Raw genomic sequence first — 72089 nt, 5'->3', positions numbered from 1 at the left:
TTCAGGAAATCCAAACAAGACTGTAAGCTGACAATGGAGGGGGCATGGCCGTGCTAATGTTAGCTTGCTATAACATATCTGGAAACGCCATTGAAGCATTGCAAATCAGAGTGGTAGCTTAAACACATGAGATATCCTGTTGTTACAAATACTCAGTAGACAGTAGAGAGTAGTCAGTAGAGCACCAGCTGATAGTTGTCCCCTCCAAAATATGCTATTTCCTCATATTTGAGAAACATTTGCTAAACACCACAGTGCCCAGCTGTTCTAGGAAATTAGGAAATGATTTAGCCTGTTTTAATTATGAATATGATCTGGATGGACATGGAGCAAATTATATATATATATATATATATACACACACACACATATACTGATGTATTTTTGAAGATCTACATCCTGAATAAGACCTGTCTCGGGCTGAGTGTCACAGACAGGTTTGGTAATTTGGTATGACGTATGGAGAAAATGTCTAATGCACTGTTGGTTTCAGTTATTTTATGGGATTGTTGATAACATAAAGATATTGAATGCTTCCAGCCTTATCCTTTAAGGCATGGGTGGAGCAGTCCGTAATCCTGTTTCCCAAAAGATAATCTGCACAAGAAAAGTTCCATTACTCAACAAGATTAATGCAAACAAAAGAAATGATTAACCTGTAGGAAGATATTTATGAGGAAAAACAAACAGAGTAGACTCATTCGCTAAAATAGGTGCACTCAGATTAGGACTCTCTTTGACTGAAGGCCCAGTTAGACCAGCAAAACTTTACACCACAATCGATGCATTCAATGAAATTGATGCAATCAGTGAATTTGCTTGTCGACTAAGCTGTAAAGATTTTTTATCTTTAATTTTTGGTCAGTTTAAGTGAACAACAATGACACACAAATTTGTGCTAGTGACCAATAGCAAGCTGTCCTGTCGGTGCTGACATCAGTGTTGCCAGACTGGGCATTTTTCCAGCTAGTTGGGATACTTTTGTTTAGTTGGGCAGAGAAACATTGGTTTTGGTGTGTAATAAAAATCTGGGCTGCTCTTTTGTACCATTTTGCCTTTTGGTTTTCACCATTGAGAAGTTGCAGTAAATTGGTGACACCATGCTCACATCTCACACATATGTGAATATTTTCAATGTAGCCTAACATTATCTAAAAGACTTTATATTAGACCCCCATTATACATTTTTGGGTATTTTAACCATGGTTTTAAAACAGAAAAGTGGAGGTGATATTTCGGTTTATTTTTCTTCTTGTTTGCTCCAAAATGTAAGAAGCTATTGTAGCTCATTGGCTGTGTTGCATCAGCCATTTTTATTTAACGTTATCATATCTTTATCTCAGTAGAGGCTGCTCCACAAAACACATGGTTTTCAGGCAGTTATGAGAGAGACTGTGTTAACTTAGGACACATTCAGACAAATGTGACCAGGTTCTAACTTTTATTCCCACAGTCACAGGTAACCTGTATTTCCAACCACATCTCCTCAGTGGCCCTCTGGTTGATGCTCTAACCGGGCGCTGAATTACTATTTGTGATCTGCTTCAAGACAACAGTGTGGTAAATGGTGACACAGTGGAACAAGTGCAGGAATGTGGAGTCGTTTGTCTCAACTGAGGCATGACACCACCGCGAGAGAAAGATAAGTGGCGGAGCCTACCACTGGAGGTTAAAATGTCTGTACATACACACACCTTTTCAGCATAATCTGGATATGATTGGTTTATGTGAAACATGTCCTAAACCAAATGTTTTCTTATCGCATTATAAGAAGCTTCCCCACTTGTGTATACCACTGCTTGTGTTGCTCAGGCTACTACACAAGGCGGGGAGATAGCCTTAATCTAAAAGGCTATTTTCAATTTAACCTTCAAACTGGATATTACTTTTAACTCTTTTGAAGCTCTTGTATTAAAACTCCAGCTCCATCAGCAATTAATTGCTTTGTCCAGGGCCACAGACTCTGACCCTGTGGTACTCTGCAGACCACCTGGGCCCTTACTCACAGCTTTTAGAAGAATTTATCTCAGAATTTTTTACACATTCTGATGAGATTTTAATCATAGATGACGTCAACTTTAAATGCTCTTGGAGAGTGATTAACAGTGGCCCTGGCTTCTTTCATTTAAACACAGCTCTTTGTGGTCTCAACTAGAGACCAGACCAAAACTAGACAGAAAAAACACATGCCCCCTGTGCAAATGGCGCAAATGGCAAAAATCTAAACTGGAAGTACTACCTCCAGTGGCAAAAATGTGTGCTGAATTACAAGTCAAGTCACATTTTATTTACATAGCCCAATGTCACAAATCACAAATTTGCCTTAAGGGGCTTAACAATCTGTACAGCATTACAACACCCTCTGTGCTAAGCCCTTCAATTCGAACAAGGCTTATCAAATTATCAAATTAGAGGACTGCTCCTCTGCTGTGACAAGCTGGGTGTTAAAAAAATTCCTGCTCCTACATTCAGATAAAACTGAGACGCTGGTCACTGGGCCAGCCCAACACAGACACCAATTTGAACAAGTAATAGTAACCCTCAACCACTGTGTGATTTCTCAAAGTATGACAGCCAAAGACCTTGGTGTTATGTTTGATCGTCTCTTTTGATCTGCACATTAAAGCCTTTTCTCACCTATGTCACATAGCTAAAATCAGGTCTTTTCTGTCCATGGCAGATACTGAGACCCTATTCATGCCTTTGTGTCATCCAGACTGGATTATTGTAATTTCTTTTTTCTTTTTTTTTCTTTTTTTAAAGGCCTGTCATGTTCTACTATTAAAAATATTCAAAATGCTGCAGAATATTGTGACTAAAGACTGAACATTTGACCAAATTACACCAATTTTATCTTCCCTTCACTGGCTCCCTATTCATGTTAGATCAGACTTTAAGGTGCTTTTAACAACAAACAAAATCATAAACAGCAGCCCCCTTCCTGGTACCATTCTCCCACCAGCAGGTCGTTCTCAGTCTCAGTTAATCCATTAAACCTAGTACATACAGTAAAGTTCATGTTGTCTGGCCAGCAAGAGCATGTGCGTCTTGGCTCTGTACCTCTCTCTCTCTCTTTTTATCCCCCTATTTTCTCCTTCCTGTCCTCTCTTTTCAGATGGCCATTCGGGAACCTCCCTCCCTCTCCTGGCTGTCGGAGCCTCATTCCAGATGTTTTCTCTCTCCCTATGCGTGTTTGTTTCCTTCTCCTAGACGTGTGAATGATTTACTGGGTTTTGCCTATGGTATGTTTGTGAAGTCTGTCCTCTTTGTAGGTCTTAATGGTGGAGAGGAGGTCATGTGGCTCAGGTCCTATCTTTATATACAATCTGTGAAGGTGACATTCGAGCCACCTACTATGAGCTTCAAAATCGCTCTCCAGAAAACCTATGGGTGATGTCACAGATGCTACGCCCAGCTTTATATACAGTCTATGGTTGGCAGCATCTGAAAGTTGCTCCATGTCCACCCAGATCATATTCTTCATTAATATTTACAATCTGTAATGCTGTCATTCTGATTGTCCATACTGTAAATCTACTCTGTTGCCCTAAGATATTGGGCTGTATAAATAAAATTTGATTTGACTTGACACATACAGGGAAGGCAGCGCTACAGGTTACATTTTGTTCTGTTTTACCACAGAAAGTCTTAGAACTGTGACTATTTTATTTTCCACATAGGCCTACAGAATTGTAATGTGTGGTTTTAATCAGATTGCAGTTATGTGATTACGTACTGTATGTGTACTCTACAGCCACTTAATTTCATTTGAGTTAAATGTGGAGTTTGTGTTTTTTAAATTAACTTGACTTGCATATGTGATTTGAAGTTTTCCTCCCCTGAAAATCTCTTGTGACACAGGAAGAAACAACACTGAAGAGTGCATTTAGAAAAAGGATTCAAACGTAGCAGGATGATTTCCTGGATTGGAATGACTGACTGTTGACACACTCAGTAAAAATGAGATGAGACTCCTGATCTGCTGCTGAATGGTTTAGAGAAGAGTTGATGAAGTTCATCAATAATGGACTCTAGCAGGCATCATTGTACCAGTTAGCTACCTGGAAACACCATTACTATCACAGACCTGGGTGCACTGCATATAAATTATTGCTAATGCAGCATCATTGTCAGTTTTTTTCGTTTGCACCGGACAACAAATCACAGTCACAATAGTCACAGGTAGTCATGGCCGCGGGAACTAGGGCTGTTGCCCCTAGTGGCAAGATCATAATGTTTTATGGTTTTAACGTGACCTGTTCTACTCTGCATCAGAATGATTTCTTACCTTGATCAAAGATCCTCTATACTATAGAGTATTTAGGCATGAGGCCTAAATCTAACCAATCAAACTGGTGGCAGCGATTAGCCAATCAGAGGCAGTGTAGGGCGGGTCACGTCAATTCTAACGTGAGGTTCCTCGGTTTATATCCGCTGCTGTGGCATTGATAGCTAATCGAAAGATAACATCACAATGGAGGAAGAGCGTATTGCAGATTTTTATTTTGGCAAACCACCAGCTAAAGAGAGCACAGATCAAGTCCAGCCTTGCAGGAGAGCAGCTCCGCCAGCATTGTTTTCGTTTGAGTGTAGATTTTTCCTCGGAGATGGAGACTAGAGTATCAGCGCTATTAGCACCGCCACCATTGAGGAGCCTGCTGTTAACAGGTGTCGGGGACCGGCTAGGATCCACTTGGCGGCATTTGAGGAGCCTCTCCAGCCACCCAGCTTCAATTTTCCGGGCAGACGTTTTGGGAAGGAAACTTTGAGCCGTGCATTTACACCAACTTGGTTTGCTGAATGGAAGTGGCAGCCGAGGGAAACCGCGTGATATGGTGTCCCTTCACCTTCCTGAGGAGCTGGACCCAGGCCGCACTGATCTCCAGCTCAACGTGCTAGGCGACGTCACCAGAGAGTCTCGTGTCACAGTTCAAGATTAAGCAACATGTCTACCTAAGCTCCATCCACAAACAAGAACTCTGTGTACAGAAGATGAAAAACTCGTAGTTATGTCTGTGCCTGCTCATTTCTGTGGTCTCATCCGAGCAGACCTTCCCCGTCTTGCATCCTGAAAACATGGCTACAGCAACACCATGACCCGGAAGAGACAAACTCACCTCGCCCTGATGCATGTCCACGCTGACATTTTGAAATTTGAACTGGACATCCTTGCCCTGATGAGAGACTTTTCCACAACACCTGAGCGCAAGGCCACATTTGGATTATTATAACTACAGGGGCACATTGTCTGCAGCACAAGGTAAGTTATTTGGTTTAAGCGGCTCCCGAACTGTTTAATATTCAGTTACTTTTAACATCACACTGACATACCTTTGTTTAAAAAATGTGCGTGTTTGGATATGTTCTTGTGTGCCGTGCACAATGCACTTTTGGACCTGTTAGTTACAATAGAGGCATACATTTGGTGGTGTAGTATTGTAAACTGCCGCTGTGCAGTTCAATATTCAGCTGTCATTTACTTTTAACATCACACTGATATACTTTTTGACAAAGAATTTGCATATTTGGATATGTTCTTGTGTGCAATGGGCTTTTGGACATGTGTATTGCAATGTTATGACATTATTGTGAGCTATTTGTTTAATAGCATTACTGAGTCCTTTTTTATAGACCTGGCTGCTGATGTTACTGCTGCTGCTTTTGTAGTGTGTAGTAGTAGTAGTAGTAGTAGTAGTACTAGTAGTAGTAGTAGTAGTAGTAGTATTGTTGCAGGCCTACGTTGTATTTGTATGGGTTGGGGTGAAATGCTCCTCTCACTCCAGTACCCCCAATTTAAAACTGCAGGCAGTTGTTAAAGTCACATGTTAAGGTCAGTGGTCTGTCTCAGTAACACTTACACAACTTTTAATTTGAATGAAAACATTCTGATAGTTTTAGCATTTATGTTTCACTGTCTAGAATTAACTTTAAAGCACGAAAGGCTCAAGCATTAAATCAGATGAATATGAGTCTCTTTCCCTGTACTCTACTTCTGCCTTTTCAGGGTTGTGGACATATTGTTATACTGTACATTCATGATTGAAAAAATACAAATGTTTTACATGTTTCACTAGTGTACCACAAAATGATATAAATTAGAAAATTATTAATTAGAAAAATAAATATAGTATATATATTTCAAGGAATAAAAACATTAAGCATTGAAATGCTGAAGTGTATATTGGCCCTTTGGGCAGATTGGAAATTTTGCCAGTGTATAAAAATGTAAATTGTACATGGTTTAAAGCTAAAAATTGGAAATATTTTATGGCTGTAGTTCCACTGGTTGGTTATATTATACAACTGACATGATGGTTAAAATAGTGTGCTGATTATGATGCAGGTGCCCAAGAGAAAGCAAAAAACTAAAGACAGCTGTTAGGAGACAGCATGTTGATTCAGCTGCTTAAAATTACCCAATGTCCATATGAGCACACTAATCTTGAACAATATTTATTATCTGTTTATAGCACTTGTCTTAACTATAAATTAAATTAATGTATAGTTGTGATTTATGTAATAATCTGTACAATGTGACCTAGGGCTGCTCGATTATGGCAAAAATCATAATCACGATTATTTTGATCAATGTTGAGATCACGATTATTCAGCAGGATTTCTCATTGTCTTTGGAAAAAACCAGAACAAAAAATTATTTCAAAACAAAAAGAGATGTGTCTATGTAGTTATTCCCGTTATACACAATATAAGTTTAAGATATCTGAGCATGATACAGGGTCAGAGAGAGAGAGATGCAGATGAATTTCTGCGTAGGGAAAAGTGAAAATGTATCATGGATGAAAGTCTTCATCAGAAATGGAGTTGGTGAATGTGAAAGAGAACTTTTATGTTGCAACAAGTACGAAATCTATTTTCCTAATTCCCTCCGTACCGAGAGTGGAACGTTTTTTGTCGGGAGGCTGAAATGTGTTGTGAAACAGAACGCCGCACAATAATCGTTGTCTCTCGATTATCTTGTTTTTCTGATCGTTGGAGGCCTAATGTGACCTTTCCTCTCCATTACTTAGACCCCTCACCTTTTGTTGGGTTCATTTTCTGGTCTGCAAGAAATTGGATTTCACTTTTTTTTTCTTCTATTTTTAAGGGCATGTTTTTAACACTTCCTGGGGTTTCTTTTCATTTTGAAGTTGGAAGTGATATCTGTAGGGCAATGAATATATATTTTTTATTTCTCTTCGTTTTTTTTTTTTTGCTTTATTTATTCAACAGTTTGTTAAAGTGTGCTTCAAGGAATATACTGTACACTGCACTACCTACATCAGAAAATCTTTGACTGAATTTTCACCTGCGTTTCTTATGATCATCTAGTGTTTCTGACCCTCATGGGGCATCCCTGACAGACTGCTGCGTCTTTAGATGTTCAGTGCCTTTATGAAATGAGAAGAGAGGAGGAGGGCTGGAATACTGAACAGCTTTGGTTAGCACAACACCGAGCCAGAGGGTGTTTATACTGCTGTTACTATGGAGATACGCTCTCCACTCTCCGTTATGTAATAAAGTTTTAAAATTCATCTTTCTGTGGATGAAAGAGCAGTGAGCCTCAACCCCTTAGAGAGAGACAGATTCAGGGAGTGTTGACAAGAGTGTTCTTGTAGCTGTCATTCTGCTAAATTGCTTTCAGGTTCATTATCACTGTATATTTACATCTGTTGGTTGATTTTCATTGACCAGAATTTATGAATGAATTTGTTTTGTTGTTCATTGACATTTCAAACATTCATGAAAATGTCTGCAGCTATGTTTACTATCTTTAGCTCCAAAAGCCTACACCACAGGGAAAAATAATGTATACGTGATCAGAGGAGTCATGTAGTGTATTGACTAGTGTATCTGATAAGGATGAAGGAAACATCAGCAGCTGCAGACAACATACTGCTTTTGTCATTTGCCATTCTGTGCTAGTCGGGGGAATGCTCAACCAAATGTTTGTCTCACCACTCCTGCAGAAAAATCCTCCACAGCTGATCTGTATGTTCAGTATATTTGAAACGCTTAACGTGTCTCCAAGTGGACACTTCTGGAGATGAAAAATTAAGCCAACAGGGAAGTGCTAAAACCTGCATTTCCTTGGATAGCCAATTGAGACTGACTCCAAAAGCAAGTCAATTCCTATAGACTCAGGTTAAAATGCCCAACTTTACAGCAGAAATAAACATGTTTACAACCTAGTAGAAAGGTGATTTTGGTTTCTATAGCTATTTTCACTAAAATATACTATGCATTATAAATATACTGAATGCTAAACTTATATAATCAAATGGAATAGCTATACTCCAAACTGAGGTGAGATTTGTATGTGAACCAGCCTTTACTGAAGTAGATTGTTATAGAATGGAACCTGGAGGGAATAAAGTAAAAACAAAATGGTGTGAAGGCCCTGGGAGCAATGGTGTTGGAGTAGCAGCTGTAGCAAGGCCCAGATTGAGGATAGATGAGGGCCTTAGGTTTAGGGTAGAAGAGGGGCTTTTGGATGCCTCATTGTACTACGATGCCCTGGAACAGGAGCCTTAGTTGGGGTAGACGAGAGGCTTCTGGACACCTGGTCCTGCTACGCTACCCTGGCAGGCCTGGTTTGGTTTCCACATGGGGCTGAGCACCATTGTTCTCGAGATGGTGATAGGTTGACTTAAAATAGGTGGAGAATCCACCTAAGAAAAGAAATATATATGATTGAGTACAGGCACTCTGTCTTTAGTTCGGATCCAGATCTGATCTCGCTTTTGTTCTTGTGAAAGAATAAATTCTATTGCGTTGGACTCTGATCATCTCCAGTGACTTCTTTTTTTGAATCTTTTTGACTCCAGTAAAAGTGCAGTTTTGTAGAAAGTTAATTGTTTTCGGGCAATTGTGCCTTTTTTTGTGGAGGTCGTGAGCAAGACTTGAATCAGGGATGATGCTGTTATGTGGTGCTTCGACCACTTAGCCACTGTGACTCCCTATGGTAGTACAGTATTTTGGTGGTAATCAAGTTGGTTTACCGCATAAATCATTTGCTTTGTCTTAGTTTTCTATGTAGTTTACCTTAAAGGTGTCATGCTCCGACCCGAGTGCTAGTGTTCCTTATTTTCATCATGCATTATTTCCTGTTTCATTTTATGTTGTTTGCTGTGTCTCTCCCAACAGTGTGATTGTCTGCCCCGTCCCGATAGGTTTCACCTGTGTATCATCGTCTTCCCCTCTCAAGTGTATATAGTCTCTGTACTCCTATACCCTGTGCCAGTTTGTATTTGTCCCTAGTGTCAAGTGTAAGGGACTTTTCTCTTGTCCACCTAGTGAATGGCTGACTCAGGGTGAAAGGTCAGAGTGAAGCCCTATGTCTCTGTGCCACAGCTACTGCATTAAATCTTACAGGCCTTGAGACGCACAGGCGGCTCCTCCAGATGCAGCTGTGGTTTGCTGCTGATACTGCTGGTGCCAGGCCTGATAACCGCAGATGGTCAGTAACAAGTGGCTGGGTGTTCTGCGAATCAGTACTTGGTCATGTTATATAGTCATGTTTCCTTGTTTATGGTTAATGAACCAATAGTGTATTCACACATCCCTCTTCTTCCTCTTATTTTAGATATTTGACCAATTATGGAGTGTAAGCTATCTATAGTAATCTCTCTAAATGTATAAAGACGATCCTCAGGGGTTCCTGCTTCAGATTTGAGGTGACATCATGCACAGGAGACTGTATTGATGATGCCTCCTTTCTCCTTGGGCTCAAGCTTCAATAAACATCCTCAGCATAAGATATCCTGGACTCCAGCGCTCTTTCTTCACCACCAATGATAAGCATTTTCCCTAACAATCTTGCGTCACAAAGGCAGGATTTCAATATAACTACAGCCTGGTAAGTGCAAAACTTACTGAAGTCATGCCTTAGCTTGTCAGTGTTTGACGAAATCAAAGAAAACTGTGTAAATTTGAAATTGGAAAAACAGTTAATGGCTAAAACCTATACTTTTAAAAGCAGTGTGATAATACTGTAATAGAAATAGAATTTAGTTAATTAAGTGGTTGTCAAACAGTGGTTGTGTGGTTGTGGAGAAGTTAAAAACAGGGGTGTGTGTTCCTGATCACCCGCTGTGCCGCTACAGTGGCTGTTTTGTGATTTCTGGGAAGGCTCCGGGCCGTACCCGACACAGAGGGGCCCACCTGAGGTTTAAACTATAGAAAAGATGTTTCTGGGGTAGAATGAAATAGATCTACTTCCTTTAAAACCAGATCGGGGATTACCTGCTCTGTGTCCTGTGGGAAATATAGGGGCTCCGTTGGATTTCTGATCCCAGAAGTTAGGGTGCTGATAGAGATAAAAAAGGCTGTGTACACAGGACAAAATATATTCTGATTTTGTCTAAACCTTCAAACCAGCAGCAGTGAAAAAGGAACGAAGCTTGGAGACCTTGATACAGCTGAAGTGTTGTTAAATTCTCTGTATGTTTGTTTGATGTACTGATGTATAATGGGCAACAATCTGTCCAAAGCAGAAAACAAGTCTGAGTCTTCAGCCAAATTGGTCAATTCACCAAAAAGGCAATGAAAATAAAACAACCAAATCAGAGGTTGAAAGAAATTCCTTACTCTTTCCATATATACTTAGCAGTTAAGTTTCATTTTATGTGAATTGTGTAATCTTTTACAATACTCTTAATTCATTTTTTTTATTGGAATATCAACAATAATAAGCACTTGGGCGTATATAGTCATGTTTCCTTGTTTATGGTTAATGAACCAATAGTGTATTCACACATCCCTCTTCTCTCTCTTCTTTTAGATATTTGACCAATTATGGAGTGTAAGCCATCTATAGTAATCTCTCTAAATGTATAAAGACGATCCTCAGGGGTTCCTACTTCAGATTTGAGGTGACATCATGCACAGAAGCCTGTATTGATGATTTCTCTTTTCTCCTTGATCATGCATCAATAAACATCCTCAGCATAAGACATCCTGGACTCCAGCGCTCTTTCTTCACCACTAATGATAAGAATTTTCCCTAACATCAAGCCTTCCAGCAATTCTTCCAGTGTGTAGTGTTCATGGTTTTGATTTATGATAGTATACCAGGACCTCGCCTCTGCCTTTTCATTGTGAGGTTTGTGTGCCTGTTCTTCTGACTTCCTGTATACTGACCTATTTTGCAAGTGAAGACTGTGATTTTTGAACTCAGTGACTGTTTCCGAAATGCGTATTTGAGTACTCTTTCCGGTTGTGTTCCAGTTGTTACAAAAGGCATTTTGCAGAGCTTATCGTATACGGCTGTTTACATTCAGTGTTTTTCACAAACATCAATTCTGTGTATCATTCCATATAAAATATTTGGAAAGTCCATTTTCAAAATTTTTAATTTTTGAGAGCTACAATAGAGTTCAAATTTTTACAACTTTTCAGTTTCATTTATTCATTTAACAAACGTTACAATCTCCACATCACTCCTGACAGATGTGACGTTTTTGCTGCCATGTGTTGTGTCTTCAGTTGAGTGGAGGCTTGTGGACGATTATGTCATGCTTCATATACGTCATCATTTATTTAAGTCTCTTTCTATTGCACTTTGTTGCTATCTGCTATTTATTGATACACCACATCTTTCCACCTCAGTGAAAATGTTTTTTTTGCGATACTTCACTCTTCTCTTAATTTTCAGCCACTCATGCCCCACTCACTGCATCCATCTGGTAGTCTAAATAACTGCATGTGTGACGACCATGTGTTTTCACACATAATATGACACACATGATCACATTTCAAAGAGGGGCTGCTGAGGTGAAGGTGTTATTTAGAAGCTACTGAGCAGCTGTTCCACAAGGGGAAGGGTTAATCAGAATCAGAAATACTTTATTAATCCCCTATGGGAAAATTGTTATGTTGCAGTGCTCCATTCCACACATACAAATATATATATATAATAAAAAATAATAATAAAAATATAGATATAACCCCGCCATATTCAAATAGAAAAAATATACCCTGTCAGAAATAAACATTATATACATAGTTATTATTATTTACATGCCATTTAAAGTAAACAGTGAATTTGTCTGAAACTGTCCAGGGATCAATCAATTGATTGATGGATTTCTCAGAGGGAAGAGTTGAACAGATTGATGGCCATGGGCAGGAATGATTTCCTGTGGCGCTCTGTGGTGCAACGTGGGGGAATGAGTCTCTGGCTGAACTTGCCCCTGTGGCTGATCAGCACATGGTGGAGAGGGTGTGAAGAGTTGTCCAGTATTCTGTTGTCTTTATCTTGGACAACACTCTCCTCTCTGACACTGCTGTTAGAGATTCCAGCTCCCCTCCAACAACATGGCTGGCCTTGCGGATGAGTTTATTGAGTCTGTTGGCGTCCCTCTCCCTCATTCTGCTGCCCCAGCACACAGCAGCATAGAGAATGGCGCTGGCCACCGCAGACTCATAAAACATACTCAGCATCGTCCGGCAGACGTTGAAGGACCTCAGCCGTCTCAGAAAGAACAGACGGCTTTGGCCCTTCCTGTAGAGGGCGTCAGTGTTTTTGGCCCAGTCCAGTCTATTGTACAAGTACACCCCTAAGTACTTGTACTCCTCCACAATGTCCACACTGATCCCACGGATTAAAGGATTAATCATCAGTGCTTTGCAGAATAAACAATTGATTTGTGTTTGTTTCAGTAACAAGAACTAGAAGGCAGATGATATGAGGTCGTGCCTAAAAAAATAAGTAAAATAAATCCTGCTCCCATATTCTCTATCTTTGGTTCCTTTACACTGTCATTCTGGGTTTAAAGTTATTTTTTGCCTTTATTCAGATAGGGACAGTGAGATAATGACATGAAAGTTGGAGAAAGAGAGAGGGGATGTCATGCAGCAAAGGGCCATAGGTCGGACTCGAACCCACATCTATATATATATATACTCAATGATCATTTTATCTTTTACAAATTCTTCACAGAACATAAGATATGGCCATGAAGTTTCAGGTTGAAAACATTTTTTCTTTCAGTTAAAATATAAAACAGTTCAATTTGACCCGAAAAACCGCACAAGGGTTAAACAGAGGAGGAGTCACTGGGAGAGAGCCTTTTTTTTTTTTTTTTTTTTTTTTTTTTTTTTTTTTTATCTTAACAGCAGGCACTAGCTGTTATACTCAAGAGAAGCAGCAGGAGGGAAGAGGCATGAAGGCAGAAACTGCGCAGAGGAACCAGGGTCACACGAGGCCAGGGTTTCTCCAAGGAACAAAGGCTGGGCACAAGGCACGGCTCAGGGGGTGACATGCAAAAGAAAGTGGTGGGGATTTGAGCAGAATGAGGTTAAAGCAGGGGAACAGGCGAGACAACATGAGTCACAGAATAGGTTATTAGCCCACCATGGGGCAGAAAGAGAAAGACTTATGACTTTGAAGCCCAAAATCTTGTCAGGGGGAAAGTTCCTACCGTGATGCCAGCTACTGTGACGTTCATATGCCTCTAGAGGGTGGTGAGCTCGGGAGTGTGAAGGCTACACACACACACACACACACACACACACACACACACACACACACACACACACACACACACACACAAAGCATTCAAATAGCAGGATGCAGCAGAACAGGAGCGATGCTTGATGATTTGTGGTTATTTATGAGCATTGATAAAACTAGACCCACAGGACGCTTGCACTGCATAACAATAACACTGGCGTTACCATTAGCTTAATGTGACGAAGATGAAAGAGATGAATAAAATAAATTGAGCACATGTGCAGTGCAGTCCTTGGGCAGGGCACTGATAACAACAACAACAGATCTGTACTCGCAAATTCAGGGAGATTGATGGAGGAACAGCGTCGTAGAAAAAGGAGACACTCTGCTAGGACCAAGCCTTTATCTGACAAGGTTTGTTTACAGGGAAGGACTGTTCTTTTATTATAAGATTGCAATGCTGTGCACACTGTTTACATACTTTCGGTGAACTATAAAATCTTTCTAATATCTCAAGGAAATTGGGTCGAAAACAACTCAAAGGTTTTATGATCTAATTTTCTGTGTTTTCTGTGTTAAACCTCTTAAATACAGAATGATCGATGAACTAGTTTCTCACCAGAAGGGAGAATTAAGCTTAAGGGAAACTGGGAAGTGACGGCATACCATCCTACTTATACTTTGCATTTCATTTTTATCATTTATTTTTTTGGATGTGTGACTTTATTTCAGTGATTCTTATTGATGAAGATATAGGTATTTGTTGTTTTGGTTTGTAGGTAAAACAATGTTTCATATAGTCACATATACTGCCACATCTTTACCACAATAGATATTATCATCCATGACATCTTTTTAGCTGTTGTGTGGGATTTAATGTCCTCATCTTAAATAAACTAAACTAAAACATTTTCATTTTCAAGGTGGAATGAAATAATAAGAGGTCATGCTTCAGATGAAGTATACTTTCAGATCATTCATTTGGCTGAACATTGTGAGTCTTTAAACTATAACCTTTGCAGTATGTCAGCTATGTGGTGGTTTATGAAAACATTAGAAATAACAGACCTGTCCCTCATGTATGAATGGTCACACTGTTGAACTGTTAATATGTAACCGTAACCCAGAAAAGACCGCACAACTAGGCCACGAGGGGACTGTCAATACAAGACAACAAGTAATATGGACAAGCATAAAAAGCCTTTGTTATAACAAAAGCAAAACCAGGAATTATACCTCTAGTGGTTTTGTTGCTTGATACTAGTGTGTAGCTAAATACATACTGTACAATCTGAAACTAGGCCAATATAAATAGATATTGGGAGTGTTTTCAATAATTTTTTTAAAGTCTCAGCACGTTACAAACTGCTCCATGTAGTTAAGTAAAATTTATCTGACACCACAGGGGAATTTGAACCAGCTGCTCATCAAGACCATCAGACTGATTTCTTATCGTGTTAAATCCTTCCTCGGCTAACTTAAACAGATTGGATTTAGGTAAGCAAGGTAAACATGCCATCAAGTTTAATACTAAGCAGTCAGCAACTATAAGCCTGATCAAGGCAGAAATAGCTCAGACAATCCTCCCACCCTGAATGCTCCTACTATAAATACGTAATTCTGCCAGGATTAGCGGTTGGCCACCTTCAGTGTAAGGAAACAGATCAAAAGGTCTCTTCTCAAACCATAGTTCTCTGAACGAAGGCAGAGATAATGAAAGTACTCGTCCTTCTTATCCTCACTGTACACCATAGGGAACCTTATGGAACCAGGAACCTTTTGAGGAACTATGCGCAGGAACCAGGGTCTAAATTTAGTTCTGGGGTAATTGATCGACCCTCAAAAACCTGGTCGGGGGGGGGGGCTAGTACCTTCCAAGGGTTCAGGAACTTTGGGGGCAGTGCTGAACATTTCTGACTGGTCAAGTACTCGCAATGCTGAAGAGAAGAAGTACTTTTTGGTCGAAACGCAGCTCATGCAGATGGAATGGATCGGTGAGTGGCCTGGAAGAGGAGAGAGAGTCTCTTCTCAAAGAACACTGTGTGCCCTGCGGACAAAAAGCTGACTTCAGGCATGTTTAGTGCAATCAGACTGTCAGCCAGCATTTAGCAGTGGTGCCCGGGCATGAAACAGACAAACAGGTCTGTTTTCGGATGGATTGGATAGATTTTTTTTCCACTTGATTTTTAAAATATCTATAAGGAAAGATGTAAAAAAAAAAAAGAAAGTCTCATACAATCAGAGTAACTGAGTTGGCAAAGGGGGAAAAGAATATTAAGTCAACAGATATGCTAGCAGCTCTCTGAGGCTTAAGCACTGATACTTAGCTAAATGCTAACTTTAACATGCTAACAAATGCAACGCCTAAGTTTAGCAGGTTCGCCACCTTAGTTTATTTGCTAATGAGCACCAAATGCAAAGTACTTCTATAAGTAATAAATTACAATAATGGATAGCTTGAGGTTGGAAGTTAGGAGATTTAGGTCTAGATGAAAAGTTGAGAGATTACCAAATTATTGTCTAATTCATCCAGAGGTGGAAATGAATGTCTGTGCCAAATTTACTGCTTATTCATTATATACAAAGTCATTCATTCGGCAGACACTTTTGTTGAAGGCAAATGACAACATGTTTTTGAGAGAGATGGATACAGATCAATGAAGAGATAAAGAGACAGAGGGATTCTGCTGACTGAATTGAGTTCAGTAAAAGGAGGATTAATCCTCTGGACACCGTGAATAGATATTTCAGTCTCTAGATCCTGCTGCTAAAAACTACAAGCCCCTGGAACTGCAAAACCCGGCTTAGACAAAAAATTCACGCCTCTATGCAGCGGCACACATGAGGTGAAAAACACAGCATAGGACGTTATAATTAGAGCTGTGTGATGCATATTGCCCTTGATGCAATTATTCATTGTTCATTTATGTTCATTCATACTTTCATTTATGTGTATGCGAGATACAGAATGGCATAAATGCAGTGTAAAATCAGATGAATACGTTTTAGTGAATGAGGTAATGCCTGGTTCAGCTGAGGTGAGTCTTTATATCAGGGCATGATAAAAGCAGTGTGTCCTGCGGTAACCTGGATTTCCTTTTGAAATGCTGCCAACCTGTCAGACCTTAAAGTGTGTCATGATACGCTGCACAATCTGATATGTAACTGCTTGTGTGTGTGTGTATGTGTGTGTGAGCGTACGTGTGTGTGTGTGTACACACTCTTTCTAACATAAGCTGCTGTTGAAATTGTTTTGATTAATCCCTGTGTTTGAACAGTTATCGTTATTATTATTATTATTATTATTATTATTATTATTATTATTATTTCACAGATCTGTGTGTGTGTGTGTGTGTGTGTATATATGTGTCAGTGCGTGTTTGTGCCTGTGCCGTGTTTGTCCATTCTGAACATCCCTCCCATGTTTCAACAACCTCAGTGAGTACATTTTGTGTTTGTTGATGTGTGCGTTACGCAACCTTTATCAGCCGGTAATTCAAAGTCATCTGAAGTGGCTCCCCTCACTGTCTGCCTAACATGTCAGCTGAGTCTACTGTGCCATCTCGAAAACTCGGTGTCCCAAAGGTTGCCTGGAAATGCTGTCTGACAGTAAGAGTAAAACTTCTGTCAAGTTTCCCAAACGACATGAGTCATAGGCGTAACACTGCAGGAACAGAGAAAAAAATCTGAGGCATCTGAAATGTTTCAGGATGAAACGTGTTGGTTTCTTGCCAGATTTCACAGATCTTTTTACCTTTTTTTTTTTTATAGCTTCCGAGTTCCTCTGATTTTTTTTTTTTTTTGTGTGTGTGTGTGTTTAATTCTTACCTGGCCTCAAATAGCACCTGAGATAGCATTTTTCCACACTCATTTAACCCCGTGTTGTGCTCCATTTTGGATCTTCTAAACATTACTGATTTGAATGTGTGTATAGTAGAGTGAAGTGTCAAACTAAATATTTGTTGAAAAATGTCAGCTTCGGGGGCTGGGCGGGCTGGGGCAGGGCAAAGGCCATGAAACACAGATAAACAAGTTCTTTTTAACTATTTACTACTGAGACTTAGTCCATGAGAATGAGTAATGTCTTTTCTCAGCAGAGGCCGAGAGAGGAAGTCACAGTCATACAGAAATTGCAAATTGCACAAACACCATGTTTCCATTGTGGGCGTGCTACTTGCCAGCGGAGAGGTTTATATTCATTTCATTCCATTTGTGCTGTCTTGTTAGTTGCGTAAAGTATTTCACCGTTTGAACAAAGGAGGGAGTGGCAGTCACCTAAACACAAAAGCTTAATTCATTTTTTTAAATTTATTACCTAACAAAATAGTGACAAAGATTAATTTCTGGGGAAAATTTCATGGACAGTTGCATAGCATTAGAAGACGCATAGCATGTACTAGTAAGCGCATTCTATCTTGTTCATGTTTTGGCTATGGGAACACATAACCTGGGCCTATCTCAACTTTATCTCTTTTACCCTCTTCTCTCAGTAATGCTCGTGGGTAATAATGTATCTTATCAGTGTGCAGCACATACAGCATAGTCTTAACATGCAGAGCAGGCAAAATACATATCGACGTTGTGACGTGCACCAAATCATAAAGGGAGAAAAAATGTAACGAGGGCACACTTACAGAGTCAGAGGTGAACATAAAGTTGAGATGAAAGGAAAGGGTGTAACACATGAACAAGTTGGACCCAATAAGTTGTAATGTTTGACACACCCTTATCTCTATTCTTGCTTGTGCAAGCCCTTGTTTCTGTACATAAACAGACATCATGAATTTTCCCTAGGAGATAAATAAAGTATCTATCTATCTATCTATCTATCTATCTATTTATCTATCTATCTATCTATCTATCTATAAATAAATATACACTCCCAATAAAGTCTGCCACATCAGCAGCCCTGCTTATGGTGATACTTTATGATGATCACATATTGTTGTTAGTTGAGAAATTGCTGGTCCTTGTGAAATTCATGCCATTTATTTGATAGCCATACGGTCAGGACAAGTACAGAGACTGGCTCCCATCTCTTTTGAAGGACTTCAAAATAATTCATTCATTACAGGTAGTTCGATTACAGTTTGACAGTTTCAGAAATCACTCTTTCGCTGAGATTTAGACGAGAGGATTGATACTATACTCATTTGTGTCCGCTTGGTGTGAAGCCAAACCCAGCAGCTGGTTATCTTAGGATAAAGACTTGATATCTTGTTTGTTTAATATGTGTAGATAATGAAGTGGGGGGGGGGGGTTAAATAGCTTCGAGCCTCATTTCAACAAGTTTCATAATCGATTATTTGTTTATAATTGAAACATCCAGAATAATGTCCTTTTATTTCAATTTGAATCTTTTGAGTTTTTTCCATGGGAAGAGCTGCTCGTCCTGCTTTTTTCTCTCATCAGCTTTGTATGAAATTAGTCTTTTGTGTGAGAATGGTTGCCAGAGAGACTCATTGTTTTTGCCAATCCAATAGACAAGTGTCACATTATATAAATATATGCAGGCCTATTTAGGAACCGATACAATGATGGGAAAACATTTACTGCCAGTGTCACAATGTTAGCTACAGGTAGCTGCTGGTATTCTGATTTGGTGAGTCCTGCAGTGTGACCATGTCTATTACAGACCATATCCTGTAATTTTCCAGTCATTAAAGCGCCATACAGAATCATGAGTTAGTTATATTTAGGACTAGGTGTTGCAGTCCCTTGTTAATTGTACTTACCTGAGATTTTACTGTTGTGAGTGGGGACGGTGAAGTTAAGTAGCTTGGTAGTTGACTTGCCCATTAAGCCTCTTTAGCCAACTTCAACTGTGCGGCCTTTAGCTTTCCAGTCGTGTTGTTCAGCATCAGCTGCCAGCTCTGCGCACGTAAGGCTCTTGCGTTCGTAGGCCTCATCCACAGCACCTTCCCAGGGCACAGTAAGCTCCATGATGCAGACAGTGTGAAGTGAGGAGGAACAGAGCACAAGGTCCGGTCTGCCGTTGGTCATGGCAATCTCAGCGGAGCCTCTGATCCACGTCCCCCAATAGCTCCCAGTCTCATGCTTCTCCCAGCTGCCCATTCTCTGGATTTGAAGCACAGACTTTGCAGGATGGAATGGCAGACGGAGACGGGTCATTGATGGTTATCCGTCTGCTCTGTAGCGTAGCCGCAGTACCTGGCTGTGCGTCCGGGTGTAATGGCCTCGCGCAAGGGCTCGTCTTCCAGTCGACAAGAAAATTAAAGTATAAAGGAGTGAATGTTTTATTACCCGCCTCCCAGTGTAATGTTAATTCCATTCATATGTGGCTTTAGAGGTGCCGTTAGACCGATTTTATGCCAGCTTTTTATTTAATGCACAGAAACAAGAGTAATATATTGTCATTTCACTCTCTGCAAGAAAGCAACTAAGCACATTTCGAAAGAAAAACGCAGAAAATGTCCGTGCAGGATATGTTTATACGCTAATCTATGCCTCTATGCCTCCATGTCTCAGTCTCGTCAATAGATGATTGAAATATGTTTTGTACTGTAATGCGTACCTCAGTGTCAGTGCTCTGAATAATGCTTTGAATAAACATCTTTTAAGCAGCCGTCCTTGATGATGGAGGAGGTACGAGGAGAATGACTGGACTTCTTCAAAAAAGAAAGTGCTGGTTCATAATTATATACGGTGAATAACAAGCCGCATAGAAGATAGAATACACTTTCTATATTTTGGATGCCCTTATTTGGCTTATGCCTGAGATTATCAGATGAACGCCAGAATCACGACCTTGTCAGAGAAGTTAAATTCTAACCTGTCACAATCTTTGTCCTGTCTTGGATTCTTGCCATGATGAACCCAAGCTCCAAAAAAATGATCTTATGTGCTCACTGAACTGCATGTTGCGTAATGACCCTTCGGATTAGACTGAAAACTCTGCAAGTGTAACTTCTTTGCAATTGCAAAACAGTCAGATATCAAACTTTTCCAGCAGTGCGCAAAAAGGTGTTTTGAAAATAAGGCTGCAGATGAGTCATGCATGCATCAGACACACATTACAACACCCTCTGCCCCCGTTTTGTTGTGATGTTTATGAGAGCAGACTGTTCTGGTTTTCAGGACGTGAGAGGTGTGCTTATTCCATATCACCACTTGACCTCAGATCACTCCATCTGCTGAGAGTAAATCTGTCACCTTGTTTGAACTTTATGGATCCCCTGAGCTCAGGCCCACATGCTGAACAACCCATCCTCCTCCACCCGACTACAACTGTGAACACCCACTGTGCAATAAATCTCCATACTGCTGGAATGCGACAGGATCCAAAGGGTGGTTACTGTGTAGTCTGCAAGAATATCAGGCTTAAATCAAAAAACAAAAAAAAAAGAATAAATAAAATAAAAAATATTGCTGCTATTGAGTTTAACCATAGTGATCTGATATCTCAACACATAAAAGCATAGTTTAGGTGCTCGTGTCATCTCTCATGTTACATAATGGTCCCTGTGAAGGGAGAGAGTTCTCTTCTATCCTCTTCTCACCTCTCCTCTCCTCCTGCTTTTGTTTGTGTCCAGTCATATCGTCTCTTACTTTCTTTTTCTGTCTTGTCCTCTTTTACCCTTTCGTTTCTTATCCTGTCCTCACCTCACCTCACCTTCTCTCCGTCCTCTTGGCTTCAACATGAATTTCCCCTAGGGGATAAATAAAGTATCTATCTATCTATCTATCTATCTATCTATCTATCTATCTATCTATCTATCTATCTATCTATCTATCTATCTATCTATCTATCTATCTATCTTTATTTCTCACATGAACTTTGGATTATAACCAATAGATTCCATATAAAATGTTATTGCGATACCGTATTATATGTACTATATGTCTGTGCTGCAGTAAAACTTTATATGGAGGTATGTTCTTGGAGGTACATTTAACTGCAAATGCTTCTGCCAAACAATTCTCATGTTCAGAGTATCAGAGTCATTAAGATATGTGATGGTCTGTTTCAGATGAAATGAGGACATGCTCTCAAAAACATGTTAGCTCTTGTAGTGGTATCCCATGCGTCCGCTCTGCTGGTCTTTCCCCACTCTCCTGAATCTCACTCGCAGGCAAGGATTTCTGGACCCAGAAGGGACTCTCTGAGCCAACAGTTGGGACATGACCCCAGTGTTAATTTCTTTGTTGATGGTTATGTCCTTTATTGATGTGGTTTTCAAGCAGTGTCACCACAGCGGGCAATCAATTCACCTGAACTGACCCTGAAAAGTACACAAACAACTGCAATGGGAAAACACTCGGATCTCTGATGTAATGATGATTTAGGGACTCAATAAAACTACGTCACAAAAAAATTATGGACGAAGACAACACATTTATAAATGTAGTATAGTATATGGTGAGTAAAACTTCAGCACCAAGTTGTGCTAGGAATCTTTTACCCACAGTGTTTGGAAGATTTCATTGATTTTTTTTAGGACATCGTAATGTGAGATTGGAGGGTGTGGAATGGGCCTGTGAGTTGTGTCTGCCCTCTGCTGGAATTTATGAAGAGTGTGACTGATTGTGTCGATGCTGAAACTCATTCCCTTAATTCGGTTTACCGTGTGTGTTTGTATGTAATATACATTTTTTGGGCAATATGGACCATCAAACCACATAGTCAACTGACATAGAGGTCATATTTGAAATCGCACAGAACTGAGGAGGAAGGGGGGTTATTGGGGCCTAATGTGAACATTTTTGCTCCGGGAGTTCTCACAGGTTAATCCGGCCATGTCGCTCTGTCATTCAATACTTACTCTCAGTATAACAGTCAATGGTTTTACTCTATGGTGAGCAGTAAAGTAAGTAAGGTTTTGGACACTTAAGTGCACAATTGTAATTTTAACCTTTGTGAAATGCATTGCATTGTGGGATTGTGAGCTGAAAGTAGTGTACCAGTGCCGTGGACAATACTTTTTTCGGTCCATGTTGGTGAATTTGACTCCTTGCTATGACATTTGAAATTTTGCTTAGGTGCCCTCCCATTTGTCTTCTTTGAGATGTTTCTACACCTTGATTGGAGTCCACCTGTGGTAAATTCATCTGATTGGATCTGGTTTGAAAAATTCACCTACAACATACCAAAATGTGAAAAAAAAGTGAAGGGGTCTGAATACTTCCTGAACCCCCTGAAATACCTCTCTCTACATGAGGTAAGCGTTCATGGGAAACCATCGTGTGTTATGAGTGCTGTAAAGAATTTATATGTGGCCAATATACAAATTCTTGCACGTATAAGTTTCTATAAAATCTCAGCATTTAAAAGTGGAAAGCCTCGTTTTCCGGGAATGTGCAGAGTTTATGTTCGGTTGAGCTTTGATCTTTGCTAATGTTTCACAAAATAAACGTTCATATTTTTTCAGTACTTCAGGTGCCGCTTCAGCTTTCCAGATGCTGAGATGATGACTTTCACTCAGACAAATTATATTTCTGCTTTTGGCAACTTTTAGTTTTGAAGAGCAAAAGGTATATATTTTACAATAACCCATCCACTCTCCTTACAGACAAATATAGAACACGTTTTGATGGATACGAGTGATCACAAACAGGAACATTCCCATTGGAGTTAATGAACGGCTTTGACAGATAATAACACTTTAACTCATCACATATGTAGAGAAGTGTACTGGGAACTCTTAAGTGCAGGGTGGAATTTGCAAACTTTGTTTATGCTGTTGCATATTTCCTGTCTACAACAGATGTTTGGTTTTATTTGTATGGCGAGGTCATGTTGTACTGTAAATCCAGTACATCCAGATGTAAATAAACAACAGTATAAATGACTAGTAACCTAATTTCCAAATCAACGCATTTCTGGAAATGACAAGTCTACACACAGGAAAGTTTGCTGTCAGTATGAAATCTAATAAATCGCTGGTGCTACTTATTCAAATGAATTCACAGTCTTAAGCACTGACCTAATTTTTGGTATTTTCTCATTGTTCAAACAAAGTTAGCAAACTTTGTAATGTGCCCCATTAACTTTAATACTAAGTAATCTGAATGTAACAGCTTTATAAATGGGGAATTTGAATAGTTTCCCTGCTTATATTCAAGCGTTTGTTACAGATTTAGATGTTAGATTTGAAAGGAATGCTGGATTCTGACGCATACTGTACTCGTACTGTACATAGGCACTCATAAATCTCATTTTACAGACCAGTTGTTAGCTAATGACCTTCCCTTTAATTAACTTCTGTAAATCTATCAGTCGATTCGTGTGGATTAGCAGTGTTTCATCTAGACCGGCTGTGACATTTACTGACAGCCCATCAAAAACGTCGCACGGATTAATGCTTTTATTTTCTTGTCTTTTTTTGTCCTTTAGGTACAGTCCTACTTAGTATTTTCACATACATTTTTTGGTAATGATGGGAAAAAAAATTGGGGGCATGGCTTTTTGGATGCTATCCTTTTGATATTTAATTGTGGGGATTTTTTCAAACAAAAATGGAGCTAAATGTAAGGGTTCCTTTAATGAGCAATCACACCAGTAGAATAACCTGGAGCTACTCAAGTAAGAATAAAAAGAAATCTGATATTGTTTCCATTATTTGTGTCAAAATGATGCGTCCAAGAAGATCAGCTTGGTCACTGTCACAGTTTCCAATTTCTAATTAATTGTTGATGCAATTAGTAGTGGATGTGTGGTTGGCAAAAATCCCAGTTTTTGCAGTTTGCTGTCCTTCATGCCCTCACGCTCCCTCTGCAGACCTGTAGACCTGTGGCTAATACAGAACATCTAAATTAAAATATCAGATTCACAGATGAGTGACACAATAAGTGAATAACTGCATATGAAATGGATATCAAATCATTTACAGATGGTCAATATAAAAAAAAAAAGGAAAAGCAATAAATTTGCATGAGCTGCGGCCACCCGTTCATGGTAGTGGCCTTTGGTCTGGTGTGTGTATGTCTGGCTGTGTGTGCTGACAAGTGGTAGCAACTGGGAATTATCAGCTTTGTCTGACCCGATTATTGTAATATTCAAAGAATTTAAACTGACACAGCATGTCATGTGTTCCCCACATGAAAGGAGTATTTTGTGGTTGAAGCTAAAATGTAAAAACTGCGGCTGGTTATGATGAAGTTTCTATAACTTTCAAACGAGAAACAAATTTTCTCCAAAGTCATCCAAAAGAAAAAGAAACCCTGTTTAACGGAAATACTTTAAATGTTCTCATCCACCATCCTGAGCTCCAGATTGTTATGGGCTCCTCTCAGATTCAGTGTCATACTGTTTACATTGCTCCACATGATCATTGGCTGTGATTAAATATAGTTTTCTCACTGTCTGTTCACACATCCTGTGCATATTTTTTTTTTTTTTTTTAGGTTTTATGGTTACTTGGCAAACCTTTCTGCTCCATGCTGATCTTTTTAGGTGCATGGTTTATATTTTGTATGAACCAAGGATGCCAAATAAAACACAGATCTTTATTTATGATTCATAACAAATAATTATGTCATCACCCCATGAAAATGTCTGTGTTCACTTTGAATGATCAAAACTCTGCTTGGTTTCTTTTTTTCTTTTCTTTTCTTTTTTTTGTTTAAAGCTTTTGTCTTCTTTTTCACACTAGCTTGATACATGTGCATGTTTAAGTGATATGTGCCAACTAAGAGTCCAAAAACAAAACAAAAACAAACTACAAAAGATAAGTAGCTTGGGAAGGACATTCAGACTTGCCGCTCCACTTTATGCCTCTGGGTGACAGGCATGTGTTTGAAAGCATTTTGGAGAGTAGAAGAAATACTATTATATTATAATTGATTACAGCTGCATTAAGTTGTCAGAACAAACTGACAATGTTTGGCCAGATTTTAATTTGTCACATCTGTCCAACAGGCCTCGAGTTGCTTTATTAATATATAGATTATGCACTGTTAATTTCACCCGAACCATCTGAACCTGGTCACTGGATGTGTATTTCTGTGATACAATGTGGGTAATTCTAATGGAGATTTTCAAAGGATTTATAATTGGAGATTTTTATTCAGATATTAGATTAGCTGTAAACATATTACTCTATATTAACCCATATTTCATCCCCTTCGTAGTTGTACTGATCCCGTCCCCCTTTACCCGGAGTTGTCCACAGAAAATTTCCAGGCCCTCCCTAGATGTTGCAGCGTGTCCTGCTTCTGCCACGACTTTGTACAGCACTTCAAAAGACTTCCAGTCTGCGTTCTCCCTCTGATATTTATATTTGTGTGAGCCCTTTTCTTCTCTGATTTTCTGTCTTTACCTTTACTGTTCCTTTGATGTAAAATATTCTGTTTGACAAATCAGAATTATCAGAGGTTTTCGTTCTGCAAACTGGAGTCTCGCCCTGTCCTGGTTTAACCTCAGACACTGAGCTACATTCTTCTGATTATGAATGTTGAACACTATTGAAATATCCTTGACTATAAACATATTTAACTACAGAGCATTTTAGGGAGCAGTTTTATTTTGTTATTCTAGTTGATCCATTATTCAGTCTTTTGTGGAGCGTGGCGCTGTCCACTGTTAGATCCTCTGACTCACCAGGTTAGTGCCAAGTAGAATAACAGTAAGGACTGAAATAATAACTGCTTTTATTACAGGGACAGTTCCCATAAGATTGAAGTCTATGTTTCATCTGTATTAATCAGCATGACTCTACATACATGCCCTGAAATGTACAACTTTCCATGTAAATTGAGTGGCTGAAGCTGAACAAAACAAGTATTACAATATGTGAGAAGCAGCAATGCTAAAGTTTTCCAAAAAAAAAAGTCTGTTTTTTTAAATGAAAACAACTGAAAACTGATCACTGATAGAGCTTGCTAATGATACTCCATCATCCTTCCTCATGTGTATCCTGTTTTGTGTGTTGTTTCTCCGCGGGTGTGCGTGGTAATTTAGTGGACAATTTATGGGTTCTGTGTATTTCTTCCCTAATGAGGCTTGGGTTGGTGGTCTCCCGATGAAAAAAATTTAGAGGGCCTTTTGCTGGCAGCCCTGTATGTTCAAATATAGCAGTTAGATAAACAGGCAAATTGAGCAATGCAACAGAGGTTGAATCAGGTCAGCGAGACGAAGGTTCATTGAGTGAGCCTAATGCAAGTGGGACTAACCCCCAAAACAAATTAATTTAGTCAAAGTCAATCAACATTGCTATTTGTGTCTGGCTGTGCCAAAACAGAATGTCGGTGACAATTAGGAATAATAAGGCCCCTCCGTTTGTTCTCACATCCCTGTGAAGAGTAAGACAGAAAGATACTGCTGGCTGAATTTCTCAAACTAAAATGACAGTTGGGCCTGGATTCACAGAGGCAGAGTTGAACGTGTTAAGTGGAGCAGAGAAAGTTTTGGAGCATTTTCTGCCCGTTTGCTGACGTACAAAGAGTGCTAGCTCAGTTTTATGATGCAAGCCTGCTGTGTCAAGCCTTTGTATGAGAGGATTCTCTGGTTGTGTGACCTCTTTTTAAGTATGTTAACTCCATGGGCCTCACTGAAGGTTAGCCTGGCCCCAGGCATCTGTGACCGGACTTCAACTTTATCAAACCAGAGCAGAGCAAACAAGGCATATGTTATTAGTGGTGGTCATTATCAGTTAAAATGTACATTTGTACCTTTGGTTAAAAACCTAAAGTTCTCAAGAGTAGTGACACTTACTTAAGAATTAACATGACCAAAAGTGTTCAGTGTCCTTTGTCATTTGATTGGCCATTGAATTTGTATCTACTACATGTGGTCTGCTGATCAGAATCAGGGAGAGCTCATTCAACCCTATTAGGCTACATGTTTGAAAAAGCAGCAGACACTGTTGAGAATAAGAAGAATAAGAGAAGAGTAGAGAAGAAGAAGAAGAAGAAGAAGAAAAAGCATCCATTCAGTAACGTTATCTGTTCCTGGGGGAAATGGATTTATAGACTAAATTAATCTACGATCGAAGAAGCACCGCCAAATCAGCCGGAACACACAAAAACATGCAGGTCAGCACGCCATTTAAAATACTTATCGGTTCCTACAGATACTTTAATGTAGGTACAGTGGAACAAGGGAGTAACAATTGTGAATTTTAGAGGCAAAACAAAATAAAGTACACTGTTAATTCTTTTGTACTGAGTATACTGGTAAAAAGATACCATCAGTTGACATTGACCTCCTGTGACGCCTCGAAGGTAATTGCCTGCCAAGCAGCCAAGGCATGAGAGGTGATGTTGGACTTTTAGTTTCTGCAGTAAAAATTTAGGCTGATGGTTTCCATTTATTTAACACTAAATGAGGGAGTATCTTTTGGAAGAATGGTGTTCATCCATCCAGTAGAGTTCTAGAGATTTGTAGAATGGATGCCAAGGTTTTTGGTGAATGAAAATGACCTCTGTCTAATAATGTGTGACGTTATTAGATTACTGTATTATGTTCTCGGATGACAATACAAGTACTCCATAGCTGTGTGCTTGAGAAAGGTAAGTTTGTTGCTTGTGCATGGATACGAATAAAGGGCCTTTCTTGACTTGTTGTCACATGGAAATCTCGAATTGCACAAGATTGTCCATTCCATGTGCAATTAATTAAAATTATTGTCATAACTGCTAAGAGAACCACTTGTTACTCCCCTTTTCCACTGTACATACATCGAAAATACTGATAATACTGGTAAATATTTCATATGTATTGATGCGTTCCATGAAATTACACTGTAAATTTCATAGGAAATACAAGCTAAATGACTGGAAACTATGCTATAAATTGCGGGCTGGATTCAGTGAACAGTATTTAACAAGTGGGGTAATCAGCTTGTGAGTGATTCTGTGCAGTGGAGACAGAAGGGTTATGTTCAACCAGTCAGAGCTTGGAACTGATAACTGGATTTACTGAGGGGAGTCATTTTGTTGTATAACTGCAGATCGGCGTGACATGGACACTGTGTACGTACAAATACCCAGAGCATTCTCCACTAACCTCGCGATAAGAATGGCACGTAATGAAACTGTACACAACAAAGATGGCTGTAGCCTAAAAGAGACACTGATAATTAAAAATGCATGTCAAAAATAAAACTGATGACTAAAGTAGCAAAAATCGAATGATTAAAACTTGGTCCAGTCCAAGAGTAAAACTAAAAAGAGACAACAATATTTACACTGGTTTCCTCAGCTTGGATGCTTCTGTTGCGATACACTGGCAGTGCCACAGAACTGAGCTTGGAGTCAGGAGGGTAGGAAGGACCAGATATGCCCCCTTTTCTTCTTCTCCTTTTTTAAATGTAAGCTCCTTGGAAGAACAGTTATTTAACTTTACTTACAAAAACTAGCTCTAAACCAAATTAAAACAAGGCATTGTTTGACTTATAAGTAAAATGATCATCTGAAACACTGTAACTGAAGCTATGTGGCTTTAACAATCCCCAGTTTGAGCTCCTCATCTCCTGTGCCCTCGTCCTTCATCCTCTCATCTTCTTTTTTCAGCCACAACTTCTCGAACCTTTTCTCAGCTACCTTTCTTCCCAATCCGCTCCATTCTTGCAAAAGATACCCTGAAGGCGTAATCCTCACCGCAGCGGCCCGGGTTCGAGTCCCAACCCGTGGCCCGTTTTGCACCATATCATCCTCTCTCTCTCTCTCTCTCTCTCTCTCTCTCTCTCTCTCTCTCTCTCTCTCTCCATGACTTTTCCTGTCTCTCTCACCCTCTCCCTCCCTCTCTCATAATTAAGGCAAAAAAAAATAACTGAAAAGGAAGAAAGTGATGAACCTGGCTGGGACGCACCTGTTATTCAGTGCTTCTAACTTCAGACATTGAACAACAAGTCCCAGCCAGGTTCATCTCTTCCGTTGTGTGAGTTCGCAGCGCGTTTGTGTCTTTGCATGTGTTTTCTTAAGTTGCAGTATGTCGAGCTGTCAGGGAACGCCGTAAACCTCAGCCTGTTTGTGGCCGAGCACCGACAGGTTGCACCGAATCTTCTCTTGTTCGAGCCTCTATTTCCCTCCTCGCTGTGCTGGTCCTTGCCTGCATGCTCTTTCAGCTGGTTCACCTTCCCTTGTTTGCTTGCTTTGTAATTTCCCCAGCACAGGTCATATGTAGCTATTGCCAGTCACTCTCCTGCCCCTGATAATCCTCGTATCCTTGACTATCCTAATCCCCATGTACTTCTCGGTTTCCCATGCCTCCTTGCCATTTTGTCTTTGTTCCCTTGTGTGTTCGCTGCTTTCTGACGGTTTGTCCTAGCGTTTGCTTCTGTAGACTATGCTAGTTTCCCTGGTTTATGGATTTTTGCCATCTGCATGCCTGCTTTGTTTGACTTTTTTTGGACTGCCTATCTGTGTATGACCTTTCTGAATTGACTGTCAAAAATGACCGCCTGAAAATAAACAGGAGAAAAAGGTACACACCCCCTGTGGCTTCCAAACTAGTAGATACAAAGTAAAACTACCAGCTGTTTACAATATATATAAATCTGAGTGAAAATCTCAGAGAACAACCACCAACTACCTAACCTAGAACACGACCAGTGTGGAGGTGAGAGAGCAGACACAGCTCCTGTAGTATATTACCAATCCAGACTGAAGAATGAGGTTTGGAGTCTGAGACAATGAACCGGTGTAGAGCAGACACTCCTCCAGCTGCTCCCCTGCTCCCTGCAAATCGGCCTCAGCCGTTTGTCACTCAAATAAACAGAAGGGAGAGGATCACAGAGACCCAGGTTTGCAGACAAACAAAGCAATTACAACATCTGATTTTCCCGGAATTATTAAAGCAATCTTCAGAAATGTCAATAGTCAACATTATTGTACGTCTTACAATTTTCAATTTAACATTTTAAAAGAAGGAGACAGAATGGGGCAACTATACTTTAATAAAATGCTGCATGGATAGATCAAAATGTCTGCATGAAATACTTAGTGTAAATATCATTTTAATAGTGCAATTTGAAGATTTTCTCCGCTCAAACAACTTTTAAAGCCAGTATAGTGAGCCGTATCTTTTTTTGTTCTGAAGTTGTTTTTCATTATTTGATGTGACAACACTCTGAATCATCACAGAGTTTAGCTCTTCTCCGTTTGCCTTTGTCATTTCCCTGCTTTACTTTGTGAGAAGGTCAGCTGGACCACAACAAAGACATAAAAGAGAGCAAAGGTCTCGTTTTTAATCAGGACGCTATTATCTGATAATGAAAGCCATCTCCAGAGGAATGTCACCCATTAACCTTGCCAACTTACATCCTACATATGTCGACTTTGATGCTCAACGAGCCATGAGAACTCCATTGTGTATTTTTTGTCTGAATCAAAATTGAGCTCAATAATTTACCAAATCTTTTGTGAAAGAATACCTAGGCTTTAAGGATGGACATGATATAGTTTTAGTTTTGTGTTTAAAATTCATTTAAAAAAATAAATAAAAGCGGTCATTTTAATTTTGGGGATTCCTTTGTATTATGCATGTAATAATAATTTTGTAATGTTCAGAGCAGGACCTAATTTTAATTCTTACAAATTAGTAACTGGTGAAAGGAAATCAAAACTTGCATTGACTTGTTTTCCAAGGTTACCAACTTTAAATCAAAAACCTACCAGCTAAATAATAAAGTTAGTTCAGGAAAGAGGTAAAGAAGAAGAATCATTACAGGGTTCAGTCTGAAAAGAATAGTATTGGCCACTGCAAGGTGACTCAGTAAGAAATAAGGCATGGCGATATAACCACATAATGACCTACAGTGCTGCTACCAGTGCCAACAACCTATAATTGAGCATCACAACTAAATAGAGGCATTTGCAGAAGATCTGATATAGTCTGTAATTAATTGAGTCCAGACTTTTATTTTGATGTTGAGTGGAGGTCTGCTTCAAACAGGAGTTTGAAGCTGCGCCGAGGGAAACAAAAGGTTGTGGCCTCATGCAGTCCTCCCAAAGGATACAAGGCTTCTTTGTCAAGAAGCCCAATGTCCTCCTGAGCTCTGCTGCAACTACGGAGTTCATGCGAGTACAGCAAACTGCCCCTATCCGCACACACCTCCAGGGCTCCCACCAGATCTGCTCCTTTTTTTTTTCTCTATGTAACCCCGGTTGATCCGTAGGATATTTATTGTCCCAATTGTAACACACAGTATACTGTAGATGTAAACAGCAATGAGTGAATATGGGTTCAGCTTTAACCTGATAAAAAAACACTTAGGCATTACAACAGTACATCATGAACCGCAGTTGTTCATATCTATACACAAACAAGTGATACTATTTGAGCAATAAAATTCACATCTTACTCATTAACTCTTGATTTATATACGTTTATCTGTGATTTGGCAAGTTGTACAGTAAGGGTATATGATCTATACCGGCTGATCCAGTGCAGAGTCGTATGGAGCAGGAGAGTATCCTTTAACATCTATATTTTAGTCTCCAGTTCACCTCACTTGCTCTCTCTAAATAAAGATTTTTATGACAAAATATTATCTCTTAGGACCATAACAGGAAACCGGTGCACCTGTAGGAGAGTCACACAGACGCTGGGAGAACATGGAAACACGACGCAGAAATGCCCCAGCAGAAACATCCAGGACCTTCTTGTTGTTGTGAGGCAACAGTACTAACCGCCGAGCAACCATGTGGCCCTCTGTATTAACGACGATGTGCAGAAGACGGACACGGCTTAGACAATACACAAGCTCTATCTACTGCGTGGGAACTCATTACTGCGTTTCAGAATGCTGAATGGTTTGTAAATCAGCAGGTGCACCTTTTTAACGTAACCACAAACCTGACTTGACTGTGGATTTCTATTCTTTAAGTGAGCTCTCTCGCTCTCTCTCAGTCATTGATGCAAACAACACAGAGCTACTAATAAAAGTTCAGCTGTTCAATATCCAAACTTAAGCTATTAAGTTAAATGTGTTGCCCAGCTGGTGATTAATCCAACTGACTGTGACTCACTGAGCTTTTTGTCTCTACTTTTCCCAACTTGTAAATACTGGATTTTCCCTTTTTCCCTGACCTTACGACATGCTGCAACCAATTACCTGCTCAGTTGAGACACACAGATCTTTGATGCATCCTGTCTCGTTATCAGTTTAGTGACTAGATTATGGTCTAAACAGTTGGATTAAATCTCCTTAAATTTCTGGCTTTTTCTGTGAATTTGTGCCTCTGCTCATTTTATCTTGAGCTTGCAATAATTAATAGAAATATAAAACCTTAACCTGAATTCAAATTCAGGCGAGGCGGTTCCACCTCTATTGTAATACTTTGCAGGAAAACCTAGAGATGACATTGAAATCGATTGATTGTCAGAACATCAGTATTATACGCTTTATTGCAGTACAGAGTTTGAAGTGGGTTGCTGTGGTGGGTCCTTTATTTTATACGACTGCTACAATATTACATGTGTCATTTATCTATACAGATAAATCTGCGGTATTATTGATACCATTGAGCTACTTTGATTTACTTTACAGTTCATCCAGAAAGTATTCAGACCCTTTAAAATGTTTTCACATTTTGTTATGTTGCAGCCTTATGCTAAAATCATTTAAGCTGATCATGATCAAGAGAAAAAGGAGGCACCTGAGCTAATTTACAAAGGTCATTGCAAATATTGAAAACGTCAATGTGATTTTTTCTTTTTGAATGTTATTGACTGTAGATTGATGAGAGAAAAAAACATATATTTTTTTAATTTATCATAAGGCTGCAACATAACAATATGTGAAAAAAGGGAAAGGGTCTGAATACTTTCCGAATGCACAGTATACATGAGGAATTATACACTGGTCAGAGCCGGCACCGGGTCATTTAAACGTGCCAGACATTCATATTCTCTTACCCTGTCCTCAGAGGACTTTTCTTTAGGAGATAACTCTCAACCCTCACTCTGTTGGTTAATACTTCTGAGCTTTATTGACAGCATACATTACTTGATACGATTTTGTCAGTTTGAACATTCATCTCATCCGAAGGAGCAATCCTAATAAAGGACTGTGTGTTTAATCTGTTGGTTCGTGTTAAGTTCTCACCGTGTCATACCCAGCTTTCAAACTTGTAATCATCACCCGTGGCACTTTTTTGTTTGAGCTTCTGTCACTGTGTCAATTAAATGTGCTGCTTACATTTTCTGTGCACTTTGTACAGCCTGACCACATGAGTCAGACATTGCAGGACAAGAACCAGTACAGACCTGAGGGTCAAGCCCAAGAGGAACATAAATTTAGTCTTTATGAGAGAGTTTTCGCAATAAAATGGTATTCAATTAAGCTATATGAATTATAATCATGTGATGGCTCTGCCATCCTAAAGCAGTTTTATAGGTCAGACAAAACCTGAAAATATGCACACTGGATTAATAAGGTTAAAATAAGTGTCACTAATTAAATTTGAGATAATCATATATTTTTGGTCAAATAGAACTATGGGAAAATCTGTAGTTTCTAATAAAGTCAAGAAATCTGTATTGCACATGTCTGGTGCCGGCAGAGCTTGCATTCTTGTGTTGGGTGGGACTATTCATTTAATTTTTTTAGTCTTTGGGTTTTTGCATTGGGAAGTCATGATTTCATTAAGCACCCTTCATACAACACACATTGTATTGTAAAAAGACAAATAAGAAAAGACCATTTCCTTAAAACCCAGTCTCTGGTAAAAGTCACAATACAAATGTGACAAGAAAGAAAAAAAAAAAAAAAGAAAAAAAACAAGAATTAGATTTGAAATTGTTCTTATTCTTTTCACCTTTGATGATTTTGCAACTGCAGGTCAGGAAGAATCACTTGACAAAAGTACTATTTCCAGCTATAGCAGCAGACTATTGCAGCAAAATTCCCAATTAACTAAAAAACAACATGTTGTTTGTTCCTAAATGTTTTCTGATCTACCTCCGGTTTGGTTAAGGTTTGGTTAGATTTTGGCTTCTCATTGTGGTCGGGGTTTGGTTGTGGTTTGGGTTAAAAAAAGTCTTGGTTAAGGTGAGTAAGAAAGAGATAGGTTATGCTCAAAATAAAAACTGGCTTTTGGTAGGAAACAGGAAACAAACAGCAGTCTTCTACACGCCCAAGTTAAACACTTTGATGACCCATCCATCCACCCCCACTTCCTCCCTAAGCAGTTTTATTGTAATTTTAATAATATACTTCAGTGTTTTTTCCTGAAAGACTGAGCCACAATAGTCTTAATTCTACTAATAATACTATGAAATACGTTGTCAGTACAGCACTGTTGAGTATTCAATCTTGTCTCCCACAAATTTTTATTATATACAATTTATTTGTTCTGCCGAATATGTCTATGAAACATAATTGCTTTGGGGTTTGCATCCTGATTCCTATATGTGGTAAGGCTTAGGCAACAAAGGGCTTTGCTTGAGGTTAGGAAAAGATTGTTGTTTCTGTTAAATGTCAGTAAATGAAACATGCCATACCTGTCCTTAATGCCACTTTTGACTTTTTCAATATTTGGGCTAATGTAGGCAACAACCTTTCCCTATATCAAACCTTTAAGTCAAATGAACACCTACACAAAATCATGCTTTAGTTGCTACAGGAGGATATTGATGAAAAAGAAAAAAGCATAGATAGATTGTGAGACAATGGGCCACTGGGCACAGACATATAAAAGCCCCCCACCATGACTCCTGCATCATTTGTAGTCATTATGTATCTCTTCATGGTCGTTTGTGTGTCTCTTTGTAGTCATCTGGCTTCCCTTAGTTGTTGTTTTGTTACTCTTTGTAGTCATTTTGTGACTACAAACTGCAATAATCAAGGGTGTCTCTTTTCTGGTCGTTTTGCATCTGTTTGCAATCATTCGATTGACTTTCCAATAAGAAATGTTGACAGTCACTTCAGACACAGGCTCTGGATCAGGGGCTCCCTGATATCTTGCCCATGAGGCCTGTTCACTAATCCATCCATGAAAAAGATACATGAGAATAACACGAGGTACATTCAGTATCAACATGTTGTGACTTTGCAGATGTTCATTGAAAATGTTCACATATTATGATGATAAGAGAACATAATTGCAGTGGCATTATGTCTCACTCAATATGTATTTGCTATTACATAAAGGAAGATGGTAAATGTCATTTTTTTGAGACAGGATTACACTATTAAATATATAATAGCAAATATATAATAAAGAACAATGAGTAACGTCTACATCCATCTGGTGACGTTACCTCTGATACCCCTTCACACGTCTATCCCACTTCCTGTCTGAGCGGCACACTCGTGGTAAAATACAATACAGCTCGCAGCTAATGAACTTTGTGATCTATTAATTAGCTGGAAATGAAAAAAAAAGAAAACATAACCTCTTTATTCTTATTTTCATGTTACCAATTATGCATACTGTTTCAAACTTCTCTTATTCTGCAACTTGGTTTATGATGCAAATCTACAGTCTGATGCCACTGAGTTTTCACTGCAGAGAAGATGTAATTATTTCATCATCTTATAAAGTTGGAGAGCATTTTTTTTTTTAACTGTTATGTTGCATCGAATGTCCCAACTAACTAAACTAAATATGGAATTTATCTACCGCCAATATCTGGCTCAACACATGGTTTGAATATTTTGGATTTCCTTCCCCGTGCTTTCTTCTGCCAAGCGTCTTCAGAGTCAAGAATCTCCTGCGTGTTTGTACGTGACTGACCTGGTGTGAACCCCCCAACATAGCACCAGGCTGTCAGAGTGAGTAGGCGATCAGAGATGCCAACATCAAGGCTGCTGTAAGGCTTGCTCCCAGTGCTGCGTGACGGCTCCCTCCATTCACATCTCTTACACTCTTATATCTCTTCTTTCTGCCTCTCCTCTCCTCCTTTTTTCTCCCCTCTCTCCTAATCATGCTTGTCCTTGCTCGCTGCTGTGTTTCCCTTTCTCTGTTCTCTGTATGCGTGCTCATTATCTTTCCTCGCAAACAGTTCTTCTTTCTCACTCATTTTCTCCCTGTTTCTTCATGCACTCCGCAGACCCTTGTTTGGTTCAAATCAGGTCACTTTCTCAAGCACATCTTGTGCCCTCCTTTAAACACAGACTGGAAGATAATGAAGCTGTTGCAGCTGCTTCTCCGGCTACTATTGAAACTTCTTGTCAGTGTTACTGATCAATATTAGAGGTTAGGGGTAGTGTGGGTTCCCTCCCCCTTGGCATGCTGTTGTGGGTGGTCTGGCTTTTCTTGGTTCAGAAGCTGATCCAATGGCCAGAGCTGCGGAAAGTGACAGAAAATGTTCTCCGCCTGAGTAGTTTGGGCCTCAGGCCAAATTAAGGAGCTTTAATGCTAGGCTTCCATTGCCCTTGTTGACCCTTATTAACATACTGTATTATTTTAGCTTAACATATAGTAAAGTACAGTGCAGTGATAAAGTCGTGGTTTTGAACCTTAATCCACGTGTCGTATGCTCGCTCTGCCACATACCGTTGGTCCGTTGGTTATACGTCCCTCTGCTCCTAATAAAGATTCTATTTTGCACATTTTTGTCCTAATCAGTGTTGAACTTTATTTATATTTCTCCTGCTGATTAAAGCCTTATTTACCTGGGCCCTGTTTGGGAGCATTTTCATTCTTAATAGCTGCCTCTTAACCAGCCGCCCTGCTTCCGTCCCTGCCTCCGGCCTCAGCTGTGAGGTCTTCCCCTTGTGCCCCATCAGACTTTTAGGCTGCAGGACGCTGTCCAGCCTGTGCACCATCTGTTGTCCTGTGTACCAGATCAAATGACATTAGACTGCAACAATCACAATCACAAAAAACTGAAAAAGAATTATATCTCTGTGCATAACACAATCTTTCATTGTTATGCGTTGCATCAATGCTGGCACCTCACCGGTCCCTCAAGACATAGTAAAACCTAAACTAACATACCTTGTTGGTGGCTCTGCATTTTTCTGGGCAGCCTCGCAGAATTTGGGCTGTGTAGACCGATATGGCAGGTACCGAACTGGAGCCAGACTATACTAACACGCAACCTTATTCACTCAGGCTGCTTCCAAGTGACAGCAGGGAGAATATGCTCCACTCAGATGGCTCCAAACTTCATCTGTGTATGCCATACCTACTGTTCACTGCTTTGTTCCACTGCCTCTGCATATTTATATACAACTCATTTATTTTGCCACATACTTTTTGAGGTAAACATAATTGTTTGCCGGATTATGTGCTGTGTACTGCTTGAATTTGTAGGGAGGCGGTTGGGGTATGCTTGAAACGCAGTGGTTTGCACAGTGTGCTGTGTGACCGTAGCTGACAGCAGTAATGTGCATAGCTGTTACTCACAGCCAAAATCAAAGAGCCTGCAATCATAGAGACGGGTGAGACTTTATGCGTATGAAAACTACTTTCACATCTCCGCACACCTGGCAAATTGCTGCCTGAATTGGGGTTTTTTCATGTCGGATGGTTGGTTTCAGAGAGTTAGAAAAACTCAGACCCTCTTATTCCACCGTCAGAGAGGCGCGGGGGAAGAGGGTATGGGACGCTTTTCGATGAACGTTGTTGATGATCTTTCCCCAACCTTAACCGTATGCACTGAACATAACCATATTTCATAAACAACATTCATCATGCTTTGGCTGCTGTACAAGTGGACAACATGTTGTCAGTGAACATCTGAAGATAAAAACGTTTCCTCATGGCATTACATTTCTCACCTCAACATCATTCCTAAGAAACAGGGCTGGAATCTCATACATACACCACCCCTCCTCTGTCTAATGATGAAATTAAACTCTCACTTGACTATAAGATATATCACAGGCTTGGGCTGTTACACCCAAACATAAGAAAACTTGTGGAAATGGAACGAATACATGTGATATTAAGTGAAACTGCACCAGACATTTTTATCCCCACAGACACCTGTGTCAGACATGATTTTCTGTGTGTAGATGTGACGGGGAACAGAAAGGAGGTGGCGCATTGATTTATGCAAACTTAATTGTATGCCTACTTAACCTTTCTTTGGTGCCTGAGAAATTTGAATAGGTTACTGGGGACATTTGTGCTGGAGGGAATGCTTACATCACTGTTATGGGTGTTTACTGCTCGACCTCTGCAATTAGTGAAGCTGTGGAGAAGATTAGCAATTTATGGTCAACTTATGGATCCTCTGAGCTGCTTATTATGGGTGAGCTTAACTTCAGCTGGTTATCCAGCTACTCAAACAAGCTGAAAAACTACTGTTTTGAATTAAATCTGTCTCAGCTGATATCCAAAGCAGGCAGAGCAATGAAATTAACAATCTTGCTGAATCAGTTTTAATAGATCTTATCCTAAGAAACAAACCGCCCTCTGCTTCTGTTGTTTTCTGTGTGGGTTTTCACCGCCCAGCAGTTTGTGTCTGAAACACTGGAAAAGAAAAAAAAAAAAAAAAAAAAAAAAAAGATACACTCCCATTGAGCTGTCACATTAGAAAGTCTCTTGGAGGAATCGGTAAATGACCTTCGGTGGGATCATAGGCCCACACATACATGCATGATGACATTGCTACATGTGAAGCTAATGAAGTCTTTAGTGCAAGTTCAAGCAGGAAGAGAACTATCAGCCAGCCCCATCTCCTCATCACACTGAGGCTCCACCTCCCCACCACTGTCACCCATTATATTCTGCTGAGGAACATTTAAACCACCTTACCGACTGTGCGCTGACTCTCTCTGCTGTCGTTGTAGTCTATGCTGCTCGCAACTTCCCCTCTCCACCGCCAGTGTCAAGGCCCTGTCTATCTCAGATTGGCTGCTATTCATAGGGCAACCATCCTTATCCCGACGGGGTCAAAGCCAAAGTCTTTATCAAATGAAGTTTCTGCAGTCATTTTAATTCGTGTCTGTCCTGGTTGAACTGCACTGAAACATGCAACAAAATACCGCAATGGACCGTAAAGCTCATCTGATCCAAACACTAATGCACTGACCATTATGGGCTCACTCACTACTGGTGTCAGCTGACTGGCTTCACCGTCTGCTGCAGTTTGCCTGTGTCCTTTTCATGTTTTATTTAAAAGTGTAACAAAGTCTGGTTGTTAATGGACATGATGTGTTAAAATGGCACGTTTCATATCAACTCTGTACAAGCACAATGTGGTAAAACCCTGTCCAGGACTGTCAGACAAAACCAAAAGAGTTAAACATGGGAGTGCACACAGATTTAGCTCACAGTTCAAACTCTGATTTGACACCGTGCACAGTCTTCTATTATTCCTTTTTTACAACATTGCTAGTTTTTTTTATATGATTTCATCATGGGCACCCACAGTTGTTTCCCAGTACCCACAGACACTGCACCTTTGGGTGTGCAATAAAGGTATATGTACAGTGCTGCTTGTCTAAAATCCTGGAGTTACTGCTCAGTGCGACCGATTCACTCTTTTCTGGAGTGAGGGGTAATTGTGTCCTCAGGTCACACCACTCAAGGTTTATGGTTGCATTATTTTACAATATTTACTATAACATTTTTATTGTAGCTTGTAGCTAATTTAACTTTTCTTTTTTTCTTGTATAATTCAATCAGGTTTTTCCTATAGTTTCAATCTCTGAAATGCTGATAAAGGTATTTCCACAAGCATCCATACGGGATCTCCTGCCGCCACTGAATCTCCAAACATATCTTCCAGCTTGTTGCACTCTTTAGTGCCGCTGCCATTATTGCTTTGGCAAAGTACAATTAAATCCACTTTTCACTGACAGTGAAAGCATGGATGGCCAGATTTATCATGGTCTGCAATTATGCACTCTTAAAACACCAGTGTGAAATTGGTTTGACTTCCTCCGCGGGATGAATGATGCTTTGTTGTCGTTACTTAGCCTGCATTAGTTTTCTCGGTTATTTTTTGACAACTAAATAAGACAGATCTCAGCTTAAAACCATGTCAGCACACTAACACTCAACTGGGAAAGACTGGTTTGCAGTAACATGCACCTCACTACCAGAACAACTGATCTTAATGTCAAAGAAAGTCATTCTTTTCAGGAAGGTTGTTTTTTTGGGTTTTTTTTTTTCTCTAGCTGATATTTCTGATGATCCTATAAGTGTGTGCATGTCTGCCTGTGTGTGTGTGTGTGTGTGTGTGTGTGTGTGTGTGTGTGTTGACTGATCATGATCTGAGTTAGACTACCAAAATAAATAAAGCTGTATCGGATGAATACAAAAGAAGAGCTGACGATTTTACTGTGGGAACGAGTGATGGACAGTAGTGATTTCTTTGTTCTTTTTTTTTTTAACAATTGAACGCTGAAAACATTTCCATTTAAAATCACTTTTGCTTGTCATGTGGCAGTCTTCACAGAAAACAAAACAAGTGTAACACAAACACATTACCAAGCACAGCATTTAAGACAGAATTTGCACTGAGAATCAGAAAGATGTATTCAGTGTGTCCTTTTCTCCTTCCCTTCTCCCCTCTCCTCATTTGAGTATGAAGTACAATAGCGCCCCCACTCCACCACATCCATCATCACCTATCACTCCTTACACTTGTTAGTCAATAAGAACAAGAGTTCGTTTTTCCTCATGAATACATCCTTGATCTCTCTCATTTCATGCGGGAACATTTTCTTTCATTTCTATCCAATTTACAAGGATTCAGATTCTCTTAAAAAAGACGTTTGTTTTTCTGACTATTTCTATTAGATTAAGTTCTTCCTTTGTATAGTTGCTAATTTTTTTTTTTGTTGCTATTTTCAACAGCACCACTTCTTATTCAAACCCCACTTATCTCCTTGTGTCATCATAGTTGTGTTTTTAATGTTTCATGTCCAGTTCCTCCCTCTCTGTTCCTCTCCTTCGAGCATCGCTGCTGCTACCCTTCCTCTTCATCCCCCCCACCCCTCCATTTTCTCCCGATTGATGCCATCTGAGGTTGCAGGCCCAGGCCGCCGGAGCTGCAAATTTACCCAGCAGCACACGTCACTAACAGGGGAGCGCAGAGCTCCCAAAATAGCCCAAACAGCAATTGGTGAAAGGGGGCCCAAGTGGTAGTTACCGAGGACCGATTCTGACAACAAAATGAAGCTTTCCAGACATTATGTGAACACCCATCATTTAATGAGTCACCCATGCGAGCCCTGCTGGTTGATTTATCATGTGTTTCAACACCACCGTGGACTTACTTAGATGTTGTTTGTGAAAGAATTATTCTGATTGAATCAGTCTATTTTACACGACTGTCCGCAGCACGTGCCTCTTAATAATTAGGAAGTTTTAATGAAGGCAGCCCAGGCTTCTGTGTGATCCCTGAATAAACAGCATAGAAATATACTGTACAGCTGAACGACATGACAGGCTCTTCTGATGTGAGTCATGTACTAGCACTCATCCCACTGATTTGCTTATTAAAATACCACCAACACAATATTCACAACTGGGGTAATAATCTGTTGCATGATCTGCTTTGTGTAACAGAAGTGATACATATCTTGCTTCCAAACGTAATGCTCCAAAAATGTAATAATCCAAGAAAAAGACCTTTTTTTGATCACTGACAAATACTATAACATAACAGTTCATGTCTCTGGTGGAGCTTTTGCTTTTAATCTGGGAACCATGTCATGTCATCAAATACAACAAACACGCTGGAAATAAATCAAACACAACCGTGAAGAGGTGTCGCTCAACTCAACAGTCATTTCACGAGCAAACTGCCTGTAACTTTATTCAACCAGATATTTAGATGCTTGCATAATTGCATAATTGTGGACTGTTGCATAAGGGGAAAAGAAATGCAGGGTTTAATTAAAAGCAGCTAACAAAGGCAACATTCACGGGTTTTCTTGTTTCGCAGTACAGACTGCAATTCCTAGAATTTCAGCAAGTATCCCATTGTGGAAAAGCCTAGTTTATGATGCCTGGCACTGGCTTGCAACTGAACGACGCAGAACTTCTCTAAATTGTTTTGTTGGGTAACTACTAACTAATTAACACCAACTGACAAATTTTTTCAAGTTATGAATCGTGTTTTTGCAGTTAGTTGAATAAGTTCCCTGTGAGTTGGCCGTGCATCGTTAAAAGTGGATTTGCACATGCACAACAGTGTTCGTTGTTGAAGCTATAAATATGCAAAAAGACACTCTTTTGTGTTTAGTTTGGTCTAGTTTACAGCTTGTAATCCACAAGCCTGCCACAGAACTGACTGAAAACAGATCTCCTGGGGTCTCTCTCGACACAACCCCACTTTATCCACTGAGTAAATCTGTTACTCATAAGGCAATTAAATCATTACAGTTGAGTTCTTTATAATAGGTCTTTATTGCACCCATGGTGGGATAAGCATGAGCCAATTACACATGTAAAACAGATGAAAACATCAATTTAACACGTACAGTATTTGGTGGAGTTCATAATTGTCAAGACTCCAAAGAGAGAGAAAGAGAGATAGATAGATAGAGAGAGAGAGAAAGAGACACAGAGTTGTTGCGGTAATGTAATGTCTGTGGGCCAGTCGGAGCAGTGGCGTTGCACTCAATCGGCTCTTAAAATATTTCCTGGTTTCTACTTGATATTACTCGTGGGGTAATCTGATTGAGTTAATTATTTCATTAAACAATAGGCCTGTTTGTCCATCCAACTTTGGAAGAGAAAAGAAGAGGTGGCTGCTACGTTCAAGACGCTTTTGGGAGGGATCCAGCGACATTTTGGGGAGTTCTGGGCAGATGGTGACTCTTGCGTCCCCTTTTATTTTTTAATTTCATCCAGTTAAAACTGAAGCACCCCTTTACATCTACATTTCATTCATTGAGCAGTAACTGTACCGATCTTTCATTCATATCATGGGTTCAGAGGCTATATTTAAAGCAGAAAATCAGTTATAATGATCAAAGCTTCACCAGTCGCTTCCTGTTGGAAATCTGTCTGAGGAGAACAAGAGGAAAAATAGTAACCTCAAATTGTTCGTGCATGGTCCACCTCAGGTCAGATAAAACAATATGGATGTTTTTTTGTTTTCAGTTGTGTAAATTTCCCCATAACCCCATTTGAAAATAAAACAATGTTTTTGCATATACTGGACGGATGTAAGGAACGATTTGTGCTTTTATTTAATACACTGGAGATACGCCAGATTTCATGAAGCAACAGGATCGACTAAATCTTGCAATGCAGTAATCTGTGTTATAATTGTAACTGTATAATCCATATTGTAATCCATGTTGTTGTGCAGGCATCCGTTCAAACTCACAGAGCTGAAACATTATCCAGTTTATTTCTGTTATTCTGTTTTTTCTGTCTCACCTGGACAACATTTGTAAGGATTTAGAGGTGTTCATTGTTATACTTTTTTTTCATATCTTTATAATAGTGGTTAACACCAGATTTAAATGTATAAACTTTTTTGTTTAAAGTCTGTACAACATTCTACATAGATGTGTAATTAAGGATCCTCAAAACAAGTCAAAGTAAAGTAATTACATTACATTATATGCACATTAAATTGCATACATTCCGTTAGACTTCATTATGATTGAATAGTGTTTCTAGTTGTGAGTTACATATTTTCAATTAAACATGCAATCAGCTGTAACCTTGGAGATATCATACATAGAAATCCAATTTAAAGTATAATTAAATGTTTGAATTTGACAGAAATTGCCAAAGCATCTATCTGGAGCATCTTTTAGAGAATTTTTAGTTGAACCACACATTAACATGGTCTTGATTAGAGCAAAGCCTGTGCAGACCATGTAATTATCTCGGTTATGTATTTGCGGACAGCGGTGTGGATGGCATCACTGAGGTGGTGTCCTTCTCACACACTAGATGGCAGTGCAACTCCACAGAACAGCACGGCACACAGAAATGTTTGATCTGTATAAATCATGCAAGAGACATTTCAACAGTGCCTCCTCTACCTGGAAACCGGGTGTCACTGTGTCTTGTTGTGAAGAACTCAATCATTTTGAGAGTATTTAAGTATTTATTGTGATTATTTCACAGTGAAAGTTCCAGTTCTCCGCAAATTATGAAAAATTAAAATCCAATTTCCAGCTAAAACTCAGAAATGTGAATATTTTTCAAGCTTAGATGGCCATGTATATTTTTAACTACACCATAACTCATATTCACATCCACAGTGCACTTATTAGATTATGTGTTCCCTCAGGAGAGGGCACTGTGGTCAGATAAATTGCCACTTGTAGACACTTGTGCACTCATTTTGATTTATAGATGATAAACAACGTGCTATAATTAACTATTGATTAACGCTAAGGCCTTGCTTGAAGTAGGGACTGATTTTTCGGTCACTACATTTTCCAGTCTTTTCTTGCTGACAGTATGACATGGTTAGAGTTGAAAATACATGATGTTGCATAGCTTTCAGTTTGAGGTCAATGAAGGATTCATGTATTGGCTCAGCAGCATTTGAGCAGCACTAAAAACAGAAATGAATACACCTTTTAAATTCTTCTCTTGCATGACCTTTATTGTGGAAGGCACAATGAACATTTCCATGATAATTATACAAACAAATTACCAGAAATATCATTCACGTATTTTTCCCTGTTTGAACAACTCTGATTTCCTTGTATCCCCCAACTTCTGAAACCTAAGCTACAGCCTTGCATTGTCTACACACATCCGTTGTAGTGGTTAATTTCAATGAGTGTTACATTGTGAGCAAAATTGCATAAAATTCTGTAAATGTATGACAGATGGAGGTAAGGAACAAATATTATAGATGTGCTCCATAGCTTTATTATTGAGAACTGTGATTCTTTTTTTTCAAGGTAATTCTATTCCTAAAAATTCCATTTCATTGAGGTTTAAAATAGCATGATATTATGCTTAAGTCAGACTGTCCAGATCTACCATTTTGCTACTGAGCTGGAGATGAGAAGTGGACGTAATAATATGCAAATATGCAAACATGCAGCATGGGCCTGGACGGGTATCATGCTTGCTAAATTGTGCGTGCTGCAGCTTATTGATAAATTCTACATTCAAGGACTTAAATGGCCTTGAGTAGAGTCAAACATATTTTAAATTCTAGCAGTATTGCAGTTTCTTGGTGCACTGCTCTCCTGGCATAAACTGAGAAAAGGAAACAAACTGGCCAGGGAGGCCATCTAGTGGCCAGAAAGGTGCAGGTCAGATCTCTGGTACCAACAGTGCCGATTACTGACAAGTTAACCCTGAGCATATTAGGATACATTACCTTCGCTAGCTGAATATTAAACATGTAACAGAAAGCACCAATGATAGCTGCGGAAACAATCATTCCTTTTAAAATGTTGCAATGCGTACTTTTTTGTGCCAAATGTCTGTCTGTCTGTTACTATTTAAGTCCTTGTAAAAACACGCATTAACACAGACAGACAAACTACATAACAGAATATGAGATGAAAATGGAGGTAGTCAATACTATTCAAGCGGTAACCGAGGCGGGTCCACGCTGTCTGGTCCGGCTAGGAGTAAACTGGTGAGAACCTCGTATGTAACAAACACAACCATGTTAACAGGGAATGCACGCAGACAGTTGATGCCTAAGCTCCTAAAGAAAAACCCGGCTCCTTCCACCCGCACTGTCTCAGTAATGCAGTGGACAAAACCTTTGTATCGCTTCGTCTCCCGAGCTCCGTCCATCTGCAGGCGGGCTTTGATCACGTCCATGGGTGTTCCTATGGTCCAACCTGCCATTCCTGCTATTCCACCAGCCAGCATCACACCACTCCAATCTGGAGGAAAAGAGAAGACAATGATGTTAAAGGGACACACTAAACCTTAAAATGTTAACTTGTCTTTTTAATCCTCAAGTCATTTGTAACATGACGGGGACGTTTTTTGGCCTCTGCCCTTGGTGGTGTTTATCATTGGAAGCTATGGTAATGCTAAAATCAAGGGAGTAGTTTACAGCTTATGCAACACTTTTACTGTATACTTTTACTTTGACTGTAATACAAAGGGTAATACAAATACAAAATTTCATTGCCATAAACACTGTCAAATGTTTATCAGATATAAAATTGTGCCCAATGTTTATTTTTAAAGAATTGATCAGATAACTCAGGGCTGTAATTGAAACGTGAAAACATATGAAAGCATATGACTTGGTGCTGCCATGGAAGCAACATGCAACAGGAGTCTTGCTCGCAAATGTCAACCACTCAAGCAACTTACACAAAAGGAAGAAAACAAGAAAGAACCTGGTGGCAAACTGAAATAGACTTCACTCACCTGGTCTTTTCTTGCCACTGTCTTTTAGCCATTCACAGATAGTGGTGTAAGTCAAAAAGTATGTGGCGTATGATGGCCCATCTCTTAGCATAAGCGGCAGAGCTCCTCTGTAGAGTCCGCGGAAACCCTCCTCTTTGATAATACTCAGCAGACAGTGAACTGGACCACGGTACTTAGGTTTGGGCAAGTTGGCTCCTCCTCGCTTGGACTCTGTCTGACACTGCAGTCGTACTTTAACTATGTCACCTGGAGACATCACTGATATCTGTTAGAGGCAGATAGGAAGACTGTCAGATATCTCAAAACCTGCACAATTAACACTACAACAATCTGCACCGCTATAATAGCACCTTCATTTCACATGCCTGATAAACATGAAAACCATGCATTGTGTTACTAATTTACAGGTGAATGAAGCACATTATTGATGTACATGAAACTTTTCATGTGGTTTATATAACTGTCTCCATTACCTGAGCTATGCCACCTGCCATACCAGACAGGAAGACCTCTAGTTTGGTGTTTGGACCACAACCGGCTCCTCGCAGCTGGCTCAGACACTGCAGGCAGTTCCTGTATGTACCAAACACCACTGAGGAAGTCATAGAGATTGTCGTAATGGGTAATGACATCCCTTTGAAGAAGCCGTGCACCTAATGAAAAAAATGAGAAAAAACAAGTGAAACACATGTGAGAAGTAGTGAAAAAACAAAACAAACAACCACTGTATCCTAATCACTTCACTGTTTTTTGGGGGGTAGGGGTTGCGTTTTTTTTTTTTTTTTTTAGAAATTAATTGCTTTAACTTTCTATCTGAGGCTAACTGGTATTCAAGTTCAAATGCAAAGTCATGGTATGCAGATACTGAATAATTTTTGACTAGGAAAGTTGCCAAAAATGTGTAGCTCATGAGTTATTAACACTGTTGACATTGTTACCTAAACATGAGTGACACATTTAGAAACAACTGTGAACCTTTTTTTAGCGGATCTACAAAACACATTGTTCACAGAATATCATTGAGACTACGCCAGTACAACTTACCCCTTCTTTTGAAAATGTTGCTGCGGCACACTGCCATATTCCAGTAAACTGCCTCTGGGTTTGGATCCGGACCTGGAAAGGTTAAGAAAATGATGTGAAAATGACGGCCGTTTGTTTTACAGACATCTTGACTGTTTCACATACTCTCCACTTACTGTACCTTCACGGTGTCTAGAGGGTAGCCCACTGCGACTCCACAAGCCCCTGTGTGTTTCCAGAAAAAAGAGAGCATCAAGGACACAGCAGAAACTCTGCGATGGCGAAAGCTTGTGAGCTTTAACTGCAACCCTTTTAATCATGTGCAGCTGGCGGGAAGGTCAAATGTGAGGATTTATTGCATATCTGTTTTACATCTTTAAAAAAATTAATACCCTTGACTACTAGACATGATTTAGTCCTGATTACTGTGAGAATTAAATCTATAATAACATTTGACATTTTATTATCTGAAATTTAAATGAAAGTTAATTAGGATATTATCAATTATAAAAGCAACAGTTAGTAGCACCCATGTTATGGGTTCTAGCAAGCTGATCCGTTTATTGTAGTTTTTCACATCCCTTGACTTGGCAGTAAATTTAACACAATTGGGTTATTACCAGTGAATTTAATGGTACCATACTCCCATTTCATTCTTTCCAATGTACTATTGGATGTGTCCCTGTACTCACTGGATGTATTTTTAATATCTCACAGTAATTATTATATAGATTAATTCATGAGTTATGCTAAAGGGAAGACATTTTTCCTCCAAACTAACAAGGAAGCCTTTCAACCCTGTTCACTGAGTGAAATTGTTACTTTTAATTATAACTGTTTGTTCAGTTTGTTCAGTGTACAGACAACAGGACTAGTATGTCACTTTAGTTCACTATTGCTACTTCAAACAACTTAATACATATGGCTAAATTAGAGTTCACAGATATACCAAATGTAAAAGGACAAGCAAATGAGGCTATAAGAGACAAGTTAACATAAAGGTTCATTTAATCTTCTCCTATAATGCTGTAATATAGTTAGCGCACCTGGCACTTACAGTAGCTAACTTAGCAATTTAGCAAACAGTCTAGCCGCCTAACACTAACGTTAAATTAAAAACTTGTTAGACTAGCGTTATAGCTGTTACCTGCAAACGATCCGGACACAAAATCGACGATGTGCATCCTGTCAGATGGCAACTGACCCACGGACAGTAGACAGGGGTGAGCCCATTCTCCCTCTAGCATGTGCTACATAACCATAACCTTGAGTGTGTTGCTGTTACGTGACGTGAAGAACAGGCGTGTCCCTGTACTAGTCAAACAACGTCGACCGACAGCATTGGTTACGATTTTACCCGAAGATAGCCGACAGCTACTCGAGGTGGATAGCTTAGAAAATTGAGTACATGCAACAAAAATCATATGGAAGACAAAAACTTTGATTTTAATATTATATTCTGCACAATAAATTGTCGCCTCTTAAAACCTTAAAAACGGGACTCTTTGAGCTAAATGCCACATATCATCTGACAATATTTCTCGAAATTGCACGTTTATAAAATAAATACTGTAATACTTGTCAATAAGCTTTAGAAAAATATAATTTGTTATGGATAAAACTGCCTACACCCGCTGGCACGAGGCTCTTGGACAGTCCATGCAAAAGCAAAACATCACACAGCACTTGTGACGCATTTCAACATTGGGAGCCCTTGAGGTAGGCAGCCAATGAATAACGAGGATTATGTGCGGGACGCGGGGTGTCGGCGTCATTTCTTAGCTCTGATTGGATAGAAACTCGACCCGATGCCGGTATTACCCGCCCTCCGCCAGTTGCTTCCTGTGTCGCTAGCTCGCTGCTACAGAAATAAACCTCCTTGATTCAGACAGAGGGAAAGGGTATCCGCACTGACTGTAAACGCCACAGCAGTTCAGCGGTTCACGGAGGACGTGTAGGTGAACAGGAGAGTTTTATTCGAATAAACAAAGAGCAAGCTAAATAACTGCTCAGAGAAAACAAAATCGTCAGCATTTGCAGATTGTCAGGTCTAAACTAGCTAGCCAGTGCTAGCTAACATAGAGGGTAGCTGAAAGTGTCAGTCCAGTAGCTAGATTAAACAGCTAAGGACAGTTACTGTCAGGTGTACAACAAAATCAACAGTTTTTGGAAAAACAAACAAACCGACAGAGTTTGAAAGAGTCGTTGAGATCCTCTTCATTTACTACTAGATAATATTTAGTCATTCCTCGGCTAGGTGACGTTGAAGAGCGGTGATGGACTTCGTTGCTGGATGCATCGGAGGTAAGTTAGATGCAGCTGCACTTGTACCACCCACTTTAGTTATCGTTAGCTAGATGAGTACAGCTGCCAAAGAGCCACCTAGATGTTTCCTTTTTTATCGTTAGCAAACTAAACAACAAACACACCAAGCACCACCCATACTAATGTGATGCAACTCTATCACAAGATTACAAGTGCATTTTCGAAATTCCACTAAAGCGAATCCAGTCAATTAAGGCGTTTGACCTGGTGGCAGACCTTGACACCGAATCGGTATAAAGTTGTAAGTGGCTTATTTTGTGTTAGCTGCAGGGTCAACTTTGTAATGATGTAGGGAAGTTCATTTTTGATGTTATTCCCTCTATAATAGTTTTGTGATTGTTAAACATCTTAGAACGTTTGAATTTAACTGAATGTACAAGGCCTGTTTCATAAAAGTGCTTGTTCACAATGGGTGACACATCCTCCTTCATTTCTCCCTGGTGTCACTTGTACACCCTGTTGGGAATTGGAAGCATGCAAACACTAAGTGCAACCTGAGCTCTCATGCAAGGATGGCTTGGCTATTCAAAGTTTCCACACACACACACACACACACACACACACACACACACCAAAGGAAGATGGCAGGAATCAGTACACACCCCTCGACAGACCAATCCCATGCTTTTCTCTTTTCAACTGTGACTGACTGACAGACGATGTGGTTTCCCACCTTCTCACAGTGGGTGAACTCAGGAAACCATCTACAGTCAAATTGGAAGCTTGTTGCTGCTGTTTCAGGATGGCATAGTTTGTGCTTAGCTCAAAACTCAAAATAAGGTAAACTAAGTGCCATGCTTTTTGAAACCAGTTAAGTTTGCGGCAAATTTAAGCTCAGTTATAAAAGAAAATGATAGGTGATGACACATATGAGATTTGTTACTACAACTATGATGCAACACCCTCTTCTGCTTGTTTTCCTGCTCTCACCTCATACCAGTGCTCTGAGGTCAATGACCGCTCATTGTGTCAAACACATGCCTGCTAGTGTTCTTTTCCTGGCTTAGTTCCTGGGACTCACCTCTGATAGGCTCTTTTTACAAATGTGTCATGTGACAAAGCAGATGCTTATGTAGGATTAGTTTGCTGTGGTTTGTTTACTGTGGTCACCCAGGTGGGCCAGTAGCTCTGTTTTTTAAAAAAAATATATTTCCTTTATTAATGTTAGGCCTCTTGCTATGTTTTAATCATTAAACAGTGTCTGTCAAGTATTAGTTTCCTGGGGTAACCTTTGGTAAAGTATTGATGATGTTTGTGATCAGTCTGGGAACTGTGTTTAGGTTTCAACATAGACTCAGGTGAGAAGCCCAAATTGGCATCACAACATGGGCATGTGCTGCATAAGCCCAAATTATATAACTTTCAAAGGCGTGCTAAAGAAAGTTTTAGAAGGTGATGATGCCCAGTCAGCTGGCTCTAGCTAAAGAAAGTTTTAGAAGGTGATGATGCCCAGTCAGCTGGCTCTGGCTCAGTAAGGCAGTGTTACCCTGGAGGAGATGGCAGCGTACTCTTAAATTACAAAACAGTGCCAGCATCGAGTCTTGGCTTTCAAAGAATGGTCAGATAGGACGGGGAGTGATTTATTCCGCCTGATATATCAGCAGGACCAGATTTCTTAGAATCTGAAAACCAGTTTTGAGAAATTGGAAGCATGTGCGCACTAACAGTCAGGGTAATGAGGAGTCAGCAGAGTTTTGGAGTCTCAGACTTCTGATTTTATCGATCATACAACCAGAGTGTGTGTCTGTGTGAGAAAGCAGTGAGTTAGGCCACATTCAGACATACATGTGCCCCGTGTTAAAGCAGGGTTAGTGGCCGCACTAGTCGGGGTGTGTTGTTTCATACACAGTTTTTTGCTGCACTACACAGCGTTGCTCTGGACACAAGGAACGGCCTGGTGTGTGTGTGTGTGTGTGTGTGTGTGTGTGTGTGTGTGTGTGTGAGAAAGTAAGCAGGATTAGAAAGACTGAAAGTTTTTGCTACTATCTCCATGTTTAAATTATTATTACATGTGGCTGGACAACAAGTCACACAAATTACTTTTCAATTCTGCCCTGGCCTTTAGCATTCAAGTCAGTAACCAGTCCAGTTAGTAACAAAAGAGAAAGACAACAAATATCAATATTTTCATAAAAGGCTTAAAGACCTCAGTACATGACATGTCACATAAAAGTCATACAAGTCTGGTTTTGTAAAAATTAGATAAAAATGTGGAAACAATCAGGGTTGTCTTCTTGTGATATACTGCAACTGAAATATGAATATGAAGACTGGAGGGTCTAAGTTAGTGATTATAGTTGAAACTTGAATGCTACGAATGATTTGTAGAGTAAATGTTCGTTGCCTCTTTTGCCTTTGTTTTCAGGTGCTGCTGGTGTCTTGGTTGGACACCCATTTGACACAGTTAAGGTAGGATTTTTTTCTTTTTTAATGCACAGTGAATTTAAAAAGATATGATAGGTAATTCTCTATGTTTACATGCACCATTATAAAATACAACCAGTTAACTTTGCATGAGCCTTTATACATTTATCTCAATACTTTTTTTTAAAAGAACTTTAACGAAGTACTATTTCATCATAATACACTGTCTGCAGTTATTTTGGATTATTTTACATTATTTTTCCAGGGTTTAACAGATTGCTGAAGAGTGTCTTCTTTTGCAGGTGAGACTACAGGTCCAGAGCATTGATAAGCCACTGTACCGCGGGACCTTCCACTGTTTCCAGTCTATAATACGGCAGGAATCGGTAGGTGGATTTATTTTCTATACAATTCTAATGCTGACATTTTAATGCAGTAATAATACTGATATGATATTATATTGTGTCCTGAATGTTTGAATGGTGAACCAGGCTCTGATGTGTTTGACAGTTCTTCAGTGTTTGGAGTAAAATGAAATAAATAAGGATTCTTTCTGTAAGTGTTTTGTTGTTGTATGTGGTCCTCCCTTCTGGCCTGCAAAGCTGTTTGCCTGAGTGTGGTTTGAAACTAAAAAAAAGCTGACATGGCTAAACAGCTGTTTGAAGTCAGCGGGGTCAGAGTGATCTGGTAGTTAACGAGTTATGTCAGACGCTCTTGGTCTTATGACCAAATGGGGCACCTGAAGCTGAAAGGCCAAACTTGGGGACACTCCAAATGGGGATAAGTGTAGCTCTCTTGAATCGGGTCAGACTCAATTGGCTTGTTTATTTTCAACTTTCATAGTTCTTGTTTTCCCCCGATGATCTGAATAATGTTGTGCTTTGTTTGTTTTTTTGTCTTTTTCATTTATTTTTGGTGTAATCAGTTTGATTTTTTTTCTTCCCCCTTTTTTTTTCCAGCAATAAGGATGACTATTCTCAGCCTGAGAAATGTCTTTAAAACTCCAACTTGCATCACATAATTTGTTATTCAAGACTCCTGAATAGCTTTCCTTGCAGATCACTCAAAATGCTGTAACAGTTTTATGTAGATGGAAAATGAACGAGTACCTGTTTTCACAATCATATTATTTAAATAGCCTCAAAGTGTTTTCACAGCTTTTCATTTATACTGCAGGCACTTCTACTACAAGAAGTATTATAGGGTGTGCCTGGTAGACAAAAATAGCTGTCCTGAAAAAATGAAGAGATATGAGGCACTTTCTGCAATAACAAATTATGCTTTTAGGAGGAGCTAGCTTGCTAGATAGGACGTAGGCTGGTCAGGTCACACAAGTAATGATAGGAAAGTTGGAAAGGAGTTTCTTATTGTGATGAACCATGTGAGAGTTTTGGATGTGCAAGAGTTGTGACTAAATCCTATTTTCTGTTATTGGAAGTTACTGGTGCTGGTTGTTCTGGAAATAATGCATGGAGTGCAACATGATTACACCTGTGTTTTAGCCATAATAAGGGTCAACAATTCGACCATGACCCTAATTAGTCAAAGTATGTGCAGTTATGTAACTAAAAGGAAAAGTTAAAGTCAACGATTGATTATATCCCAAACTGCCAACAAAGTTTAAGTCCTTAAATTTGTTTTTCATTCATTAATTTAAAAGGAAGACCAGTTCCTGGGTAATGGTGACTTCATTTTATATTGATATGTTAAAACACCTTGTCTTATGTGACATCTCTGAACCTCTCTACAGGTATTTGGTTTGTATAAAGGCATTGGATCCCCCATGATGGGCCTTACATTCATCAATGCTATAGTGTTTGGTGTTCAAGGAAACACCATGCGTCTCCTGGCACATGACACCCCCATGAACCAGTTCCTTGCTGGTGCAGCAGCAGGTGCCATCCAGTGTGTCATCTGCTGCCCCATGGAGTTGGCTAAGACTCGCATGCAAATGCAAGGTACTGGAGAGAAGAAATCCTCTAGGAAGTTGTACAAGAACTCCCTGGACTGCTTGGCACGGATCTACAACCGGGAGGGTGTGCGGGGAGTAAACAGAGGCATGGTAACCACGCTTATCCGCGAGACACCTGGCTTCGGAGTGTATTTCCTGGCCTACGATGTGCTGACACGCAGCCTAGGCTGTGAGCCTGACGATCGTTACATGATCCCCAAACTGCTGTTTGCTGGCGGCATGGCTGGCATCGCCTCCTGGCTCTCCACCTATCCTGTAGATGTGATCAAATCACGGCTCCAGGCTGATGGGGTGGGTGGAGTCAACCAGTACAGCAGCATTGCTGACTGTGTGAGACAGAGTGTACACAGAGAGGGCTATATGGTGTTCACACGAGGTCTCACCTCCACGCTGCTACGAGCCTTCCCAGTGAATGCAGCTACCTTTGCTACTGTCACCCTTGTCCTCATGTACGCACGGGGGACGGAGGTAGGACCACAAGACTGTGAGCCGGCGCAGCCCAGTCACCACGCACAGATACAGCAGCAGGCCCAACCCTCCAGCCTGTGATAGCACATAGGTCACACCCTCAAACCTGGGCACTTTACAAGAGCATGGAAAGACATAATATACATACAAACTGTTTAGACTCATTTTACATCAGACCAGTCATTCCCAGTTTTGAGTCAGAAAATACCTGGTTTATACAAACGCTTGTTTTTACTTTCATGTCAAAAAGAAAACAAAGGAAAAACATTTATTTATTTTTTAGCAATAATTTAAGTTGAGGTTTGCCTCTGAGGATGCAAACTTGTTAAGGGGATGGTGTTACCTCTAATAAGATGAAGAAAACTGAGATTAGTGAAAACTTTGAACAGCAGCTTTTATGAATATTCTTTCCACTGGTTTTAGACTTGTTACTGAGCCAGAAAACTGACTGAGTGGCTGGGTTGTGTGTGTAGCGTAGCCCCTGAAAGTTGATATCTCCATTAAATATATTTTGAAATGTGCAGTGTTTCACTGCCCCTGTATATAATATACTGATTTTAAGTCATGTCTTTTTTTTATGTATGTTGGAAACAAGTTTCCTGCCTTATATTATGTAAACTTTATTTTGCAAAAGGAAGCTGAAGCACCTGTTTGTATCTGAACTGTATCCTCTGAAGAGCCAAGTAAGCGAGAGAGAAGGAATGAAGCATGTGTTAAGGTGCAGACCTTACCACTGATGTCTGCTTTTAAACCAAAAAACATATTGCAGCTGTAATCCAATCACCTGTAACGTACTATTAGTCCATACAGCACATGTTGATACCCATTATGGACTAAATTCATCTGGTGTGAAGGGCTCTTCAGGGACTGTGCAAAGTGTCTGTGTGTGAATCAGGATGTAAGTAGCATTATGTTTGTCTTGTTTGGTTGTCTCGTTTGTTGCATGTTGTGTTTTACCAAGTAATGTGAAGTTTTATCATTGCAACTTCACTGCTGTATTAAAGACCTAATCCAGAGGTAGACACTAACTATGAGCATTGAATATATTTTAAAGCAGTCCATGATACGGTTATTGTGGGGTCATGTCTTCATGCTAAGAGTTCCCTTAAAAGCTCTGTAAAGTTTTTATTTTCTTATTTCGAGAGACCCTGTATGTCCCAGTATTTCTAATGACCCCTCATTCATTTCACTCATCAAATACTAGTGTCCACCAGGGGTCATCGTAGGTGATTTCTGAGTATTATAACTTTTTGTTATTATACAACCTGCAGTATGAGGAAAAACTACAACACCAAAAAACAAAAACACATTATATTTAAAAACTCAGCACTTGAGGGGTGAATGTTTGAGTTGTTAAACACAGATGATTCTTTCACAAATCCTCTAAAACTGAAGCAGAAAATGCTTCATGAATAAAGTTAAATCTTACCTTGAGTTACCGTTCACTGAGACAAAATGTCTAAACTAAATTATGTCTCCCTAAACTTGAGATGTTTATTTTGTGTACCAATAGTTGATATACTGTATTTAACCATCTGGATTGGGGCTTTGATGAGATGTATTTATTTGTTTATGTTACTATATTAGCTAAATATTGTGCAAGTTATTATTAATGAGTGGGAACTGTCTGCTTTCTGCATGTGTGTGTGGTCAGTACCTGATGATTTTCTCTGTATTTTCTGCCAGAATGTTGAATTTCTCGCTGTGAAGCAATCAAAAGTTTTTACCCCAGCAAACACATTAACGTCAGTTCCCATCAAGGCAGTAACTCATCAGTCCAGCTGATAATTTGCTCCGTCTAAACTTGTAAAACTAGCAATGAGTCTATGAATGCTGCATTTGTGTATGAAGACTTACTTGTGAAAGGTTGTTGGAGAGCAGGAGGTGACAGATGCACTAAAACCTTCAGTATGTTGAATGTAACACACCTGTATTCACTCTCAGGTGTTCTGTAACTCAGAGTTGGAGGGCAAAATGTTTTCTGGGAAGCATATTGTTTAAAATCTAATTGTTACTAGTTTGAATTGTTCAGTGCTGCTGAGACTTGAAAATCTCCAAGACTGTATTGTGGTATGATGGTGAGTGATGATGAGCAAAAATGGAAGGAATGCAAGGGATGGTTATGTATGTAAAAGTTGCTTGTGTCTAATCTTTAACGCCAGCTCCTAAACGGTGACACTCTCTGGCTCAAAGGTATGCTACATCTAAGTCTCTGTCATTGCTATTTAACAGTTAATATTAAACCCAGCTGATGTGATAGGTGCAATATGTACAGGATGTAACTGTATTAATGTGAGGTTGTTTTGAAGTGACTGGTGATATAAATATATGTGTGTATATGTGTATATATATATATATATATATATATATATATATATATACATATATACACACATTCATATATAACATATTTTTCAGTCTAAAGTATAGTTGTGTGGTTCCCTGAATGTCTGAGTTTAAGCAGTTTTTGAAGTCTCTATTTGATCAGTTAGTTAGCTGCTACACTGAAGAGATTTTAACTGAAAAACTGAGACATGATATTTTTGTAACATAGGCATACATAACCTATTTGTCTAGATTTGTCACTGAAGATCTGTACAAATAGGTAAATAAAAACAATTCAGCAGCCATGTTTGTCTTTTTAATGCCCTCTCGAACTGTAAAAACACAAAACATGTCACATTCAGCGTTGTTCATGTGGGTTATGACAGTTTCCATAATTAACAAATGATGTTATTCATTGACTTGATTGTCACAATCTCTTTTCGATGGGGAACTGCATCAACACATGAGGCTTAGTTAGGTTTTATTGTTTACTTCAACACATGCGAGATGAACAACATTAAATGGAAAAAAAACGTCATATTTGAACTTTTATATCGATACAATGAACTTATACATAAACATACACAGAAATTAAGTAAATCATGGTGTCATATTTGTTGATAAGATGATTCAGTAAGATGGTACCTGAGGATACAAGCTTTAAGATGCCAAACTAAATCCCTAAAATTTGTCTCCTCTTAGTCTCTGTGTGTTCTTTACACTCGTCGACTGTAACCACCTTTAGTGCCATCCTTCTTTGGCTCAAGATCACTGTCTAGTTCCTGGAAGACAATAGATACAAAAATAATGAAAATTTAATAACTTTAGATTACTTTTAGATTTTGTAACTACACTTAGAGTAGGTTTAGTTACAAGGAGGAGGAAGATGAATCATGGGATTATTAGTAAAGACCTCAGCTTGACAGAAATCTGGTCATTACGTTGGCCTGAATACCTTTGAGTTTCGAGTGGAAAGAGTGACATAAAACTTCAGTTACACAAATACGTAATCATGAATCATGAATTTTGAAGGACTCAACCTAAACACCATCTGCTGATGAGCAGGGGGAACTGCAGCAACATTTCAAATGTAAGTTTTAACATTTGTGCACAAACTAAATTCCATTTGCCTCCATTGTGTTGGGTTCAGCGATGGGAATCTCAGTCCCACAGAAAGTACAATCCAACCCTCAATCCCTTAACTCACAAAAATATTCCTTATATTGTTTTTTTCATTTTAAAATGATTAACATCCATCAGACAAAAGATGAAGCTATGACGGAAATGTAAACAGCAGCTTTTATAAATACAAGAAGCATCAACAAAACTGAAATGTAAAGGTCACTCTGTCTTTCACGTCTGCTACTGGTACCTGTTGTGCTTTTCACTGAATTTCTCTGGATAATCTTTTCTTGTATATCACAAGGACACCTCTTCTGACAGGACCCACAGGAGAAAAAACAGCCTGTCCTCATCTTTAAACTTCTTCACACATCTTGTGAAAACAGTCGGCTGTCAACCCCGAACAAAAGCCAGAATACAAATCAACACTACTGAAGGTCAAAAAAGTTTTTATTTATGAACTTTTTAAGATAGACACCATTTAATGAATCCACAGTGGTAACAACACAATACTCTATATAACAGATCACCCTTAACTGCAGAATCCATGTTTTCATTAGCAATTTATCAGAGGAAACACATTGTCACAATTTCCTGTGAAAGGAGCCCAGGTGAACCGAAATACATTTATTACTTCTTCTAAGGAGGGTATGTTTTCCCCATTATCTGTCTGTTTGTTTTTTTGGTTGTTTGTTTGGTTGTTTGTTTGTTTGTGTTTTTTGTTTGTCTGTCTGTTTGTTTGTTTGTGTGTTTTTCTATTAGTTTTTTTGTCTGTCTGTCTGTCTGTCTGTCTGTCTGTCTGTCTGCTTGCCTGCCTGCCTGCCTGCCTGCCTGCCTGCCTGCCTGCCTGTCTGTCTGTCTGTCTGTCTGTCTGTCTGTCTGTCTGTCAGTCAGTCAGTCAGTCAGTCAGTCAGTCAGTCAGTCAGCAGGATTACCCAACAAATACCAAACCGATTTGCACCAAACTGGGTGGAGGGACCAGGGAAGAGCTCATTAAAATGTTTGGGGCAGATCCGGTTAAAGGCGCAGATCCAGGAAGTTTTTGTTGAACATTTTCAACATTTTCTTCAGTTTCTCTGGAAAAAATGTGTGGATCTTGACATAAAAAGTCAAATATAGATATGGTTCTGAGATTCATGAATTTGTACAATTTGCTGCAAAATCTAAATCATAATCTGGATCCGGTGGAGGAAAATGTATGGCCATGGTGGAAGTATGGGCTCTATTCCTTGGGTTTTTCTTCTTTTTTATTCACATTAGTAGTAGGCTATATGATGTGAAGGAATATTGTTTGTGGCGTCAAACCGAAAAGATAGCTTCCCTTCATTGAACTGCTGTGTTGCTTTTGCAAACCTTTTCTGCCAGGTATCTGTATGATGCCTCGCACTCAGACACACAGTCAGACCAACAGCTGGCGAGGTTCTCCAAATCAGCAGGTTGAGGACATTGACAAACGCAGGAAGTGACATTACGGTTGACTAAAATGAGGAGTGATGACAGTGAACCCTGAGTGTACACAGTGAACAGTTTTGAAGGATGGCTGGAACAGTCCACATGGCGATGAGTCTGCTGCTGCTCTTTTTTATCACAACAGGTAAGAGAAACATTAACACAATCTTAACTTGTGATTATACTTTTATAATCTTATTTTAAAGACATGGTAGAATATTCTGACCCTTTTCATCTTCTCTTTTCAGGTGTAAAAGGACAAAATGGTCTGACGTTGGCAGAACGCAGTTATGATATTAAATTTCCATGTGAAGAAGATTTGGTCTGCTTTCATTTATGGCAGATCAACACATGGAGAACAAGTAGATACTTTGCCATAGTCAGTAATGGAGAGATCCAGACCGCTGAATCAGAGGAGAAGAAATGCGCTCTGCAAATCAAAGATCTCACCGCAGAGCATGTTGGACGTCATCAATGCCAACAAATGCCAAATAACTTCTCTTCTCACAACAGTGAGTGCTATCAAGTTTAAAATCTTATGGTTGTGTGGGGTCATACAGAATACATATCACCTGATAATAAGAAAAGGAAATCTGTGCAATAAACACATTTTTTTCTTTCTTTCAGCTGCCCCAGTGTTAAACCTCCTGCCTGCCAAAACAGTGTCACTGCAGTGTGTCGCCCTTACCTACGTGGATAGGGGACGTTGCTCCAGAAGGATCAGCCTGACGTGGGTGGATGAAGCCGGTGTTGAGATTCAAGAAGACTCCTATCATCAGATAAATCAGCCGTCCCTTTGTGATATAACTCTGACTGTCACCTTTCAAGAACCTGGAATCAGGAAGTTTAGGTGCCAGGCGACTGTGGATCAACAAGTCCAGACTTCAGCTGAGTTGTGGGTCAGAGCCCCAGGTCTGTTAATCGCTGATCCAAACCAATAGACTCCTGTTTGTTAAATGCGGAAGAATTAATAACAAATGCTATTTTCTTTTCTTCGTAGCTCTTAGAGGGAAGGGGAGAGGATTCATCCCAGACCTGGAACTTGAACCTCAAGGTATGAGAAGCTAGTATTTTTGCACATATACAAGATAAGCTTGATAACTAGCAAAACAGTTGATGTAAATCAATAATCCTACCAAAACAGCAAAAAGGCAGAACATTTTATCATATCATAATATAAAACTACATTAAATTCAGGGTGGATCTTCTTTGGATTACCGAAGAGAGCACTTGACAATTTGGGTATTAAATAAGACCAAAATACTACCGTGCCTCATTTAGTAATGTGAATATTAAAATAACAGTTTGTGGCTAATCCTTCGAGGTTAGATATGGATTTAGATGACTTGTTTCAGCCATAAACAAAAAAACATATGACTATCATTTGCTTTTACAGGTGGCATCCAGGATGTGACTGGGGCAGCTGTTGGGGTTGTGGGCTGTGTGGTTTTGACAGCAGTGATTGCAGTGTTTGTTGTAAACACGAGAAGAAGAAGAAGAAGTAAGTTCCTGAAGCCGTATAGAATCCGTCCAGCTGAAATTGCCTTAAACGGGAAACTGTCACATATACACCGATCAGCCACAACATTAAAACCTGAAACTGGGTTTGATATTAAAACCAAAAACTGGTTGTAATGTCGCGGCTGGTCGGTGCATGTGCACTTGTACGCAGTCGCTTCTAAACAGGTGTCTGCACGTCATCTTGCACAACTGTGTTTTGTGGCCTTTGAGGCAATCACTTACGGGCGATGTGCTAATATCCTATAAGTTCTGTTTCCACTGTTCCCGGCATAATTATTACATAATCATTTTGCAAATGTATGTCGTGACGTAAACTGTATTGTGCTTATATAACCTGTGTACTTATCAAATAGTTGAAGTACATACTGTAGTGATCTGATCGCATAACTGAAAGGCAAAGCGATGATGATGTAAACACACAAACACGATTTGTATTCAAATATGAATTTGTGCATTTGTGTTTTTGTTGTAGACAGCCAGCTGCTTGACGATCCTCATTCAGTCCAGTCTGGTTCCAACAATGTGAGTGAATTCTCTTTGAACAACATGTGGAACAACATCTTTTGTGCTTTTGTATGTCATGTCATGTATTTATGTATGTCCGTGTGTGTGTCTTTAGGTCATGAATACAGATGACGTAATCTATGCTGACGTTATTCTCCCCGCTGGCTCTGATCGAGTGTTGGTCCTGGAGTGCGAGTCCACTGAATACGCCTGCGTCCGATACATGTAGTCTACTGTTCAAATATCAATTGCTGTGTTTTTTTTTTTTCTTTGTTTGTGAGCTTCAGCCATGCACCCTTACTGTAGTTGGCACCTAGAGTCATCAGGGACCTGACAGGTATTTTGCCCTTTACCTGAAACATTCAGTATTTTAGCAATGAAAAACTTTTACAGGTTCTTGAATATTCTACCTCAATACATTTTACATGTTTAGGCTATTGGACAACATGGTGAATGGTTGGAAAATTACATATTGTACATACATGAAAATGCAAATGATGTTTTTAGATTGACTATAATTGTCATTTATACACTTATGACTGTTTTCTTTACAAAACTTGTACCTGTGTTTTAAGTATGTAATAAAAAAATTAAGAAAATCTTTGCCATTAATTCAGGAGACTCTTGTAGATATGAAGAGAGACCAGTGAACTAACGTTTGTTTATCTTGACTCTTCTGACTCTATCTGAACATTTCCCTTTCAAGTAACTTGGCATATGATGAAATTTGGCGCATTTCAAAAGCTGTTTAGAGTGCGGCTGAATATGGCAACGCACAATATTTTTACAGGATATTTTTTATGATTCGATATCAAACCAGGTGAAGGGACTTGCAGGATGTGGTAGCAGGCGACATGGTTGAAGAACCAGAAACATGTTGCCAAAGAACAATATTTCAATGGTATTGTTTAGTGAGATAATATTTTTGCAGGTGATGGAGTATTTTCATTCAGTGCAGAAACTTGAGGTGCAGCCTAATGCAGCACTTTATCCAGGCACATTTTTTCCATTTTCCTTGTGCGAACCCAAATTAGATAGTGTTTGGAGTGTACTGCTGGCTTCAGTCTTCCACTTTCCCCCGCCAGTACACACACATACACACATACAGTACACACACAGCCACAGCAGGTGAGAGACTGCCGGAGCCGGTCCCAGTGTTGCCCTATTTGCATTTTAAATACTTGCAGCCAGCCCACTACTGTGTTCACAGTGCAGTGCAGCACAGCTAATCTACACACCTAAGGTGTGTGATTGACTACAGCCAAGAGTCTGAGGGGGTTGAAGAGATAGTGAAGACACACTGACAAGAATTGGGGGGATGAATAAAGAAGAGAAGCCGTACCTGGATAAGTTAGAGGCCCTCGTTACATAGCATGTAAAATGGAAGCAGATATGCTAATCGGATTCTGAATATGTTAATTTTCTTGATGTAATCTTTCAAAAACAGGATGCAAAGGATGAAAGTAGACGGAGCATATTTTCTCCAATTTGCTTAAAGCCTTAAAGTGAATGGAAAATGAAGGTGAAGAGGGAATGTAGAAGAGGTAAAGCCATGAATAGATTTAAAATGCTAAGACGGATATCAAAGTACAGAAAATGTCCCTGAACTCGCACTCAGAGCTGAAGATCGGGGGCTAATGTAGCATATGTACTATATTCATACAATATTGAGAGTACATTTCAGCAATGAGGCTCTTCTTCAAGGTCAGTGTAATGGTGTTATATTCTATCATGTCTGGATTCCTAATGAACAGTACATAAGGCTGTGCTGCTGGATTTCTCTTGAGGTTTTTTCACTTTAGCAACAATGAAATCCTTGACCAATAATGTGACTTTTAAAGTGAGTAAATGAACAAGTGACATGACTGTGACCTCTCTCTTACACTCCACTACACTGACACTTTCCTTGACCTTTCCATACAAATATTGTGTCATTATTTCAAATTGTACTGTCAGTTTAAAGCAACTGTTTATCTGGAACTTGCTGCTTGTATTTAAAAAATTCCAATACACTCTGACCTCTGAAACATCTTAGGTCAAACACGTGGGTGTCTCTGCATTATCTCAACTGCATTACACCCCCCCCCCCCCCCCCCCCCCAACAAGGCCAACCACACAGTCATTGTCCAAATAGCTGATAAAGCTTCAGGTCAAACCCTTGAACCCCAGTGAACTCAGGCACCAGCTTGTCTGCCCAGTACTTGGAGTGGACAGAGCAGCGGGGGCCAAATGCCGTTGTCCCCTGGTGTGTGAATTTAAGTGTGTGTCTGTGTGTGTGTGTGTGTGTAGGGGGAACAAGCCGTAGGGTTGGGATCTACAGTGTGGGCCGTGGGGGGTTGGGGGACAATCGGTGGGATTGTTGTGCGTGTGTGGAACAAAAGGCTTTGATTACTGAAATCCTGCAAAAGGCAGGAGAGGAGGTGTTAAAAGTGATACAGTGGAGAAACAAACAGAGCTGGAGCTCAGGAGCCTTCCTCTCCTCTCATAAAGCTCATGTCCACACCCTGTCTGCACATATCCACTCTAATCCACATACTAGGCTTCATACTGTCTACTACTAGTAGTAACTGTAAAAGGAAGAGCAAGTTCATGGCTGTAAAACTGTTTGTTTCCTGTTTTGTTTTGTTTTTTTTACATTAAGTGGGGATTTCACATTAAGCTTATCAAGCAACACAATTAACCTGCCACAAAATGTATCTGTGCAAGCACTCAGGAATTTATTCATGAGGGAAAAATAACCACAAATCGTCCTTTGACGCCAAGAGCACTTGACAAATAACCTTGAAAGTGAACTGTTGACATGTGGAGTTGGCTTTGAAAAGCAAAAACGTGTTGATAAAACCTAAAGGCACCGATACCAGTTAACCTACAGGGCCGCCTCTGTGTTCTTGTGGCCCCTGACACATTGGCTTTTGTTAACACTTCACATTGAAATTGACCCTGGCTGTAGTCTAAGGGAGGGGGAGAAGGAGGAGGGAGCCGTGGGGGGTGGTGGGGTCCCCCGACGCAGAAACAAAAAAGCGAATCGACGACTGACAATTTCCTGATGGGAGGTGCTGTTTAACCCCCCCAAAAATCTCCCGTGCTCAGAGGAGAGGACACTCCGGAGCTACACGCACACAATGGACTAAAACTCACGGAGAGAGAGATCAATATCATCAGCTGTGAAACCCCGCATTACAATTAAGTGACTTCCTTTGAGACCCATTTTAGTCTCTGGACGCTCAGGTAAGAAAAACGGTCGTTTCCAATTTTGTTTTTGCGTTGCCACAAGTGGAGGATTTTATTTTATTAAGACACGCGTTTGACTCAGTGTAGGGGCTGAAAATTTGCAAATCCAATTAAGTCTTTGAAATCATGGAAACAGGCAAATAATTGAGAGAGATCCTTAAAACAAAAACACAAAAAACATTACGCCCGACAAAGTAGGCCTTACTAATGTAGGTAATGACTTTGAATTTGAATATCTGAATTAGTTTAATTTGTATTGTATTGGTCTGTTTTGTCTCTTTTTGCAGCTGCTTTGCAAATAGAAAAATCTATATTAAATCACTTGCCTGTGAAATCATCGAATTTCACTTGACTGTTTTGTGTTATTTGTATGAGGTATAAACCCCGCCTTGCTTTCGCATTTATATAAAAAAAAAAACCCAAAAAACTAAAGCATGAGACTTGGGACAACAAGGTGAGTAACAGAAAATGCTTTTAAGTACATTACAAATCAGCTTAATTCTTAATTATACAGGAATTTATTGTCTGCCACTACCACAAATTATGCATGTGTTTTTCTCAGTCAAAACTGAAGCAGCAGTGTTTAGATTTAGTTGCAGCTGTTGTTTGTGTATGGATAAACCATGCTGATCTACATAATCTAGTCCAGTGGTAACAAAGGCATGAGCAAATTTCTTAAGCTTATCCCCTGCTGTTGAGAGTTCATAAAATTTCCCTGAGTCATCCATTTTCACTGAATGTAGACATCTGGAACTATCCTCTCCTCCTCCACTCTCTCTAACCTTTACCTCTCCTTCACTTCCGCCTCCCACCTCTCATCAGATCTCCAGTTATGATTCCGAGGAACGAGGTCGTGCTGTCTGTTTTGGGAGAGCTCCAGGAGGCCACGGAGAGCTCTGGCCTGGATGCTCTGACCAGAGTGGCCCTGGAGGTGGACCAGGTCCTCGCTCCCTTCCAGCTTCCCAGTACCCCCTGTCAAGAGTTCCCTGAGTGGGCAGGCGTGGACGACATAGCTCACGGCCTGTACCCGGCTGATGCACCCAGGGGCCTCCTGCCGGTAAACTGCAAGGGAGAAGGCAACTTGCTGTTTGATGCAGTCAGCATGTTGTTAGTGGGGAGCACAGGTCTTAGCTTGGAGCTACAGGTGAGTAATGATGGTTTATGATCTTTTGTCTCTGAATGTACAGTGATGCATCTATTCTAGCTGATGATATGAACACATAATGGCTGTAATATTAATTCCATTATTATTGTCCGCCACAGGTGCGGACCGTAGTGGAAATGGTGCTGTGGAAGCGATACTACCTGTCTGGGATGATTGATTCTAAAATGATGCTCCAGGCAGTTCGCTTCAGTCTTTGTGCTGAAGAGTCCGAGGACATGCTCAATCTGCCCGTCACAGTCTTGGAGGCTATCTTTGATGCAGATGTCAAAGCTTCCTGCTTCCCTGGCTCCTACGCCAACATGTGGCACGTCTACGCCCTATCATCTGTCCTTCAGTTTGACATCTACTCCATCTACCCCATGTTCAACCTCAAGATCCGACCCTACTTCAACCGAGTCATACGTCCAAGGACCTGGCCCAAAGACTCAGAGCCACAAACCCTCCACATCATGTGGTCCGGCGAGTTGCAGTCTGACGGCTTGTTCAGGCCAAATAATTTTGTCGCACTAGCCCAGACCACCGACCTCACGTTTGGATGTCCTGACAGTGAGCAGAGGGCATCGCCCATCAAGAGTGAGGAGCTGCTGAACCAGGAATCGCAGCTTTCTTACCCGAGTCTGAAGGACAAGTACAACATCACCAAGAGGACCTTCTACCGCTGGAAGAGGCAGACACAGGAGCACTGCAAAAAGTCCGCAGCTAGGTATGAGGCCAAGTATTTCCTTCAAGCTTGTTACTTGGAGGGAAAGCTCATCCCTCTGCACCAGTTCAAGGAGTTTTTTCCTGAGATCTCAAGGTCATCTTACTATAACTGGAAGCATGAGCTTCTGAAGTCTGGAGGAAACTTTTCCACCTCATCTTCAACTGGAGAGATCAGTCCTGGAGAAAGTACAGAGCAGGAGGCCTGGTCTTCACCTGAAGCAAAGCAGGATGAGCCGGACCACCATGACAGCGTGGCCAGTATGTTTGGCCTCAGCCTCGGCAAGTTGGATCTAGAGCGGGCCCAGAATGTAACGCATATGCAGGAAGCTAAACGTTGTCTGCAGAATTGCATCGCCGTGAATGCCTCCCTCCCCTTCAGGGTCTTCAAAAGAAATTTCCCTGGGATCTCCAGGTCAACCTACTACAACTGGAGGAGAGAAGCCATGCTGTTCAGTAGAGGTTACAAAGGCAGTGTTGGCAGCAGCGAGGACAGCTCAGATGCTGACAAGAGCCAAAGTCCAAAAAGTCTGTCACCAGTCCTGTCTAACATCCACCAGGCTGCCATGCCCAGAATGAGGATCTGCCGGCGAAAACACAGAAGTTTTAGGCTGGCGTACATGAGTAAAAAACAGCTCAGAGATGCTGCAAAGCTGCACGTCCAGAAATCAAAGTGGTCCCTGACGAAGTTCAAGCTCAAGTTCCCGTCCATGTCCCCTTGTTTCTACTGGCTGTGGCGCAGCAGGCAGAACCGCAAGAAGAAAATGGTTGTCCAGAGTGCCGACGTCCTCCCTGAGATTCCGCAGAGCACCACGACAGAAAACAAGATTACGGAGAGGAGGGTGGAGAGTCAGTCTATGCTCCCATTTGTCGAGAGCCCTAGATATCTAGAAAGTTCCCCCGTGCCCTCTTTTGATGCCCCACATTCAAAGCACATCCTTCTCGGCAAGGCACCAATAGATGAGCAGATGTTTGCAATGGATGTTGTGGCTCTGGCCAACTTCAAGGCCAAGGCCAAGCTTTTCCTTCAGCAACGCTTTGAGGAAAAATCCTTCCCTACGTTTAAAGAATTCCGGTCCTACTTCCCCTTCACTCCACGCTCGACCTACTACATGTGGAAGCGAGCTTTGCATCATGGGGTGTCACTGGTTCATGGATAAATGCCCAAAGCTTTTATCCTGAAAAATGGGCTTTTGAAAGCAAAATCTTAGCTCTGATGAGGAACCTAAAACCTTCACATCCACCTTTTTACCTCAGCATTTTGTTGTAAACACACTAGCTACACACTCTTCCCTTTATTTTTTCATGTTCTACAGGACTGTTGAGTACACTGGCTTAGCATCTAAATGCATTGTGTCTTTCCTCTGCCCCACCACCACAGCTCATTCCTTCCTCCTGGACATTTGCACGTGTTTGAAAAGAAACTGAGTTGTGGGTCTGTTTAAACCCTGCATGTTGCCCTCCAGGCAAAAAGCAGTTCAAAGCTGTTGTTTAGTGGCATTTTGTTTGAGGCTGTTTCTTCTCCAGTGTCTTTTAATCCCTGCTAGGCATTGTACTTGGGTGCCTTTATTTTTTCAATTCTCATTGTAATATGATTGTTTATGCTTGAATGTATGCTTTTTTGTTGATGCATGTAACATCGATCTGGATTCTTGGCGGTTTAATGTTTTTTGATTCTTTGCATGTAAAGAGCAGCCAGTATTTCAGACATCAGAGATGACTTCTTGTTCAGACATCCTCTGTCCTTAATTCATCTTTCTCCTTTTTATTATTGAATGTAAAGCTCAGGGTTTCACTTGGTGCACTGAAGGTTTCGGTGGCTGCATCAAGGTTCTGGCATTTGAAAATGCCTCCTTTTTCTGGTAATCATCACTATAAACTGTGAGTTTTGTCACACTATATTTGCACTAAAATGGTTCCCATTACGCCGTTGAATGTATTTTCTTAACCATTATGCACACTCTGGTTAAGTTCCTACAACTCTATTTTTGAGAAATAACTTGAAAATTGAATATAAATGAAGATATTTTATTTTTTGTACACTCCTTCATTTCAAAACTACCTATTTCCCTGAAATACTGGGGGAAATTTGCATTTATAAGCTACTTTTGTTTACTATTTAGTTGTATATGAAGTTCCATTCCAATTTGTCTCCACATAGACAGACATGTTTTGCAGAACTGCCAATAAAAACTGCCATAATAGATTTCAGTTTACATTTACTTTATGTATTTATTTTCTTATTCATCACATGTCTGTAATTGGTACTGTTGATACTGACAGCCTGCATTATGTTCAGTCAGCAAGTGAGGCAGTCTGTACTGGCTGTATATCAATAAATCAATCGATCAGCATCAACCCGTGGCTTTGTTTTTTGCTTGACCAGTCATCCATCTATCTATTTATCTATCTGTCTATCTATCTATCTATTAGGAAGTGCTTAATTATGTCTTTTCATTAACACACCACCCCTTATAAATTGTTTTAACCACCACTTGTTTCATGCTCCACAATACCTCTCACCACTGCTAGCATTAAGACATTTTAAAATGTGTGTAATTTCTCCAGTCAATGGCCGTATCTTCCATGTCAGTGAGCTATTGTTCTGCTCAAGTGATACCAATAACCCCCTTCTAAGCACTTTTAATCTTATGCCCCATCAGCTGCATGTTGATTTGATTCTTTGGTAGGATAAATTGGAAAGCTTAACACATCAAATTGCTCACTTTAGTGGCTGATTTTTTGCGGTGCATAATGATCCTAAAGACGTATCAGGCTGTGCCGAGTGAATTCATGTTAACATCCAGTGTGCTGTACAAAAGATAAAGCAAAATAGGGGAAAAGGAGAACACAATCACTTTGTATAACCACAGACAAACAGGTCAAACCAAGCTAGTGGCTAAAGAATAGCAATGAGCTTTGAGACTAGTTTTTGTGGTTTTTGCTCACTGTCTTTGCTCTGTTTGGCCATTGTGCTTATGCTAATGAAGGCAATGGTCAAGAGTGGGAGGGATGGAGTACAGAGAGAGGGGGAAGGGGTTAATTGTATGCAGGGGGATAGAGGTGTTTGAGATAAGGCCAAGACCATCCAAGAGTTTGGGGGCAGGGCTGGAGGTGCAGAGAGAAGGAAGGGGGGAACCTGTGATTTAGACTTTTGTCTTGGAGTATTGAAGCCATCATTCTGATCACACAACTCCACAGTTAGATCTGACAAAGTTAGGAAGTTAGTCAATTAACTTTTTTAGGTAAAAGATTTAAATCTTATCCCAGATCATCCCAACCATTGCTTAGCCATTCTCTGAAATTAAATCTGTACCATAGCTGTTGTTGTTCTCCTGCCTTTGAGCTTAGGTACTTTGTTGGTATTTTACCTTTAAATACTCCTAATACCTCTGTGATATGTTAATAGTATTTCTATTCATGTTTCCAGTAATATGAGTCTTTTTTGGCATCTCTGATATTCCTACAAGAATCCTATTGATTTTTATAGAATCTTTATACATGTTTTCACTGCCGAATGGTGCAATTGTTGAACGGTTATTTGAGTATTTTTTTTAATGCAGTTAAAGTTGGCCTGCAGGGAGTGCACTCTAATCAGAGTGAGTTTCAGTATCAGTCCTCCATCAAATGTCAGCTCTTGGTCCAATAAAATTTCATGTCTTGATTTTTAATCATTTTAGGTGAATTCACAAATTGCAATGCAGTAAATTATTAAAAAAGGATGATTGAATTATTGATTCAAATCAGTAGATGGGACACACCTCTGATGTTTATCATGGACCACAACATCCTCAGTTTGAGTCCAGTCTGGAACATTTGTTGCATCTCTCCCTCATTTCCTGACATCCTGTAGTGTTTGTAGTTAAGGCATGAAATGAAAGACGCCTATCTGGAAAAAATAGAATGGATAGATAGTCATTTCCTATGTCTACTAGGTCCAATCATATTTTCTCACATTTTGGTAGAATCAAATTTCAGTTTTAGTTTGACAGTGAATTCCTCGCATTTGAAAACAAGAGCGGACTCAGTGCTGCTTTCTCACTTGTTATGGAGCTTTTGACCATATCACATCAGCAGAAGAAATTTGTTCAGTTGACATTGAACTGCAGTCTTATTCTACATAGGCTAATATGTATGTTTTACCATGGGCTAATTTAAACACTTGGCTCAAATTTGATCTGATATGAAGGTCACATTACTTGTCATAAAACTGGGAGAGCTACAGTTATAGCCATATGTTTGCTGAATGTAATATGCCTGTTGTTCCACTCAAAGCAACCTGAACATTTGACAGGTAATTAACAACATTTTAAACTTAGAAAAGTTTTCATTTTTAAAGAGTCGCGTGATCAGAATCTTAGGAATCTCTAAGGCAGCTGACCTTGCCATAAGCAAATATTTGATTTGAAGTCTTAATGTCTTCCTTTGCCTGTGGGTCTGTTTCCATCTTCATTACTGTATGATGGGAGGAAATCTCACTGGCACCGAGCTACTCTACATTGTTTATCTCAAAAATAGCATGAAAATAATGAGGGTTGGCAGGTGGGAGCTGGAGTCTTCAAGGATTAGCATACTGCAGTTGGTTCAGAAAGACAGAGCGATAAAGCGGAGAGGCATTTCAAGGATGCCAAATTTTCTCAGTAAACAAAACAGACCGGTGGGACTCCGGGCTTGCCGTCTGCTGCCAATTACCCTCTGATAGGAGCAGTGATATGAAGTCAGATGAACTCTGAAATTTGACCTTATGGGTACGGTGACGAAGAAGACATCTGAAAAAAAAACTATTTCAGACTGCAAAGTTTGAAATGAGGTGACATTTTCAACATTCACTCACAAAGATCCTGAAACCTCTATACGTATCCAGGCATGTTGACAGTATGTCCACTAGGTGGCAGTGGTTTGCTTCAGAAGAAAGGTTTCCAAGGTTTTAGTCCAGCCTTCATAAAGAATGAAAAGGCTCACACTTTGGTTTGGACACAAATTCATTGTCTTCCTGCACTACACTCAGGGTGAGTAGTGCAGATTTCTCTTGTGATAACTCCATTACTGAACATAATCCAACAGTGCATCCAGTAATGCATAAACCAGTTAACATCTGGGAAACAAATTGATTAATGACAGAATAAACAGTACAGGAAGACAGAAGAAAAAGAACAGAGATGAGAGCACCTCTGAGCCCCGGTCAGGATCTATTAATGACTTGGCTAAATTTTATTTTTATGGTCATTACATACAAACTCAGACCTTTGTGCCCATGACGAGCACAAGCCACCAGGAGGACTACTGCTTGGCGGTAAGACTATATTGATTTCAATGCCATCCTCTCT

At 39.9% G+C, this 72089-nt stretch overlaps 4 protein-coding genes across 4 annotated transcripts; 3 read left to right on the top strand and 1 right to left on the bottom strand.

Moving 5' to 3' along the window:
• Nucleotides 1–44815: 44815 nt before the first annotated feature.
• On the bottom strand, nt 44816–49488 carry slc25a47a (solute carrier family 25 member 47a). The gene is made up of 6 exons (XM_023430115.2): nt 48765–49488; nt 47799–47842; nt 47639–47710; nt 47068–47247; nt 46595–46859; nt 44816–46095 (listed from the first exon to the last, which is right to left on the bottom strand). The coding sequence occupies exons 1-6, from the start codon at nt 48862–48864 to the stop codon at nt 45782–45784; spliced, it is 975 nt and encodes a 324-aa protein (XP_023285883.1). The 5' UTR covers nt 48865–49488; the 3' UTR covers nt 44816–45781.
• A 19-nt stretch (nt 49489–49507) lies between these two features.
• LOC111672634 (mitochondrial basic amino acids transporter-like) lies at nt 49508–57374 on the top strand. The gene is made up of 4 exons (XM_023430116.2): nt 49508–49921; nt 52308–52351; nt 52609–52692; nt 54057–57374. The coding sequence occupies exons 1-4, from the start codon at nt 49894–49896 to the stop codon at nt 54825–54827; spliced, it is 927 nt and encodes a 308-aa protein (XP_023285884.1). The 5' UTR covers nt 49508–49893; the 3' UTR covers nt 54828–57374.
• Nucleotides 57375–59138: 1764 nt separating this feature from the next.
• Nucleotides 59139–62259, top strand: LOC111672765 (uncharacterized). Its single transcript, XM_023430326.2, has 7 exons — nt 59139–59787; nt 59891–60154; nt 60270–60554; nt 60643–60696; nt 61039–61143; nt 61636–61685; nt 61783–62259. The coding sequence occupies exons 1-7, from the start codon at nt 59730–59732 to the stop codon at nt 61894–61896; spliced, it is 930 nt and encodes a 309-aa protein (XP_023286094.1). The 5' UTR covers nt 59139–59729; the 3' UTR covers nt 61897–62259.
• A 3471-nt stretch (nt 62260–65730) lies between these two features.
• Nucleotides 65731–69110, top strand: vrtn (vertebrae development associated). The gene is made up of 2 exons (XM_023430343.2): nt 65731–66042; nt 66162–69110. The coding sequence occupies exons 1-2, from the start codon at nt 65731–65733 to the stop codon at nt 67920–67922; spliced, it is 2073 nt and encodes a 690-aa protein (XP_023286111.1). The 3' UTR covers nt 67923–69110.
• The last annotated feature ends 2979 nt before the right edge of the window (nt 69111–72089 follow it).

The sequence above is a fragment of the Seriola lalandi genome, unplaced genomic scaffold (genome assembly GCF_002814215.2).
Source record: "Seriola lalandi dorsalis isolate HSWRI2012SDOR001 ecotype SW California unplaced genomic scaffold, Sedor1 jcf7180002054901, whole genome shotgun sequence".
NCBI classification, from domain to species: domain Eukaryota; kingdom Metazoa; phylum Chordata; class Actinopteri; order Carangiformes; family Carangidae; genus Seriola; species Seriola lalandi.
Note: the sequence above shows the minus strand (reverse complement) of the source record. Positions and strands in the feature narration are given on the sequence as shown.

What these genes read in the sequence shown, in the direction of transcription:
- slc25a47a (XM_023430115.2), bottom strand. Translation starts at nt 48,864, where the DNA reads ATGCTAGAGGGAGAATGGGCTCACCCCTGTCTACTGTCCGTGGGTCAG. An exon ending in TGTGTCCGGATCGTTTGCAG is followed by an intron (nt 47,843 to 48,764) that starts GTAACAGCTATA and finishes GGAAACACACAG; the next exon opens with GGGCTTGTGGAGTCGCAGTG. An exon ending in CAGTGGCAAGAAAAGACCAG is followed by an intron (nt 46,096 to 46,594) that starts GTGAGTGAAGTC and finishes CTTTTCCTCCAG; the next exon opens with ATTGGAGTGGTGTGATGCTG.
- LOC111672634 (XM_023430116.2), top strand. Translation starts at nt 49,894, where the DNA reads ATGGACTTCGTTGCTGGATGCATCGGAG. An exon ending in CGTTGCTGGATGCATCGGAG is followed by an intron (nt 49,922 to 52,307) that starts GTAAGTTAGATG and finishes CTTTGTTTTCAG; the next exon opens with GTGCTGCTGGTGTCTTGGTT. An exon ending in ACCCATTTGACACAGTTAAG is followed by an intron (nt 52,352 to 52,608) that starts GTAGGATTTTTT and finishes CTTCTTTTGCAG; the next exon opens with GTGAGACTACAGGTCCAGAG.
- LOC111672765 (XM_023430326.2), top strand. Translation starts at nt 59,730, where the DNA reads ATGGCTGGAACAGTCCACATGGCGATGAGTCTGCTGCTGCTCTTTTTT. An exon ending in GTTGTGGGTCAGAGCCCCAG is followed by an intron (nt 60,555 to 60,642) that starts GTCTGTTAATCG and finishes TTTTCTTCGTAG; the next exon opens with CTCTTAGAGGGAAGGGGAGA. An exon ending in CACGAGAAGAAGAAGAAGAA is followed by an intron (nt 61,144 to 61,635) that starts GTAAGTTCCTGA and finishes TTTTTGTTGTAG; the next exon opens with ACAGCCAGCTGCTTGACGAT.
- vrtn (XM_023430343.2), top strand. Translation starts at nt 65,731, where the DNA reads ATGATTCCGAGGAACGAGGTCGTGCTGTCTGTTTTGGGAGAGCTCCAG. An exon ending in GTCTTAGCTTGGAGCTACAG is followed by an intron (nt 66,043 to 66,161) that starts GTGAGTAATGAT and finishes TGTCCGCCACAG; the next exon opens with GTGCGGACCGTAGTGGAAAT.